At 39.5% G+C, this 72089-nt stretch overlaps 1 protein-coding gene across 8 annotated transcripts; it reads right to left on the bottom strand.

Moving 5' to 3' along the window:
- Positions 1-18670: 18670 nt before the first annotated feature.
- Positions 18671-71267, bottom strand: PCMTD1 (protein-L-isoaspartate (D-aspartate) O-methyltransferase domain containing 1). Of its 8 annotated transcripts, none has more exons than XM_080380300.1 (7): positions 71128-71267; positions 49309-49735; positions 48217-48279; positions 45200-45302; positions 33214-33385; positions 31567-31690; positions 18671-27251 (listed from the first exon to the last, which is right to left on the bottom strand). In XM_080380300.1, the coding sequence occupies exons 2-7, from the start codon at positions 49613-49615 to the stop codon at positions 26881-26883; spliced, it is 1140 nt and encodes a 379-aa protein (XP_080236426.1). In that variant the 5' UTR covers positions 49616-49735; positions 71128-71267; the 3' UTR covers positions 18671-26880. The 8 variants fall into 8 exon arrangements, with proteins under 8 accessions (XP_080236426.1, XP_080236425.1, XP_080236427.1 ...); XM_080380299.1 differs by having other exon boundaries at positions 71072-71213; XM_080380301.1 differs by lacking the exon at positions 71128-71267 and adding an exon at positions 70181-70559.
- Positions 71268-72089: the final 822 nt, after the last annotated feature.

The raw sequence follows: 72089 nt of genomic DNA, 5'->3' as shown, positions 1-72089 counted from the left end.
GAAAACAAATTCTCAGTGGGTTCTGCAATTTTTCTGCGCTATTGCTGTGCAGCAAAGTAGTATCTATTGATCACTGACGGAACTGTGGTAGGTCAACAATTACTGCTGATGGGAGCTCTCCTGCACCTTGGTGTAGCAGCACGCATTTATGTTGCTTTAAATGAGCAGGTGGAGGGGAGGGTACTTGGGTATATGAGACAAGGAAAGGCTTTTATAAAAGTGCTTCTCAGGGGCAAAAAGAAACTTTAAAACCCTCAAATGTGCAAAAATAAAACCACATTATCTAATGCAGAGTATCCATCTGGCACAGGGGGGAAAAAAATAGGCAGGAAAAATGAAACTTACACAAGATTAAATTAAATATCTACATCAAAAGTCAGAGATTATAATGAATTATTCCTAAACACTTTCAATACTTCATCCTACATCCGATGTTTCACACACACACAAGGAATTAAAGAAGTACTAATGTATTCTGAGAAGTATAAAAATCTTTTCTGCTTAGAAGTGAAACTATTTTAGACAGTATTTCTTCCCTTCCCTTTTAAAACTTTATAAGATTTTACAACTTCAATCAATTCAATTCCATGCTATAGTCAATAATTACCATGCTAATGGTAGGTGATTGCACATTTTTAAACAGTGCTACACAGATTTAGACACTTGGGGTTATTTGAGAGAAAATAGAGAGCATGCAATTCAAGCCAGAAATTTGGCAATGATGTGGAATAACACATGTTGCCTTGTATCAGAGGAAGTTACACAGAAATGTCAAGCCAGTCTCACTGCCCAGGGGCTTGGTATTATGGCGATTACATCTCCCAAACAAAGATTTTGTTTCAACCTTGGTTACTAGAGACAGCATGCAAATGGCCACTGGCAAGTACCTTGAATAAATGCAGTTTGCGAAGGTTCACTGTCAAGTCTGTCAGACAGTTAACAAATCCGATTTCTATCATTCTCTTTCACTCTGGAAAGAAACAACCATAGTTTACAGTATATAGTCTACCAACGGTGCCAAATGCACTGCAGCCAGAAACAGGACCGGGAAAGCTGTTTTCAAGTTCCCTAGACCAGCTCACACATGTTTCTGTGTCTCTACCCAGTATGATCACCAAGGTCTCTGTTTCTTCCCCCCAGCACCTCCTGATGAGGCTCCTCTCCTGCCAGGCTACGTGACCACTGGCACCAGAAGCTGCTGCCTGAGGGAGGAGGTCCAGAGGGACCAGAGTTCCCTCACCTTCCCCCCATCTGTGCATCTCCAGTCTCCCAAATAAACCTGAACTCACATAAAAATGGAAGTCCTCTCCTTTCTGAGCAGAAATGCTATTTTGCCTCTAAAGCAATCCATAACACAACTAGTGCTAATACATTTCATAAAGCCCTATCTTAATCTTGCAAGCTGCTCACGAACAGAGCAGAGATACTCAGCCTACTGCATTCATGTTTTCACTGACTTCTATTCCCCATTTTGACATGAAAAGGAGACTAAAGAACAATCACACAGAGACTGGCAGACTTTCTTCTACAAGCAGAAAACTCCCTTCATCTGGAGAAAAGTTTTTTTTCTTTGCCACTCTTACCATGACACATTAAAGAAGCATTTGCTTCACGGCACCTCAGCAAAGAGCAGGGATGGGGGAAAACAGGAGTTAGGCACTGGTATTTTTCCATCAACAAGCAAGAAAACATTAACCAGAAACACATGTAAATAGAAAAAAAATAAATTATTTGTTTTAAATCATAGTAGACAATTTTAGAGTTGGCAGCACTTGAAATAATAGAAATACCTAGAAAATAAGAGGACAAATAACTGAAAAAATCAAATCTGAAATGAAATAGCAAGAAAGAGCCATTTGAGTCACTCACACCAGCATGACTTAGGCAAATGGGCCCAAGCATTTGTAATAGTGCCTCTTTCCACTAATTACAATGATGTTATGCAGAAATTAAACCATGGCAACAGCCTTGTTGCTTTCAGACAAAATCTGATTTGAAACATGTTCTAGAAAGAAAGAGACAGACTTACAAATGAAGTAGAATTAAAAGGTTTCTAGACTCAGTCATACCCAACAAATGGTTCGTAATAACTATATTGTTCAAGATGCTTTCTTCTGGAACAGTAACAACATGGTACTTCCTCTGCATGGCTAAAAAATTTGAAAGCACAGAAAGTACAGCAGAAGCATAAGCTTTTTTTCTCTTAGATTTCTATCTATTTGTTTAATATTCAGCAATACTAGACTACCATTGAATACATAAAACCATATTTTCTGCACCTCTAAAAAAGCCATTTTCCCTTCCTGTGTTTTAAAGGACACAGAAAAGTGCAAGTAACTTGGGACACAGTTCTAGTGTTGATACACCAGTGGCATCAGTCGCAGCAAGTACAAATATATGAGCATAAACCAACTCAAATGTAGACACACATGCTTTATTTGATCAACCGATAAACCCTCCAGACTGCATTTTTCCTCTTTTGCTCTAGTTGTTCCTGAAATAAGTTTGCCACATACAACCACAAACACTCTTTTTGTGGCCTCTGATTATAATCTCCACATGCCTTTCTGCTTCTGGACTCTAGAGCCCGAAATTCACTACCATGTCTTCATTATACAAATGCTTCATTTTGGCATAACCTGGTTTTCTTACCAAAATTTAATCACTTTCTTTGTTGAGCCTTAACTCTGACTATCACAGGAATCTACCAGAGCAGATTTGTTACACTTCTATTTATGTTGTTGTTTTGCAGTATCATAATATTATCTCTCAACAACTTCCGCTCAATCTAAAAATCTTCTGTGTGTCGCACCTCCTTCTAAAACTCTCTGTAGATCTCACTTTAATGTTCTTTGGGGTTTGGGGGATGTGGTGAGCAGAGTGTGTTTGGGGTGGGGTTATTTTGTTGGTTTTTAAGTCTTATTTAATCTTATTCAGATCTGTCTTGCCCAGTTAAATAAAAAGAAAGCAATCAAACAACACTGGAAACCTTTTGTTGTTGTTGTTGGTTTTAACACCACCTTCTTTCACTCAGGTTGTTCCTTCCTTTTATTTCTTTTTGGCACTGAGCAGCATGATGCATGCTGGTTCACCCACAGTTTCAGATCTATTCAGAGAGACTGCAACAATCAAATAAAGTTCTTCTTCCTTTGCCATTACTACACAAAACCACATGCAGCAATGTAATCAGAAATGCAGAATTTTAAAATGTAGTTAATGACATTTTTTTTAGCCTGTAGTTGGAAGTTTCTTTTAACAGTATAAACCAAGGCTAGTCACTACATTAAGAATTTTAGAATATATAAATAAAAGCTATGGTTTCATATTCTTACGTAACACCACCCTTGTATTTAGGTATTGTTTCTAGACTATTATTTCTATTTTATTTGCCCACTCTTTAAGAGAATTGACAGGTTATATAAGTGTAAGCCTTGGAAACCACTAGATTTCTCACACTGACCATAACAGGTGGGTAGAGAAACAGAACAAGCTAGCAAATGTTAAATTGCCTTATGAAAATAGGTTCTGTATGGGTATTGAGTTAATTTTTCCATTTAGCACCCTGATGAGCAAAAAGAATTTGAAAAATCAAATTTCTGTTCGTCAGGTAATCTGCATAATATGCATTTTTAGGTCTCTGCAATATTGCAAAGAACTTCCATATAGACTAATGCTGCTAACCCTACTTTAGACCACAAACATAATGAGACAATTTAAATAAACCAGGGGATAAGCTGTGATCTTCTGTATTATGTTGAATTTCATGAATAAAATGTAACAGGAATTACCATTACCAGCCTTTGTAAAAGTAGCAGAAATACTCCTATGAAAGGAAAAGCGATTGAAATTGCATAAAGTGTATGCCACAAAGTATATTAAAGTATATCTACAGAGAGGCAAAAATTGTATTTAAACTGGATAAATGCAGTGTATCTTGCTTTTTCGCAGTTTAAATTTCAATGCAGTTCCAAAATCAGTTGAATAATTTAAAATAAAAACAAATAATGCAATCTGCCTCCATATCACTAGCTACATGCAAAGCAAATTTTGCTGAAATGATCCAATTATTCTTTCTACTATTTAATTAGATAGCATGCTGCCTCTAACTAATTATCAGAAAAGTTGGACAGATGTAGTTCCATAGGAATTATGCTGGTACCAGCAGCTGACATTCAAATACCATGCAGGACCCAGCAAGTGGAACACTCCATTCCTGAATAGGGTTACTTGTTGACTTTAAAGCTTTTGATCAGAAGTACTCAGGCTCTGTCTGAGTCTGATGACTCTTATTCTGGTGATTTAAGATTTTATCTTCTCCAGATACCTGGCAGACATCTGTCCTGTGCCAGCAATGACCAGCTACATTTCAGCTACCCCAGTTCCTAGACTGACATTTAGGGAAAACAGTCAAAAAGGGGTTTTGCTGGCCCATCAGCAGGTGAGCCTGAGCTATAGAGATGTCCAGTCTGGTCAGTTCAAGCTGCCTTAGCTCAATCAATCAGGCATTGTCTGTGAGGGACCTGGACCTTTGCTGGCCAAATCTCTGCAGACAGCGTCTGCTGTGGTGGCGCTTTTCCCTTCTAGACCTTGCATTTTAGCAGAATGTGACATGTTGATCGTGGATGTTCTTAACAGATTAAATAAAAAGAGGAAGATATAAGAGTTCCTTAGAGATCACTAAGATTTTATTTTGAAGTATAATGTTTACTATTTTATATTTTATGTAGAACAGGTAAATGTTATAATATATTTTTACTTGGGATCTAGAATGAATTCTGCTAGTCTGACAGAATTTCCATTTGACTCAACAGAACAGGGCTGCATCCTTGTGGTGGGTTGACCCTGGCTGGACACCAGGTGCCCACCAAAGCTGCTCTGTCACTCCCCTCCTCAGCTGCACAGGGGAGAGAAAATATGAGGAAAGGTTCATGGGTGGAGATAAGGGTAGGGAGATCACTCAGCGATTACCAACCAATTACTGAGCAAACCAGACCCAACTTGGAGAAACTAGTTTAACATACTACCATTCAAATCAGAGTAAGGTAACAAGAAATAAAACTAAAACTTAAAACACCTTCCCCCCCCACCCCTCCCTTCTTCTCAGGCTCAACTTCACTCCCGAATTCTCTCCCTCCTGACCCCAGCAGCGCAGGGGGACGGCACGGGGCTGGGTCAGTCCGTCACACGCTGCCTCTGCCGCTCCTGCCCCCTCGGGGGAGGCTCCCCACACTCGGGCCCTGCTCCAGCCTGGGGTCCCTCCCACGGACACGGTCCTCCGTGGACTTCTCCAACGCGAGCCCTGCCCAGGGCAGCAGCCCTTCCCAGCCCGCCCCAGCCGGGTCCCCCCCCGGGCGCAGCCCCTCGGGCACAGCGGCTCCAGCGCGGGTCCCCGCGGGGGCACAGGCCCGGCCAGCAAACCCGCTCCCGCCCGGGCTCCTCTGCACGGGGCCACAGGCCCTGCCAGGAGCTGCTCCAGCGCCGGCTGCCCGCGGGGCACAGCCTCCTCGGGGCATCGCCCTGCCCCGGCCTGGGGTCCCCGTGGGCTGCAGGTGGGGATCTGCTCCACCGCGGCCCTCCGCGGGCTGAGGGGCACAGCCTGCCTCGCCAGGGGCTGCACCGCGGGCTGCCGGGGAACCGCTGCGCTGGGGCCTGGAGCCCCTCCTCTCTGACCTCGGTGACTGAAGAGTTGTTGCTTTCACATATTCTCACTCCTACCTTCTGCTGCAATTTGTTGTGCAGATTTTCCCCTTATGCCCCCTTGTTGAACAGGTGCTACCACCATCACTGACGGGCTTGGCCTTGGCCAGCGGCAGGTCCATCATGGAGCTGACTCCATCAGGCGTAGGGGAAGCTTCCATCAGCTTATCACAGAAACCACCTCTGTAGCCTCATCACTAATAAAACCTGGCCACACAAACCCAATACAATCCTATATGTGGTGCTTTTTTTTTTCTTTTTTAATCTTTTTTTTTCTTCCTTTTGGAAGAATAGGCAGACATTTTTAAACACTGTTAGAAGACTATCTTTTGTATAGGGTTATGCAAGAATACTGATTTACCAAACTAGCTTCTAAGTCAGAACCATATTTTTTTAAAAATTCAAGTCAAAAGGAAAAGCAATTCTTTCCCCTCCACTAAATTAGAACTTTTTTTTTTAAAAAAAAAAAAAAAGGGATGTGAAATAGGACAATTTCTTGTATCACAGAAGCCAAATGTTCTGTCATAGCTCTGGAACATATCTCTTGACAAAAGTACAACAGAGATATTTGTTCCTAGGGGTGTGTTATGTACAAGGGCTTCCTAAATAATCCGGGAAAACAGCAAATCTTTTTGATTCATTGTCCATATTCATCCATTCAGCCCACTAATGTGCCTTCTCCTGGATGGACTGCTATTAACAGTTAAGGTAATTATCGTGTCAGTGCTACTTTCATGAAGACACACAGCCTTTGACTTTCTTCTCTTCAATCGAAATTACTGATAAGTTTTCCTCTTTTTCTTTTTCCTTTTTTTTTTTTTTTAATATATCCAACCATTTCTTTCTGAAATTTAGTGTTTCTAGTCATAATGAAATAAATTCTTTTCATCTTGCTTATTAGGACACAATTTTCCCATGAATGAATATTTAAGAAAATGGAACCTTCTATTTTTATATGCTCCTATCATTAGATATTTCCCGTTGTTAGCCTAAACACACAAATTACAATGTACAGTCATGGCTACTGTAATTACAGAGTTCAGTCCAAGAAGTCTTCAAGTAAAATTTTCCACAGTAAAATTCAGTGTCTATCTTCTTTTGCTTCCACACTCCTCCACTACAAAACTGATGGCTGAGTCTGTTTTAAGAACGTAAACCTGCAAAGATTGACAGAGTAAATGTAGCTGCAGACAGAGAGATGTGGCCCTCTGCATTGCATGGCATGCAGATTTTAGGAGTCTGACGTCATATTTACTGTCCCAAAATCTGTGCTGTACCCTAAAAAGTCGTCAAAAAGGTTACAAGGAGTAAATAGAAAGAACAACAAAGGCATGTTGCATTTGGCCTTGAAAGCCAACAGAAGCATAGCAGAGTCAGCAAGAAAAGATTCCCCACTTCAAATTAAATACGGCAGTGTATTCTGAAAAAAAAGCTCTGAAATACAAGGCAATTTTGCACAGGCTAGCACCAATACGGTAAGCCTTGGGGCTTACTCCTTTACAGAAATCAAAGGAAACAGAACCAGCAGTGTCCTCTGTGTGTTCTTCCTTTGCTTTTTCTGTACCTTCCAATCCCATTTTTCACCATATGAACTTCATTCAGAATGAAGAATTTCCTTCCCAACTTACCTACTTACAAAGGTTAAAACATGAACAAATACAAGACAGTAAGCATGAAAATCATTAGAAATTCCAGCCTATCAGGAGAAACCGCCTTAAAAATTGTCACATTTTCTAGAAAGAAAAGATTTAATTCAGAGGCAATTGCCACAAACCCTATCCAAACTTGCCTATAGCCTGTGAATATGCTAGTTATTACCTCAGGCTGTAAGTTGCACTTTTACTTAAAGCTGGAATGAATTATCAGGCATTAACACCATTACAGTAAGATACACTAATGAGATCTGTACTTAGACTAAATCTGTTTTGATCACCTCCCATTACGTTAAAGATGAGAAGCTAAGAACACTTGCATGTCATTTTTTTCTATTATTATTCAAAAAAGTAAAAGAAAAAATGCTGGAAATATTTTACAAGCTAGTGAACCAATTAGAAATTTGAAATCACGCCCTTCTAGTAGTTTCCTAGTCCTTTCTTTTCCCACTATTGACAGTGAACTTATTAACACTGTAAACTGTTAAAAAACCTCTACAGACACTTGCTTCACATGCTCAGAAATCTTACTTTTAAACGTAAAAAAATTAAAAAGCCTGTATTTAAAAAAAAACAAAAAAACAAAAAAAAACCAATGAAGAATATGAACCATTCACAACTACTATCCAACTCCATCCCTTCATAATGAGATAACTTCTCTTTTAGTCTTTTGTTGAGCCTCAGAGGAAGGTTTGCACCATGGAGTCACCAGTAACCTTCCTGGCGAATATCCCCACCAGAACCTGTGCCTTCACCCACCCGGGAACCCATCTGCAGCACCACCCACCACGACCCTCCAACATGTTTGTAACCACCAGGACTGCACCTGCACTCTCCATGGTGCCTTCCATGCAATGAATTTAAAAAAAAAAAAACCAACAACAACAACAAAAAAACCCAAAAACCAAAAACAAACATAAACCAAACCACTTTATCTCAGGTTTGCAGAGGAAGAGGTGTGCATATACAATCATTCACCATTGGCTGTAGTGTGTGATGACTACCCAGTCAGTTAAGGCTAGAAGGTAGATGAGAAACATGAAATGGGAGGTCCTGTATGATCAGACTGACAATGCAATCAGTATACAACTGGACCAGTATCATTAAAAAACAAACACAACCAACAAACAAACAGAAAGAAATCTAATAACAGATGGATGGGATAACCAATCGATCAATATTTAGAAACTGGATAACAACTGATACACAAAGTTTTCTCCCCCTTCTTATACCAAGAAGCAGCCTACCCATCTCAAAAAAATCTATACAAATCATTCCAAGAACATGTATTTAATTTATATACACCATGAACCTGTCTCCACCTCTACCCAGTAACAAAGTCAGTATCAAGAAAAGTACTGATAAAGGAATCTATTGATACTCAGAAACTGAAAAGTTTATAGTTTTATAGAACATTACCAGCTAGCATGGTAACTGACAACTTTTGAATGATGCTCTGAAACAACACTTTTAGTAATTTCCAGTGAACTACATAAAAATGAAAATAAACTGGACTCCTCCTTATACAATCTGTTTTCAGTTTAATTTTGTGGAACACAAACATACATAAAAGAAAGGGAGTGTAAAAAATGCAATATACTGTCCTACAAGAATAGTTAAAATTGGAAAGTTTTGCTAAAATACTTTCTTTTCTCTACTGAAAGCATTTTCTTGTGAAGTCCTGAGATTCCCCTGCTATCCACCTCTCTTTGTCCTGAGATTCCCCTGCTATCCACCTCTCTTTGCATATTTTAGATGAGACTTTTCTGGCTCCATATTGCAAAAGGAAATGTGTCATTAAATGCTTTCCAAAGTGACATTGCTGAGCATGTTGGAAGTATTTTCTGTGCTCTTCCTGAATGACAGGCTACACATCTCAGGCGTCAGCTGTGTGCAATTCATTAGTGCTACAACTGCAGCACATCAGATGAGTGTTTTATGGGGTCTTCAAAGGCAGCGATAAGTAGCCAGCATTCACTGTCTGAGGAAAAGATGATTCCTACAGCCACAAACTTTGGCTTTTTTTTTTTTTTTTAACAAGTTGTCAGCCAAGAAAAAGAAGAATTAAAAGTACATTTCTAAGACACATGGAGACCTTTACAGGAAACTTTTCTAAACAGGGCAAAATAAAGAGTGGGAAATTGTTTGCTGGTAATTGTTCTGAAACAATCCTCTACTTTTCTTTGATGCTTTGCTTTATATTTTGAGGAGGTTTTTAGGGAAATCTAACACAGGCTTAGGAGCATCCACTATCTGGAAAGGCTACATAGAGACACTTTGCTTGCAGGAAGTATACCTGAAAGTTCCTTAAATGTATTCATATCATACACTTTAATTTGACTTGTAATTACTAATTCAGGCAGCCTTTCTATAAATCTGGTTATTAATGTATTCAGTGGGTTCATTGCACTGCCAGTAGCTCAATTTCCTCAAATGGTTTGCCGCATGACTAGATTTTCATGAATGGAAATTGAACCAGTAGATTGAAGTTGGACTTGACAATCTGAAAGGTCTTTTCCAACCTACGTGATTTTATGATAATATTTTGTAGGCATAGACAGAGAAAGATGACAGCAGGAGTCTCTTAGGTCTCATTTACATAGAACCATTCTGAAGATTAGTTATCCTTACACTGAAAGGTAGGATATCCTTTACCAAAAAAACTGGACAAAACATTTTTAAAAGGTACAGAGAAGTATTTTACAAAATGTTCTATTAGTTCTCTAAAACTAATTTGTCAAGTTCAAACCTGAACTCAAATACTTTCAGAAACTTAGAATTGGGGTAGGGTGTTGGAAGTGAATGAAAACCTCCCCTCTGCCAAATCCTACTGCTAAGAACTAAAAAATGAGATGTAAACAGGTACATACAGAAGCTTTAAGCATAAATTTGACTGGTTTCTGCATGTATTTACCAAAGCATCCTGCTTCTCCTGAGATATATCGAACAAGCCCTCCTGCAATCCAGGACACTGACAATACCAAAGCAAATTTATGCAGCTACATGATACCATACAACAAAACGCACATTTAAAGAACAAGAGCATGCTGCTTTTGTTAGTATGCCCCATCAAAAAAAATATTGGGATTCAAACATCAATGAGGTCCTTCAGAAACATCAAAACCTGAACATCTAGCACCCCTGTTATAAAATTCTCATGTCTTCTTACTTCTTCCTTTCAATTTTGGAGAGGTAAGACACCAGGAATATTCATAACAAACTGCAAACTGTAAAGCAAAAAACTTCAGGCTGGATAAACACCATCCATGCTTCTTGTATTTCTAAAGTCAGTTCAGATATGCTTGTGACAAGACATTGCTCAGTGACTGGAAGATTCAGAATTAGACATAATTAATACACTGGGAAAAAAGTTCTTGAATGGCTATTGGTGAATAGCAGCTTCGCCAAGACATCAGGTGGAGAGAGACAGATGAAGAATGCAGACTCTATTCAAGAAACCAGGTATCAAACTGAATCCAAGCTCACAACTTTTCTATAACTGACTGTTTTCATAAGTATCTTGCAAAAAAAAAAAAAAAAAAAAAAAAAAAATTGTCCATTCTGAAAGGGTTTCCAGCTCAAACAGTAACAACACACAGTAAAATAAAGAGCCCACCCTCACACTTGATGACAGCTTTAGGCATATCATCCAAGACACGAAATACAAAGCTGTATTTGATAACCATTCCTTCTAAGGAAAAATGAACTTTTTTTATCCAATAGAACACATAGGTTGGAATGAGAATAGTCAGATCTCAGACAAAATCCTATTTTGCCCTTGACAAAGCCAAAAAGGTTTCTTCAAGATGGAAAAGCATCTTTTTGGCCAACCTTATCCTTTTTACAGTTTGCTTCACTTCTTCACAAGAATAGGTGAATTCTTCATTTCAACACCAAGCCAAACATGCCATAAATAGATCAAATATGTTTGACACAATCCAAGTGAGAGAAATGCATCCTATAATATATAAAATTAATTAAAAAAAAAAAAAAACACAAACTTTTAAACAGGTATTTATGTCTGAGAAATCACTGTCTATATTCTGATGAAAACCAGGTATTGCACTTTCCTATTTTAGTTTTTCTTCAGTTGTTGTTTATCTTTCATACACATACCCATACAAACCACTAGAGAATTGCATGACATATTGCAACAATGCAGAGTGCTCAGCTGGAACAATTGAAACAAGGTTACATTCTTTATTAGCAAGCAGTTAGTTTGCACCTAAAAAGCCTGTATTTATTACCAGGATTTTTTAAATCTCCCGGTGTTCTGATCCATTTCAAAAAGCATTAAATTAGGTATCTTTTAGGTTGATACATGCTCTTTGAAGGACTTCAGTGGTATGTCACATATCTATATAACCAGGCTAATGTTGAAGATAGAGGGTAAGATAACAAGCAGATGTAGTCCTGTGTTTAGCTTAAGTTTATTTGGCTTATGCTTAAACAGTGCTAGTTTTGTACACTTTGACAGAATAAGGTTATAGCTTGAATTAATAAATAAACAGGGCCAATTAAATGCATACAAACCTTTCTCTAGTTTGCTTGTGGGTACATTTGCAGTGCTGGGCAATTTTTTTTTCTTACAGTAAGAACTTTTATCACTTGTATCTTTTTTCAGGTCACATGCCAGGAAAATGGTACATTGTGGGAGTTCAAGGCATTGCTTATAATACATTGCAGACCTTTGTTATAATTAAATTAATTTAAATACTTTAAAATAAATCTCTCTGATCCCAGAGGTTTTAATTTTCTATATATCTTCCACCTTTTATGGAACACGCATGGCATTAATTCTCTTTTAAGATCCCATATTAATGCCATGCAAAACACTGATTAATTATACAGCAATGATAAAGAAAACTACCAAGATAGAATCACACTCCTTCTTGTAGAAGGTATACAAGTGTGATGATTATTATGGTAGATTCCTCAAGTGTAGCAGCCTGGAACGGACTGGTGTCCTCCAAATAACGCAAAAAAGCTCATAGCCATCCATTGATAAAAAGTGACTTTTCAGTGATTTTTCTCTACAGATTTTTCATCTGCTCTCTTCTACACTGCATATGCAATGCCTTCTCAGTGCTATTTCACCCCCTTTACTACATCTTTTCACATTTCTTTGTGTCCAGTTCTGGGCTCCCCAGTTCAGGAGAGACAGGGAACTGCTGGAGAGGGTCCAGCAGAGGGGTATAAGGTTGATGAGGGGGCTGGAACATCTCCCTTGTGAGGAAAGGCTGAGGGAGCTGGGCCTGTTCAGCCTGGAGAGGAGAAGACTGAGGTGGGATCTTATCAATGTCTGCAGATATCTCAAGGGCGAGTGTCAAGATGATGGGGCCAGGCTCTTTTCAGTGGCACCCAGCAACAGTGGACAGTGGGCAACAGGCACAAACTACAGCACGGGACGTTCCTTCTGAAGATGAGAAAAAATTTCTTTACCTTGAGGGTGACAGGGCACTGGCACAGGCTGCCCAGAGAGGCTGTGCAGTCTCCTCTGGAGACATTCAAAACCCACCTGGATGCAACTCTGTGTGACCTGCTGTAGGTGAACCTGCTTTAGCAGGGATTGGACTAGATGATCTCCAGAGGTCCCTTCCAACCCTGACCAATCTGTGATTCTTTCAGCTGTGGGCAGCATCTCACAAGGTCCCAGGCTCTGACTGGGCCAGCCATGCCACTCAGGAAAGCGGCAGCATTTACATAGGACCTCACTGCCTTCCACAGAGGAGGCTTCCTCAAGGAGGAGTGATAGACAGTATCTGACCTTAGACTGTAAACTGGTGCACGGACTGTGCAACGAGCTTGACACATGGGCCTTTCATGAATGATTAGCGACTCGAACAGTACAAACAACAATAGCAATGGATTTTTATAATTTTGTTTTAATTTATCAATTAACTCCAATATAATTCACAGATAACTTCTTAACTAAGGCCTCCTGGACTCAGCTGTAAGTAGGTGCTATAACTTAAATTGCTCTTTTTTTTCAGGTGGGTGAGGTAGGGTGAAATTTTCATTGATTGGAGCTTCAGTAAAAAGAAGCTTCAGTAAAGAGAATCTGAAGGAACAATACACAGTGTTGTGGCTATAAAATTTCCTGCTTAGCATCTTCAGGTAATACACTGTATTTGAAAAGATTAATTCAACTGTGATCAGATCCAACCCAAAGTTCTTTCATTCCCCCATAATTTCCAGCCATCTATCATTCACCTATTTAATAAACAGCCACTTGTTTCCCAGGCTCCACCAAAGCTTCAGGCAGATAACTATCAAGGCTGTAAAGACAATAACAATGACTACAGAGCCCTCAACGCTGTGGTAACTCTTTCCTGAAAGCAAACTAGCACAACTCCTGACTCAGATCATCTCATCCACACACACAGGACTGAACAGGCAAACAGAGTGTGTTTGTTCACAGCAATTTTAATCAGTTATAGTCAAACTAATTTTGATTTTAAACAGTCCACAAGGACGTGACAGGCTCAAAAACCTAATCACTTACAAATGCACACTCTGAAATAATAGAAATTTTATAATCCCATGCTGCTGTAATAATTGTGCAGTGTTTCTTATTCATATTACACTCCCACAAAACATTTCCAAGCATTCCCTTCTGATGTACAAACATAAGGAGAGCAAAACCTACATGTGGGAACCTTAACTAAATGACAGTAGAAGTAATCAAGCTGAAAAACATCTGCCATTATTGGCTGTGCAATAAAGATTGCTCTAAAAACTACAGTGTGGGAGGTTTCTCTCATGAGCAGAGAAAAACGTACCCTGGTTTAACAGCAAGGAGAAACAGCAAAGCCCAAACTTTCAAATGCACATCAGCCTCCTCCACCAGCAATTGCACTGTGTGGCCTCAAGCCTGCCATCCAATAGGCTTCAGCTTCCATGTCTATGCAGACATTTCTATTTATAATACCGCAGTATCCAGCAGCTTTTTTATTCACCCAGGGCACCTGAGCACCATGTGATGCAGCCACATGGTGTGGGAAATAAGCACTTCTCATTTAAGCGGACAATTTTCTGTCCTTCTGCTCAGAGGTCCTGCCAGCACTAGGCTATTTGGAGCTGCTGCACTTTCACCTTCAGTATTTCCAGAACTTCAAATGTTTTGAGGTTCCACTCAGGCACTGGGACAGTTTCCCTATTCCCCGTGCCCCCAACCCCATCTCTCCATTGCCACTCAAACTCTTCCGACCCAGGCAGTCACCTGCGGTCTGAGCCTTCTCTGGAGCTCTCCTGAAACCTAGGACAGCAAGGCCGTTTCCCTACGGCCTGGGTAACACCTGAAAAAGGTGTCTGCATGCCAGCAGGTGCAGATACTATTCAAAAGGAAAGAAGGCAGAGGAAGAGCTTCTCCTCACCTGAAAAGTAATGAAAGCCAGGCTCGTCAACTCAGCTGTGCACAAGCCTACAGGGAAAGGGGACAAATGTTGCTGATGCCAAATCATCTTGCAAAAGAAGAGCTGCCAAATGCAACTCGCTTCCAAAACTCCTCAGAGATAATATCAATCTCAGGCTGAAACCAGCAAGAAGCTATGTAGATGCAGAGCATAAAATCTACATCACATTCTCTGTGGCCTAGTCAGGCAAACCCCCTCTCTTCTGCTTTTGCTCATTCTTCTGCCTTTCCCCATTCCTTCACAGTAAGAAGGAACTAGGAGGAATGCAGCTCCCTGACTTGGTCTGTCCTGCACCAGGATCTGGTTCTAGCTGCCTAAGGTCTTATATAAAGTGCTTCTTAATGTAGTCGCCCTTGTAAAATCATTTTCCAAAGCGGTTCAATGACACAAAGCGTGTTTTCCCAATGGGTCAACTGAGGCATGGGCCAATGATGTCACCAAAAGACCATGGAAGAAGCCTCCAATTCCCCCCAAATTTCTATTACTAAGAAAGGCTGCTTCTTCAGATCTGCTGTCAGAATTCAAAATTTATGGCTAGATCCACTAAACAGCTTAGATCTCACAGTTTAAGCATTAGCGTTGCATAGTATTCCCTAACTTTTGGATGTGTTGCCATGATAAGTGCTCCTATTGCCAGGCAACAGTTCAAAGCTTTAAGGAGAAAATTTTGAAGACAGGTTCTTTGTTTTCAGCTTTGCATTTTGATGGAATAGATTGGCATCTTCAGAGGAAATTAATACCGTTCCCTTGGACCACAGTGTAGAGCATCTGTATTTATTCACAGTCTCCTGCTGGGCCCCATGCCAAAGCGATATTCCACAGCAGCCCTGTCCCTGCCTCCAGCCAGCCCCTGGTTTAACTGTAGATTTAGAGGTACGCATGGTACCCTGCATGAAGCGCTCCCTCCCCCTCTGTGTCTGTAAGGCCCCAGAATAAGGATGGGACCAGATGACAGGGGAACTGCAAAGGCCAAGGAGACTATTCAGCTAAAAGGAAATGCTGAAGAAAAGGTGGGACTGGAAGGCAAGTCTGAAATTTTAGCTTTAGGAGCAGGGTATTTCACTGAGTGCTATCGCTCACCTTCATCAAGACTGAAAGGGCTGAGCATTCACCTGATAGATGCCTGTGCTGCTCCTTTCTCATGAAAAAAAGTGTGAACGTCAGTTCTTTCTTCCATAGTTTAATTATTACAAGAACAGTTTTCTAGTATTTCCTCTGCTCCCCTGAAGGAAGCACGCTGTGCTGGCAGGAGATGGGGTGGTCATGGTCAGCCATGGCTGAGAAACAGCTGGCAAGACCCTGCCGGGAGGAGGAGCTGGTGCCCCAGTCAGCACTTAGTGGCTGCCAGTGAGTTCATCCCACTCCCTTTTCGGGGGCAGTCACAGCCTTTCCCCACCCCCTGTATCTGCATATCTGCTACCTTTCACCTGTTCCCAGTCAGAACTGTCCCATTTGCATGGCTCTGCCCCTGCCCAGTTCCCACTCCTCTCGCTTCCATCTCCATGTCCATCCCTCCCCTTGCTGAGAACTGCACTGAGAGATGTCTCAGCCAAACCCTTGTCTCTCCATCACTTTTTCTCTCCTTTTTGGATAGAAAACCTACCTGGACTTTCCTGGATTTAGTTTGTTCCTTGTGAGGGTGCTTAAAATAAAAACAAAGCTACATTGGCAGGTTGAAATTCAAGTCCCTTTTCTCCTCAGTGAAGACCCTACCCACCAGAACCGTTTTTTTAGTTCTCTGACCTAATGCTAACTAAATTATTCCATGTAAATGAAAATAATTTTGGTTGAAGAGACTCAGAAAAATCACATATCTTCCACACAGGGTAATCTACAGATCAAAAGTTAGCAAATTAAAAAGATTTTCAAACACTCTGATCTAGCACAGGGGTGCAAGGGACGTATCGTATACATCCAGTGGTCTATTGTTTAGGTTTTGGCTTTTTTTTTTTTTTTTCTCCTTTGGAGGATTTGCATATATTTTAGATTGGATCCTGAAAGCAAGAGAGACTGAGAATAAAATCAGCAGAACTGAGGGGTTTCAGTGTGAACAAACCCAACCCACTCAAGATGTAAGGGCTTGTGTCACTAAAACATTACAAGCATCAGAATAAACTTTCTTGCCATTCCCAGAGTTATCTGGATGATCTCCCCAAACCTGGGAGAATTGATTGCTATCTGTTTTAGTCAGGCTAGGTCAGAAGTCAAGCAAGGCAGTGCCGAAACGGTCCAAACATCACCTATCAGAGCCAACAGGTCCCACTGGGGCTTTGGAAGCTCACAAAATTTCAGGAGCTTCCCATGCAGGGTACAAGTCAGCAGCTGGCTCTTCCAAGCTACAACAGTATCAACGCCATTTTGCATCTTCCCTTTCATTGCCATTCATTGGTCCCACTCCCTCTCCTACTAGCAGAATTCTACAGCAAACCACCTCCACCCCTAGTGCCCGTTACTCAGCTCCCTCACCTTCCAACTTTCCTTTCCTTACCTCCTGCTTCATTTGCTCAGCTCATATTCTAGCAAAACCCTCATGCTTCTATGAAGGCTCAGCTTAACATACTACAAACGAGAAAAGGCGTTGCTTCAAATTTTAACAAATTCTTTCAGGAAAAAAAATGAATGTAAAAACTAATGTGACATGAAACTGGTTCCACACTACATGCATACCGTATTGCTTTCCTACACAATTCATCTCGTTTTTGTCTCTTCAGAGACAGGAAATTTGTTTTGAATGGAAAAATCCAGTATTTATTGGAGGTGATAGCACAACCCCTATTGACTTGAATGGGATCAGAATTTAGTATTTTTCAGTTACTCGAGTAGACTGCTGCTCTCTATCAAAATACATTAGAATTATATTTGCAACTGCTAGCACATTGATGCATAGGTGAAATTTAAGTCAGAAGTTTACATTCTGTTTAAAGAGCTAAAGTTTCTAGAATATTTATTTTTAGTATGTCAGAGACCACAGTGAGAAACTCACTGTTCAGCTGTTTTCGTTAATGATTTTATTGTCTGTTCTTAGCCATATCCCCAAGCACTAATTAGAAAACTGCTTTGACACAGAGCTTTAAAAATCGTCAAAGCAGCATAGCTGGCGTTTTTGCCATTCTTGTGACCAAACATTTTCAATGGCCTTTTCAATCTCCCTTTTTTAAAATATTGATTGTGAAAGCTCAAAGCAACTTGGCAGCAAAGCAAGGCTACATCATTAAAGGCAACTGATGTATAAAAGCTATCATCTCAGGGGTTGGGAAGCAGGGGGAGATAAGATTTGAAACTAACATAAAGCACATTCAAATAAACATACATTTTGCTCTGCGGTGCTCCATGGTGGGTCTTCTTTTCCCCAGAAGGGTTAAACAGATCATGTGAGACCTGTTATCCTGCTACCTGTCCACCACAGATCTGAGGTAACTTGTGGGAAACAGCATGGAATTCACAGCAGTCAGCATGATGAGATGGGAACCACTTCAACCAGCCACAACTATTGAAGCCCAAGAGAGGAAAAGACAGCTGTTCATTCACTTCCATTAAATCTCCTACCTGTCACAGAGGAACTTTCATTGGAAACATTTGTCTTCCTGGCTTTGAGAGAGCACTTGCATCAGAATCTCTTGCTGTTTGCAACAGCATCACTCACCTTCTCCAAGGCCTAATCCAGCAGGAGCTGCATTTAATTTTGATCTTTCAGGACACACTAAACTGGGGAATACCTGCTCTGCGACCCTTGTTGAGACTTAGGTGACAACTACGTTTATTAAATTCCATGGCAGGCAGGTGGGAACTAGAGGTAGCAGTTGAGTTCAGAAGCTGTGGTCATACAAACTTTTATTTCAGGTGCCTCAAGTGGCAGCTGGACACTTGAACTCTTTTGCAGACCTTTGCCTTTATGATTTGCAAGGTTTTTTTGTTGTTTTTTTTTTTTTTTTTTTTTTTAATTTGTATTTGCCTGAAAAGTATTTTGTAACTCCACTATCCACTGGCATTCAGCATTTCATGTGATCAGTTCCTAGAGATGAGATTCTCCTCCCATCATCTTATACAGACAGTGGCTTGCGACCACTGGAGTCCATGGATTACACACAAGGCAAAAGATCAGCAGTGAATAAAAAAAAGCAAGGTTACTGTGACGGAACTACCACCTGCTACCACCACTGCAGAGAAAAGGATATTAGTGTGATTATTTTAATAGGAATAAAAGGAGATGTTTACAGGAAAATAGTTACATCAAAATTTATTATCAGTCTCAAGTTAGTATCACATCAGTATCACTCCCCAAAACGTCAGTCACCTCCGCTTCTCCACAAAATTAATGAGATCTGTTTTTGTGCTCAAGGGATAAAAAAAGAAAAAAAATTCTGATTAACTTTTAAACCCAATTTCTTGAAGTGAGGTAAGGTCATGGAGATGCATGTCATTATTAAACAGATTTAGTAATCATTAACACTTTTAAAATCCCTGTTTCTGGATATGGGAGAAGTCACTGACTGCAGGTACTTAGGATGGTGATCCTGGAACAGCTTTTTCCAACACATTCACACAATCCTTATTTTAGAGAGCATCTGAAAATAGAAAAGAGGTGCTGTGGAACAAAGCACTAGAGGTTTCATAAGGAGATGGCTCGTTACCCCTTTCCCACATCTCAGCATGTACAAACTGTGGTTTGAAAGCTGCTTAATAGCACTTTGTGTACCTTGGGCTATTTGAGCTAACAAGCCTGCCAACCTTTGCATCCATGCAAAACCCTGCTCTGGCCTTTTAACATTCAGCATTCATGTCCTCCCTCCACTACCACAATAGTTTAGAAATGCATTTTGTTTTTCAAGTAAAGTTGAAACTGCATCTGAGTATGATTGTTGCCAATGCTCATCTCAGCACTGGCATCATTAGCAAAGCTGAGACCACACTGTGCAAACAGTATGACAGATCTGTTTGTCTCATGCTTTAAATATGACGCTTGCTTTTTTGGCCACTATTTCATATTTTTCCCAATTTTCAGAAGTAGATCAGCAACTGCCAGAGACGCTAAACTCTCAGGACTGCAAAGCTGCCAGTCTACATAATCCAGAGGCTTGGACAGCTAGCTCGGTTGTTGCTGTGAATACTGAAGGTAAGAGTGGGATCTGTCTGTGGCATAGCCAGAGGATCTGGAATAGACAAAACTGTTGGGGCCCTTGGCAGCAGAGCAGTACTCCGAGATGCTTCCCCTTGGGTTACACCTCTTTCTCCAAGAGGTGCTGTCCCGCTAGGGCCAGGCTTTAGCGCCACATGCTTCATGTTTAATGCATATTTCCTTCACAACTATAGCCTCCCCTCCAGCAAATGCCTCTGCAACAACACTGCTCTCCAACTCAGGCGACTAGCAGTAGCACTGTACAGCAGGCACAGCAGCAGCAGGATACTGCATTATATAGGTCTGTAATAGTCATGCACAGGTATGGATGACACCACGCACAGCTATTTTCTGCACAGCCATGTTTCCTCCACACCTGAATATCCGGTCCTCACGTATGGTCTCAAGTAAGCATTAGTACAAAACCCAGATCAACTCTAGCAGCTGAAGGCATCTAATGCCCAATTACACAGCTGGTCAAGTCCTTACAGACCCTTTTACAGTGTGGTACCTTGAATTTCTGAGTAGAAGACTTTATCCACACCAGCAACTCTGGTAAGGTCTCACATTACATTAAATTATGCCCCAGAAAAAAATAAACCTATTATACTATACCACTGAAACAGAAATTTCAGGGAATTATTTGGAAAAATCAAAACAAGTCAGAGAACGATTCTGCATCTTTCATTGGGATCTTTATCTAAGCAAGTTACTCAAAGAAATATTTAATTACAAAAACATCAATGTAGATATTTTGTCTTTCCTACCAGTTACCAGCACGCAGCCTTCAAGTTTTCCATAAGGCAATGCTGCCCTCTCTTGGTGCAATTTCTTATGCACAATGTTCTTGATACAATTCCTTAGCAAGGTTAGAAAGCGTTTTTTAGGGATGTACTGTATTTTTTCCTTTTGTAGAAAAATCAACGCGTTGAGTTTGAAAAAGAAAAAAAAACCAAACAAACCTAAACACCCCCACCAGGCTAAAACAAACAAGTAACAGACTTAGTTTTGTAGGGTGTTGATTTAAGAAGGTCACTATCGGTAACAGATTACTGCCAACTTTACAGGATTTATTAGGTGGAGCAAACAGTACTACAAAAACAGTGCATTCTATGTTTGCCCTTACAGATTACAGCACAAATATGTACTGTACCTTCTAGCAGAGAAACAGACCATAGACCAGGACAAAAAAAATAGTTAGATTAAAAACAGGTATTTGAAGTGGTTAGAACACAAGCAAAATCACCTTTCAAACCAACACAGAGACTATTGATTGTACGGACCTGGGAACTGGCACAAATTACAGATTTTGAAGCAGGAATCAAAACTTCTTGCTAAATTCTTATAATACAAACAGTAGCAACAGGTCAGTTTACTTATCAGTCACTGCCTCCTATACAAATTTCTCACCTCCCACTCCTGTATCCCTGCTCCTTTCCCAACCCAAATAAAACAAAAAAGAAAACTTTCTGATCACTTAACAGACACAAAAGCTTGTCCCCACCCTTGTGTAACCTTGCAGTATGGTACTGACATTGCCAACCGCAAGCCGTACACCGCACTGAGTTTGCAAGGCCTCTGCACAGGGTATAGCTGAGCTTTCCTTCACCTCCCATGGGTTTTACTCAGTTTAGCCGTGACAGCACTCTCTCCACCTGACTGTGTCTACAGCTAATCCATTCTACTCATGTTTATCTTCGTGTGGTACAGGCCTAGTTTTATATCGATAGCACTGTTATTGCTGGAAGAACAGGGTAATTATTCTCACAGTGCCGTAGTATAGAAAATGCAGCCCTGGTATGAGAGCAGAAGCCCTGAGAAGTCGGGACACATGAGGAAGTGTAGGTGTGTACTGGCATGGGGTGGCAAGAGATGGGCCCACACTTGGTACTGCAGATGCCACAGCTGTGCACAGCTCTCTAATGCAGTTGAAAAAAAAAAAAAAAAGACAAGACAAACTGGTCTTGGGATAACAATTTACTGTATCTAACAAACAGATCATCATATAATCCAGGTTTTCTGTAGCAGGAGCTACAGAACAACAAAGAAAGAAGATGCAAAGGCACATTATCCAACAGACAAATAACTCCCAAGCTGATCCTAGGGGAATAAGGAGAAACCAGCAACATCAAAGTATTTTTCCCACAAAGGACTGCAGAGGCACAGAACTGTTACCCTCTCCAGCAGTTACAAGCTGTGGATTTAACACTTCGGGGAAACTGAGCTTGAGCATAATTTCCGTTTCTTCTTTTAAAGTGCATGCACTACAATTTTAACTGTATTACTGTGATTACTACTGTGATTTTTCTTTTCTCTATATGAAAGCACTCTAACTGCACTGTTCTTTTCTGAAGTATCTAATCACGATTCTTAAATTAGACTGTTAAGACCTCTGTAATTGTGCATGTACATATACAGATCCCCTCTGCCTAAAACAATTCTGAGTTTAACATATTCCAAAGACAAAAACTACCTACCCCTTTCTAGGAAGTAGAGATTAGCGAGCCTCCAGATCTTGACTAGGAATTAGATGAAAGCTGCTGTAAAAATTACTACTTTAGTCATGATTCTTTGTATCAGAAGATGGAAACAATCTCTATCTTGGACACACAGGCTGTCAGATTTTTAATAAAGATCTTGCCATTCACCAACACAATTTCAGGATCGAGAGTCTAAAGTAAGGCTCCTGAACTAGTTCGCTTCCTTAAATAGCCTGATTTTCAGAGATGTGAGATGAATAGAAGCCACTATGCTTCAAAAATCAAAGTATACAGAAGCCCCAAACTCAACACACTGGCGGAAGAACTCAAAAGAATGTCTGAGAGAAAAAACTACTGAGGTGTGTATCAACAAGAAACCCTGCAGGTCTACTTGCCTGCAAGGAACATTCCTCAGTTTGTAGAGGTCATCCACTTGTACTGAAGATGTTTGAAACTGGGCAGTAGTAAACCCTAATGAATTACTTTTCAGTCTGGACAAAGAGGCTAGCAAAACAGCAAGGAAATACTCATAAGAAGAAAAAAAAGCATAGAAGAAAAAATAGGATTTGTCATGTACCAACACATTTTTGCCCTCTTCTTCCAGCCTATGGTCATCAAGGCTGCTTGTGACTACATGAAGGAAGAGTGAGAGAAAATTCAGTGCTTTCTGCAGTGCTTTCACTTCTCTCCAGCACTGAAGCTTTTTGCAAAATCCCCTGGAAAGGCGTTACATAGATTCCTAGTTCTCCGCAGAGATTAGAGCTTTAATAGGCAGATGCAAATTCCTGTAGCTCCCCAGACAAATCTCATTGAAGCATCACAGAATACAAAGGATGACAATCAGAAGACTCCAGAAAGAAAGTGTTACCATCATGTTAAAAAGCATCGATACATCAGTGTTAATTCTTGGTTCCATATGGACCATAAACATGGTGCAAAAGCTTGTTGCTGAACAAGCCAGCTTTACCTGAGCAGTCATTCAACAAGTTGACACGTGCACTGTGAAGCTACAGAAGCCAAAGGCAGGTGTTTTATCAAGCCAGACATCCAGATTTCACTGACTTTTACTGAAAGATATCAAGAAGCACACAACTTTAAAGCCTTACTGTTCCAGTTACACTCCAATGACCTTCTCTAAACAAGTTTATGGAAAGGACCTCATACATGATTCAAGTGTTGTCAAAATAATTAGCAGCTCATTAAGGTGGATTTCTGTATACGCCACCAAGAAGAACATAGTTCCTTTATCTTTTGTAATTGATTAGTAAATCACGAAGATAGAAGCCTTCAGTTTTACTCAATTACATGAATGATGGAAGGACACACTCTTGAGTAGATATGGATTAATATTTAATGAGTTAAAACGACTTTAATCAGAACATACCACATTTCATTATATTTCCTATTTTTTTTCAAATTGACAAGTAAAATGCATTTTAAAAAGCAGTTTAGAGAAGAAATGACAGCATTTTCAAAAAAGAAAATAGACTGTTTCCAGCACTTAAGCAAGAAACAGTGCTCAGCTGAACATATATGCTCAGGTTTGTTTCAACTAAAACAGTTTCCCCAGTTTTTGGGAGGTAGCTGTTCAGTCTTTCCTGAACACCATGGGATTAAAAACACCAGGTCTTGTGAAAAGACTGCACTGGTGTCAAGTCCTCCTCCATACTAAAGAGAAAAATCCCTGAAAATTCCAGTTCATCACATCTTCCCTTACAGTGACCACAATTACAGCATTGATAGTCAGCGTAGCCCACCTTGTACTTTTCCTTTAATTGGTAAAGGAAATAAGGCTGCCACCAAGACAGAGTTTCAGCAGGAAGTAATACTTGCTAGTAGTTGCTCCCCACCCTTGCTGTTCTTACCTCAAAGTTCTCCTTATTTATTTTGACCCAGATAGTTGCTCTGTTGAAGGTAAAAAAAACCCACACACAACCCTCAGTATTTAGCAAAAAAACCAAAAACACATGAAACTGTTCTTGAGCATATAGCTCACCTATAGGTTCTAGGCTCGCTAGAAAAAAACAAATTCTCCACCCGAGTACTTCAGAAGTAGTGCTGGGCCCAAAATAGCTTTCCTGTGTCATGAACAACATCTCATCTTTCAACCTTTGTTAAAAAATTCAAGTTTTAGCAAAAAGGTGTATTACTCTACTTCTGAAATTCAAGAATAGTTTTTATTAAGAGGTTACTGACCTAACTATGAACTGGCATCTTAATTTCCAAACAACTGAAAATATTTGCACAAAACCAGAGAAATTCAAACAAGCAGAAACCACCAAAACAACCCCCCATTTTATTGCAACAATGTCCCCATCATCAACTGATACGGCAAAAATTAAGTTTTATTTCATTTTTAATTTCTATCTTTTTATTTATGCAAATATAAATTCAAGAGTGTAAAATAAATCCACATATAAAACACAGAAGAAACATTCTCTTTCAGTGACTCCGAAAAAAACTTACATACTGAAGAATCATGACAAGTCATCCGCTATTCATTTTTCCAAGTATACAGGCATTAAAGAATGCAGAAATTTATTCTCCAAAAGCATCCTGTATAAAGTCCTCAAAGTATTTAAGTAATATTCAGTCATCTCATACTCTTGAGCTTATAGATGTAGATTCCAAGAAGAGGAGAGACAAAACCTCAAACTTCATATTATTTAAACTCCATCTAAAATAATCCATTTAAAACAAGATTATGTTCAATTCTTATAGCTGAAGCATCACAATTACTTTATTAGTATAATTATTTTGGAAAACTTTCATAGTAGTTTTTCCTGCTTTTAAAATAAAGTCAGAATATTTATTTCACGTAGTTTTTACTTATACTGTAAATATATTGCGGAAAGTAACTCCACATGCTGGTACAACAGGCCTTCATGAAGTTCCACTTAAACATTACTATGATGTACCTTAAAAAACAGGGACTACAGCATGAAATGCATAATAAAGAGTCAGTCTCATGGGATTACATATTATCTTCCTTCTCAGATGCAACGAAATGCTTATGTATTTTGAAGTCAATATTGGACTGTTAGACCACATGAACATTGGCTGGTTACAACCTGGACTAGGAACGCTGGCTGTTTCAGAAAGATGTGATCATTTTGTTTCTATTGTGCAGGATATTTCAATAGGAATTCTCTTCACTGGGTCCAATAGGCATATGTTACCAATGATTGTGGCTTTTAATGCGTATCATGCCGAGTTCTCAATAAACACTGTTTTCCCTCATGGTTACGTTACAACAGAATAAAGAAATCAAGATAGTAAAAGCAAACAAAGTTAAAAATGAGAACTGCAAGTAACTTCACAACTAGAAGAGGAAAAATCATAGATTTAAATCAGCACTATTGTGGGTCCCCACAGTTGCACTGCTACTCTTTAGGTTTCCAAAAGATGTGTATATTTTATAAATATTTGTGTGCTAAGAGCCATGCTCAGAAACAAAATATAGGCTAGCACAAGTCTACCTTCTCGGAGATGCATGTTAAGTATAAAATTCACTTACTAAAGTGCATTTGCTTAACAAATTCTAACTTCTACTATTATAGCTATCCCAATAAGCAATACAAACTAAACTTTGTTGAAATTCTACCTCTACTTAAAAGCAGTAAATATAGATGACTGAAATCTAAATTACAATCTTTTCTTACCAAACATTTTGACTCAATTTTGTGAACTGTAGAAATAAAACGTACTGTCCTAAACTTCTCACAAATGAGGAAGTACCTCTAATTAGAAATACTGAAAGTGTAGAACGGAGTAAAATATAAGCAGAGCTGAAGTAAGCATTGCTTTGCTTCTTATTCAATATGGTGTTTAAGGCTCTGAGAGAAGCTGTTAAGTTTCCTCAAGATCTTTTGGCAAAAGAAATAAATGCAGAAGTAGCAGGGTCATCTGACATTTCAAAACTTCTATTTTCTTATTTCGTTAAAGCCAGCTCGTTCAGTGTCTGTATACATTTATTGCACTTGTGTTGTTGGAATACATCTATACCAACATAGTAATAATGATTGCAACAAAGCCATAGTAAAATAAACTTTTAAAAGAGTCTGATTTCGGACATTAGAGGATAAGTGTCTGCATGTTTAAGGTGTTCCCCTAGTAATAATAAATACAGACAAATTGTTCATCAAGTCAGATGCACGTTCAACAATTATTTAGCATATATAAAATTTCACTCATCCTTTCATCAATACAAATCTGTTAGGGATCAAAAAAAGACTTACCATGCAAAATATTGATTAGTGCTGCATAATGGAATATATATTTCTATCAGAGTTAAAACAGCATTTTCAAAATTTAAAGAAAATAGATTTTTAAAAAGGGATTCTACTGTTGAATGCAAGTCTTCTTTGTAGCAAAGACAAGATAGAGATAAGTTATGATTTATCGCTGTACTTCAGTCTCGATGAAAGACTAATAATAATTTGTCCACCTACTTCTTAATAAATGCTACATTTTCAAGAATAAAGGAACTATCAGTAGGCATTATTTCTACTTAAAACAAGTTATTTCTCTCTGTAATAGGTCAAGTATGCTTTTAAAGATTCAGGTAATGGTAGACTCATAATTTTCTCTCTCAACAGATTTCGAGGCGGCTCTTCTGGCTTCAAGGCCTCACTGTGATCTTTATCCTCCTCCTCTTTGTTATCATCTTCCATTCTTTCATCTTCTTCACTATCTAGAGGCTGAGGAATGAGCTGATTACCGACAAACACATAGGTGTTAATCCTGCGTCTACGACATCTTCTGCGTTTTCTTTTTGGAGGAGCCTTCTGAGTAATACCCTTGGCTTTCATCTCCTCATTTATGAAGTTTCTAAGGGTACGTCTGATATATATTCGAGCTAGGTCCTGGAGATTCCTAACAGCACATGGAGCTAAAAAAAAAAAAAAAAGTTATACTAAGTGAAATAGTTATACTAAGTGAAATTTCCCTCTAGTGAAAAAAACTAGCTGCAAGGCAGTAAGAGTAATGTCCAAGAACAATAGAAATTTTAGTACGTGATACAATATGCAAATGAAACAAAGCTAGATAGAGCCACCCTGACAAACCTTGTGGCACAGTCCAAGAAATTAAGAGGTCTTTTGACAGATATACAGGACAAACAGAAAGCATGAACAGATTATCAGAATAAATTTAAGAAAGCATACCACAAATACTGTCATCTTTTAGCACCTGACAAGTCTTGGGACCTACTGCTGGCAATGTTTTAAGAACCTACTGCTAGGAAACAATTTCTACCTCTATGTCACATTTGTTTAGGCAAGTGCCTTTTTTCTGCTTCCTTATTCTACTCACTATACTTTTCCCTACTTCCTACTAAATTCAACTGATGAGGGAGGGCCATGTTGACTTCACAGCTGATCAACCAGGTAAGTCACCCATATCTTTGCAGCAGAAAAGGAATCAAAATTACTGAAGTCCTGAAGACAAAAAGCAGGTAAGAAAAAGCCAAAACCCACATATTTTCCCATGACAGACAAGCAGCTGATGACCAAGTATTGCTGGGCTGGTGGATGCCTGCCCCAGATGAGCAATGGCTAGCTAATTTCAAGGAAAACAAAATTTAAGGAGTACACCAGCCAAAAGTGCAGCCTGTTCAACTTTTTCACTTAGAATTTTTTCTTCCTATACAGAGCAGCATAGAATTAATGGGGACTACAGCAACAAAGAAGTTAGTGAAGAAATAGTTTTTGATAATTACACTTCCAATACTGCATTCAACTTAAAAAACACTACGCATTTCAAACAAAATCTGTTGGTTTATACACTGATTTTAGCTGCATGCTAGTTACTCAGATCTGAGACAGAAAGGGCATTGATGAATGACAACACTGATATCAGCTAACACCAACAGAAATTTTTCAAAAGCCCCATTTGTTTAATATAAAAACAACTCAAAATTCAAGAACAAAACCCCATCTAACCATCAAAACCACATTTATAATACCAGGCTATGATTGCATGCAAGCCATGATTGCAGATCATATGTCAATTATAGTAAATGAAAGCAGAAGGTATATAAAGTTAATGGACCAACAGACATTTGTCCAATATAAAGAACTGTGTAAGAGAGACTTCATAAAATCAGAATAACAAAAAATTATTTCCTTCAGAAAAGAATGGAACAAAATTTTGAAATGCTGTGTCCTGAAAAAGGTGTGAAAGTAGGAAGCTCTCAGCTTTATCCTGCAAGATAATATAAAATAATCACATTATTTTCAGTGCTAGTTATGCTTGATTATATTCTATTTGATTTTGAAGACAACAGCGTCTAAAAAGTTTAAAGACAAAGCTCCTTACAGTCATATCCCAGATCATAAGCCAGAATTAGTAACTACCAACAAGTCATAATGCATAAAGGAAGTCAAGGCCTAACGGTCCTAAACTTCTGTTCAGAAATGCCAGACACAACAGACACACAGAAGACAGCATAAAGAAAATGAGGTTTTAGAAAGCTTCAGACTTGCTCTATTAACAAATATTAACAACAAAAAAAAAACCACAAAAAAAGCCCACTTGATAGGTAGGAAGGACAGTTAAGTAGGAAGTCCTAGAGTAATATAAAATCTGTTTTAATATGGAAATACTCAGGAGATACCTAAAGAGAACTTCAAATAACAGAAGTAGCCTTAAGTTCTGCCGATACTCATCAATTTAAGCCAAACTGACCAAGAAATACAACTCATTTTTTGTTTTGATTAGTGATCTTAAACTTTATATTTAAAACCACAGTAAAATTTCATTGGATCTAAGCCATTTCATCTTTTCTCATTCATTATGATTAAATAAAAAAGAAAATCAAGACTTCAATAAAATCTATCATTACCAGTGATGTACTTGGGTTCATGATCAGTTTTTAGTACATACAGTACTGTGGGTCACCACAAGTTCACTTCCCACACAAAGTTAAGCATGATGCTATGCAACCATTTTAACATCCTGCTCAAATGTAAAACTGAGATGAAGAGTATTAACCTTACCAGTGCTAGTTGTGCTTGACATTTATCACATAGCATACAGTCTACCCAAAGGCAGAGTTCATCCTTGCTCACAATATGCCACACAGCTGTAACCATTTTGGTGTTGAATAAGCCTTCTTAAATCATTTACACCAAACATGAGTATCTGAGTATTGTTTACTGCCAATCTGTCTTAAGTTTTTTTCCTAAAAGCATTAGTCAAACTATTCAAATTATAGGTACTATTCTGTTTTTAAATGAGAGGAACAGGATGCAATTTTTTGATGTTTAATGTCTGGTTCTTTCTAATTGTCTAGTAGCAGCAAACTGTGTCCTAATTAACTAAGTTGGTAAAATGATCCTTTAACAACACCTCTGTAGTTTTCTATGAGGAAAAAGATTCTACTCTGAGAATGACTAGCTGGCAGGTATTTTACTACACCCTATGAAAATATGACAGTTGTAACTGCAGTCTATATGTAACGTCACGTGTCAGAAGGCATTCAAGGGCTGTCCAGAGTATGGCACAGACTCCACATTTACTTAGTAGTGACATCTGCAATTTCTGGCCACAGTTTGTAGAAGGAAAATGTTTACTGACTACTCTGAACTGAAGGTAATTTATAGGTATGTGGATTTGAAATAAGTAGACATCACTGCTGTAAAAGAAATTAGCCACAATTTTTATTTCTTGCACTTCATATCACTACTTTTTACAGTGCCCCACTGAGCAGTGGAAAGAAGTGTATCTTACTGATTTCATTTTACTGTGCGTCTTCAAGTCCCTAAAGTTTAAGGGGGTTTAAATCTTACTAAGTAATGCCAACTTAATAGCACATTTGTTTGTTATTTTTCTCTGCTCACTAAAAAGTAATTTTGAAATTCTTAAACTACTTACAGGAAACACCTTTATTGTACTGCAGTTCAGTTCTGAATGCTACTGGTCTGCACTATTTTCATTGTGAAAATTCAGGAATGGTCATAGAAAACACCTGAAAATCCTCTTCTATCTTGTAAGGAATTAGACTGCAGTAAATCATAGTAAGACCAGCAAGTTTGACAAGCTACCTCTGTATTTCACTCTCAGTCGTTATACAGTCTATCTATTATGGACTATATCTAAAGCAAAGAATGGAAAAAAAAATAATCTTGCATTAACAAGTTATTTTCAGGAAATAATTTCTGAGGTCTAAAAAAGCAAGTGTTGAAACAACCAGAATTAATTATTTCGGGGGGGGGGGGGGGGGGGGGGAAGATCTATACTTTCAACAAAACCAGTAAAGGTAACTATAATAAGGAACTAACCTTGGCAAGCTCACATACAGACTCAAAATTAATAGCCAGATCAGCAGCAACAGGTAATGCAACCTGACAGGACATCCTGGACTCCTGAAGGGTTTATACCTGTTTTACAGTTGAGAAGTGTGCATGGAGGCAAGAAACATGACAAGAGGACAGGGGAATTCTTTCCCTTTGGTTAAAGGTTAACAGAACAACACAGGAGAGAAAAGCTGTTATTTTCTATTGTCTTTGCTGGGCTTATTTAGGTGTCCACATGCTACTGAAGCTCTGTGTATTATCCTACTCCTAGACCTAACTACTCTGACAGAAACTTTCAACCCTGCACCTTTCTCTGCCACTTTTTTCCCCTTCCCTTATCTTGGCAACAGTTGTACTTTCAGAGACCTTTTCTAAGTATCTTTACTCGCCTAATTCAAAGCATTGCAATTAGAAAGCCAACCCCCATGACTAACAAAATACAGCTAGGCATGATTATATCAGTTGCAGACAGACACAAACACACTCAACTATTAATATCCTACCATACACCACTGCTGCAGAGTTTAGACCTGTTCCTTTCATTTTGGGGGGGAAGAGAAGAAATATTTTTCTCATGGAGACATCAGGAAGTTAGCACTCCTGACAGACAGCTTGCTATTTTATCTGTACCTCACTAGAAATAGAGAAGCTGAACCTAAAAGGAAAAGAAGTCTGGAAAATAAGCTGGAAACACTGTATAATTTTAATCCAGGGCATTAATCGTTCAGCAACACAGAACATGTGTCAGGAGCACAAAAAAGCATCAATAAGCTCTTGCTTTGCTAAACTGTATGCTTCTGTTCTATGACGTTATGTCTGTATAGCATAGTCTACCTACTTCCAGACCACCACCAGCACACGCTATAACCACCCATCAAGGCAAAGGGAGTGAGCACAAATGACACTTACGCAGTCCCACAGTGTCATGTTTGCCGTTGTCATTTCTGTTTGGTTGCACTAGTGGAGCAAATGAAACAGCAAGGATATTTTTACTTTCCCACGTGTTCTGTCCTGTTCTCAAGATCTGTGTTAGCTGCATAAGAACAACAACAACAAAAAAATCAGTAGTTACATTTTTGTCATTCTCAATACTATTCAGACTGGCATTCAAATACACTACTAGTTTCATTTGCTTCACAATTAATTTATAAAGACTGCTTTATGAACAGAAAGGACTTTCATATTCCTTGAAATTGTAATTGTTCACCTGAGTACCAAATAAGGCTCTTTAGCAATGGGAAGAGATGCAGCAGGAAAACAAAGGCCCAAGGTAAGTTTTGCTCTTTCTGATTTTTCCAAAAGATCACAGAATAAGTTGGAAGCAACCTCTGGAGTCTCCTGCTTGAACAACACCAACTTCAAAGTTAAATCAGGCAACTCAGATTTTCTGATGAAGTTAAAAAGATCTTCTAGGACAGATTCCCCAACCTCTCTAGGCAGCCTGCTGTAGCTATAACCGTTGTAGTTGGGGTTTTTTTTTCCCACATGCAGGCAGAATGCCCCCTTGCTGCCATTTGTAACATTCTTCTTTCAGTTTGCTATGTACCTGCGAGGAGCACTGGACTCCAGTCTACCAGCTAAATTCTCCACCCTTTTAAGAAGTCAAGTCAGGAATTAAATGTTCCCTTAGCTGTTTCTCTGCAGGCTAGAGTAACACAGATCTTTCAGCTGCTCCTTGTACTTTACAGATGGTTAGGAGGATTGAGCATGTATATAAGGTAAAAATATTCACAGTTTTGATTTTGCTTTTGAATTGTGTCTACTTTTAAGTTGGATTCCATAAATTTCGACTGACAGTATCTTAGTCCAATAAATACTAAAAAAATACTTACGGAACTGAATCATGCAACTATGTTTAAATCACTTTGGTACTTTGAGAAAGCAGATACATAATGTGATAATTATTTCTGGAAGACAGAGTAACTAGCATGTTTAGCAACAAGCATTTTAGTAATTATCCATATTTAGGAGGACATCAGCCTGAGTCACATAATCTGTCTTAATTTCCCTATTAGTAAAACAGGGAGATACTACTTACCTTCGTAAAGCCTTTTGACATCTAAGGATTGAAAGTGATAAAAGTGCGAACATATTATTAAAATAATACACCTGTCTAAAAAACATTTCATCTAACACAGTAAAACAACACTGGAAACTGCTGGAAATAATGTCATGTTGTTTCCTCCCCTAGCAATGTTCCACTAATCACAGTTATTTGCCATTTCTGACACAAATTCTCTGGTTTAGAGGGTGGTTTCTTTGTTTCAAAGCAAATCTGGGACTAGTGTAACTGAAAATACTATGAATGGAGTTTAGTTTCAGTGAAGACAGTTTTGCCAGACTTTGTTGGAAGCAGGATACTGATGTTTTCCTACGAGTTTAAGGGAAAACCTTTCAAGACCATTAAAAAAGACTAGCATCTGCTTAACTGCAACAATACACTGAATCACAGTATTAGTTGAATGTTAACTTAGTCAAATATACATTTAAAAGCATTCCTTAAATTATATATTTCTCATACTAAAAGATAAAAAGGGGAAATTGTCACTAAGTCACCTGATCTTCTATAGGCATTACTAAAATGCCTCCCACTTTCAATAAAATTTTCATGTAGTTTTCATGGTCTTTCTGGACTCCAGCTCCACAGTAAATCCGGTCATATTGATGACTGTCTGAGGCTATTTCCAAACAATTACCAACCACAAAGGCAGGTTCACAGAACTCAAATCTAAGGGGAAGAAAAAACAAAAGAGGGGACATTTCAAATGAGGATTTTTAAGAAAAGCCAGTCCAGATAGAAACAGAAAAATATTTTTCATACCTTCCTTTATGTAATGAAGAAAAATTAGCATACATACTCTAAAAGTCTGTAATTAGGCAATATTACTTGAAAATAATGGGGTCTTTTTCTGCTACATCAGGGACCAAAGAAACATTCTTAAGCAGTTATAATTATGTATTATGCAAAACAGAAAAGGCCTCAAAGCAGTAAGAGACTTCCTAAGTGCAAGTAATTAATTTGTTTAAAGAAACCTTACAAGCCATACAGCAGAAGTGCCTATAAAACAGTATATTCATCAACATCATGTGATATCCAGGCTGTTTGATAAATATTGAAACAGTTAATTTCCTAATAGCCCTCCCTCTATTTTTTTTAAAGATCAGGCTTTTAGAAGACTTGTTTTCCCCTAGCTCCCAATTTTCCACCTTGAGCCCAATCCACTTTTCCCAAAGAAAGGAATTTAATGGAAAAGACTGACATTTTTTGGCCAGACAGAAAGCAAAAAGAGATTCTCAGAAGCATCTAATTTTCATCAGCAAATCGAAGTTACACAAACACTTTCAAGTGGACCGAAGTTAGTAACAGAAGTCGTAAGGACTGTAAATAGTCTTTGTCACTGCATAAAATACCAAAGGAAGCATGTACAGCACAGAGCCTTATTGCTAAAGCTGCCTATTTTCTCCATTACAGTGATATTTTCGAACATTTTTCAAATCTCTGAAGTACCCTCCTTCTTCAGCTGTTAACATCAAGGTAATTTACCTTTTTGTAAAAAATTCCTTCAGCGAGTAACTACATTTTTTCCCCAAATACTTTAAGATTACAAAGTAGCTCATAGAAAGGCTTTGTGCTTTTCTTGGGGGGGGGGGGGGGGGGGGAAATCAAACAAAAAATTCCAAGTAAAATCTAACACGCTGTTGCATGAAACAGTTCATAAACTTAATCTGGCAGTATTACAATCCAAAGCATCTCAAACTTCATCCTGAAGGAATGACTTCTAAAAACTTCTTCAAATACATGTAGCCATTTTTAAAACTTTACAGTTGACCATGATTGGAAAATAGTTTTTTTTTTTTTCTTTTACTTGGCTAGCAGTAGCAAATCCCAGTACAACACCTGACAACATTCAAATCAACATTTCTTCAGTTACAAGGAAACCTGGCAGCTTTCACTGCTTAGGGATGCTGCCTATAAGGCTTGGCTCACTTTCCCATCTATACCACTGCCATTAACAAATTAGAATTCTATTAAACTGAAGTTTTTTCTTGAAGTATATAATTTTTTCCCCAAGATGGGATGTTTGATCTTGAAAAGAATGCAAATGCTTCCTTTTTTGTCTAGTCATAGACTGACTCTAGAATCCTTTACCAACTACTCAACAGCTCACGTGCTATGCGGCAAACAGTCCACAAAGTTGTTTCCCCTTCCAAGTTCAGAGGAAAAATTGAAGTCTGCAAACACCGGTAGATTACAAAGGAAAAAAAGGGAGAGGGAGGGAGCATAGAGAATGACTGTTGCACAAACTGGGCAGCTAGCCCAGCATGAACTGTAGTTGAAATAATTTCAGATTAACAGAGAAAGATCTAGAAATACATTAGACAAGGTTAAATGCTGGGAAGAAACTGAAACTTGAGGCACTGATCACTTTGCTGAAGAAGCCAACTCATTTCATAAGCACTTGGACTATCACGTATTTTTCTGTATTCAGTGAAGGTCAATCAAGCAGTTCATGCTACAGTTTTCATTTCAGGTCACCTACAGTTTAAGTCAAGCACCACATCAATTTAATTTGAAAGTCTGAGTAAAGTACTTTTGTAGGCTTCAAAAGTACAAGGGTGGGGGAGCAGGGAAAGAGAAAATATGGTACTTTTCTAAAATGCAGTTTTAGATTTTGAGACAGTCCCTAGTTATTTTTAGAAGACAGCCTGCCTGCCTAACCTGGCAATTTTCACTTGTGATCTTCTCAAAATGCTCCTCTAAAAGCTAGCAAACTTATTACCAGATATGTCTAAACTGCTTCCTCTACTAGAAAGCACCTTAAAGCTCATGAAGCCACTGTTCACACCCTCTTAGAACAAGCAGGAGCACCAAACTCTTAAGTCAAAAATACAAGACAAAAAAATCCACAAAACATTCCCCAGACACAAAATACACTATACGTGAGCTATGGATTAAAATCCAGTAGTCTTTACAAATACAGTAAAAGCTGAAGAGAATTTCTTGTTTAGCTCCACAGTTTGAAACCAGAAGGGCACAAAGTGCAAACGAAGGCACAGAAGCAACTTATTATACCTACAAGATGGGTTAAGCACTAGAGACTAACTCTATCTATAGGCACTTTAAATTGGCTGGACTGTGATCCACATTATTAGCACAGTTTTGTGGAGATGTGAGGCTTATGACCAAAACAGCCAGTTATTTATTAGTCCATTTACTTCAAAAAATAACCTTCTTCCCCCATATAGCTTCAGCTAGTTTCAATCCTGTTTGTCAGTAGCTGGAGTTTCCCGAAGACTCATTTCCCACAGCAAACCTGAACAGCGTATGGACTAAAGTACATTTAATTCCTGAAGAACTCTTTAGTCCATGTCAGATGAAAACCAAGGAGGTCTACTCGGCTCACCTGGCCATGCAATGGTAACATCCATCTGGCCTGCACTAGTATGCCAGCTGCCCACTCAAACACAGGCAGTTTAGAAATTGCCCTACATACCTTCCTGTCACCCATAAAGCTAAAGATAGAACAAATACGAGGAAAAGGTTATGAACTGTCTCTGGTCACAGCACCATGCAAGTTCAAAAGCCAACCCTTTTCATTCGTGCTTCTCACAGAATCAACTGTTTCATGTGTTACGGTATGAGCAGTAACAAAATGCCAGAAATAAAGGCATACAGAGCTCATGGTAGATTACAGACTTTTCAAACCTAGTAAATTGTACAATAGCAAACCTTACTCCTCCACACTCCCATGTAAACCTCACCAGTAACGCAAGGAGACTCCTCCCCGACTCCCTGAATCTTCACAGCCGATTCCATTTTCACAAAAAGATACACAAGCCTCCGAATCAAAAAGAACTGATAAATGCATGTAACGTTTTCTTGTATTTATCTAATCCAGTAATTTGTGATGACCTTCCAAAAGAGACTGGAGTGTAATTTTGAGAATTTGTTCCACTAGCTTTCCCAAATAATTTTCAAAATGAGTAAAACTGGACTTAGCTTTGCTTAAGTATAAAAGACTCCATCATTTGATCAGGAAATTATCTAATAACTTAAATACAAAGGTTCTGCAAACACAAGGGAATAAGTGTTTTTAAGAATAACTACCAAAAGCATCACAAGCCTGTTAAGTCTTACAGTATTAAAGTAGTATCAACTACATTGTTTTGCAATGGAACTTGAGCTAATGAAACCCATATTACTTTAGTCCTAATTGTCACTATCTGGCAAGTTGATTTTATTCCTATTGCCTTTAGGCTATCAAAACAGATCAGACGTTCTATTACCTTCTGTGTTACACTGAACTATCTTTAATTAGATTAATGACACTGCTGAAAATGAAGAGTTTATTGCTTTAACATGCAGTACTGACAATTACATAAGCTACCTATCAAGATGAAGTAATATTTTGCTTTTTGAGTTACTGAGTTGAAATGGAACTAAGAAATACCAAGTGTTCGTGACTATTTGTTCACCTCAACCAAAGGGTCAGGGTGGCTTTCCAGAGCATTATGTAAGTAACAAAGAAAACCTCTTATTTCTTACATCAGATGCCAAAAAAAGGCAAAAAAAGTAAAGCACTGGAACAATCTGGAGGAGTTTTATACACATTACGTGTTTAAACTGGTATCTTGATTACAAAAGAACCAAGCCAACAGAACAGAAAATGGAAGTTCCTACTATAGATAATAAAGCAACAGAAAATTTCTGTTTAAACAAGCACTTGCCATAGGATAAATCTAAGCACATGCAGATCACATTTAGCAATGGCCTAAGATAATAAAGCAGTTTCAAGCACATAAAATACTGTTGACCTGATTTTGCCCTTCCATCTTTTGCAGATTTTAAACCTATCCCGTTTCAAGTTTATCCTCAATACAGCTATGGTACTTTTCTTCCAGATAACTCTAAAAAAAAAAATAATCTCTAGAATCCGAGGTGTATCTCTGTCTTTGCTGCAGGAACTTAAGAAAATCATCAAGTAACAGATGTTACTGCCCATGTTCTTTTAAGATTCTCCATACATACCAACACTAAGTATTACTATTGTAATAAAATGAATATTAATTTAAAAAAACATTTATAGCAAAGAACTAATATTAGATTTTGTTGCTCCTGTATCCATATCCACCAATCTAGTATTTCTGTCATAGCAAGCCATTAACAAAACAATGAGCACATTCTTGGGCTAAGGTCTTCTACCTATACAAACTTCACAAATGCAGGATGTTATCCTGATCTCTCTTGGAGATGAAACCACATTCAAGTAGGCATGAATTGCCCCCTTTTTTTTTCCTTTAGAAAAGAAGTAGTTCAATAGAATTGGGGAGAAAAGTCAAGTAATTTGAAGGAAAACCAACTTTCAATATCCACAGGCTTCTCTGATGGAAATAATAAAGTATGTCACAAGATACTTCAAAAAAAGCAATACCGACTACTTACACCTGTCTTTTGCTAAGAGAAAAATTAGTTCTTAAAAGCAGCATCACTCCAGCTACATTTTACACCTCTCAACTACTTCAGTCATACCAGGGTATCTAACAGTACTCTTGTTCCTATCTCTGTATTTGGTAACTTGTATCTCAGCTTGCTGCTCTTACAAACAGAAAACCCATTTCAGTATGAATTTAGTATAGTTTTCCCATCCACATTCATTTCCTGTAGTCAGACAACTCAAACCCTCCAAGTCATCTGAAATCTCATTCATAGCATCAAGCTGCTCCAAGTAATTCCCTTCTAATAGGAAATTTATTTAAATTTATCTAAACTTAGGGCACAAAGGACTATTCTTCAACTTCAGTGATGTGTAAGAAAAGGTTGGCATGTTGTTAACACTTGCCATTTGAACTACAGTGACGCTGCACTGGAACAAAGAATTCAAAACCATTGCAAGGCAAATTTCACACGTGTCTCTTCATGGGGGAAAAAACCAAAACAAAAACCAAACACATTTTAATACATATTCCAAAACACAATGGTAAATCCAGCATAAGAACTCATGAAATTAGCTTTATATCCTATTTCCCTTAAACCAAATACATTAATAACAGACACTGAAATGAATCTGAAAAATGTTCAGACTCTGAAAATACATGATAAAACATTAAACTATTTTTGCTACTATGACAAGGAAATAACACTCACTTTTGTCCTATGCTAATATGTCATTGCCCTAATTCTAATATACTGCTGACCATATTTTTGACAGAAGAGCTCCTCAGAATGGGGGAAGAAGGAAGAAAAAAAAAAAACAACCAAAAAACCTACAACAGTTGTGGCAGAATAGTTTGGAAGTTGCTTATTCTTTTTACCAACAAAAAACTGACCTAAGAGAATTTACCGCAGCTGAAAAATAAGTGTTTCCTGTGTTTATTTAAGACAGACTGAAAAGCTACACATAATTTAATCTAGGAAGTCCCATCTCCTTTGTCCATTTGTATTAAAAAGACAATACTCCTAAAGCTTCTCCTATGTCAAACAAGAATTTCACAGACAGTAATCCTACTCGAAGTACTCCTAGACTCTGTTTAAACACCAATGCATTCACTGAAGGAAACCTTGAAGCAGCTTTCAGATCATTTAGTCATTTTTCAGGTTTTAAACTGACATAAAACTTATCTTCTTTGAAATCCACAGATGAAGGTCAATGCTCACGTGGCTTTGTGTGATATAACACACCACAAGAATACGCAACAGAATAATGAAATTACTTTGTTTGCTATGCCTCATTAGACTTTCTCATTTTACTCAACTGCAGAAGTGCTTTAGAACTAGTATCAATCAGATTTAAAGGTACTTCGTATATTGCAGGAAAACATCTTCCTATTTGCCTCTCAATGAATGGTTCCCACATTGTATCGTCTGATGTCTATTTAAGATTAAATCACTAGCTAAGAAACTTTAAGCCTGCATCAGTTCGCATGGGAAAATGATTTTTAAAGAGCATCAGTTCTTTTCCTGTGAAATGGGACAACAGCAGAGCAAGATGGCAAGTTCTTTCCACCTTATTATTTTTATTTTTTTTTTATTTACTGCTCATTCCACTTTGGTTAAGCATTCTGAACTAGTCTTTGGTTCATGTATAAATGCATATTTGTGGATTGCTAGCACATTTTGTGGAAAAGTTACACACATTTTACCTATTCGTAGTATTATTTGAGAGACCTTCTGCATGTACACTACAAATTTTAAACAGAAACAAACATTAAATCTTTGAATACAAAATCTACAACAACAGATTTCTAGTCCCTTGCATCCAATTACAATAACAGTAATTTTAATCAGCAATAGAGTAATAGCCAAAACTGATGCTGGTAAAATTTCTATTCAGTAATTTTGTCTTGAATATTTTTTCAGCTTCCACACAATGCTGTAGGGACGGTAAGTGAGACACCTGTATGTCTACTTCACTTGTATCTGTCATCCTTTTTGGATAAACTTAGCTGAGGCTATATAATAGAGTAACTATGACATCTAGTTTACAATTTCTTATAGTCTCATCAGTTTCACTGAGGTGGGCCAAAACATATCACACAACTGTTTCTGAGGAAAACGTCAAACACTGGTTCTTAAAAAACCCTTACAAGTAATCTCACCCTCGCTTCAACATTGGGTTACAAAATTTAAATTTTGTTATGTACTATATGTAAACTGTATGTGGTGCTAAAATGAGAAATTACACCAAAGGAATAGGGTTTTATTCAATTCCATAGTGAATTTTAAGGAAAGTGGGCAGGAATAGGATGGTAAGAAAAAAATTTCTGTCATTTCAGTTTACTGTCAGAGCCCTAATTATCTATGGATAGAAGTCTGGAAAACAACTCATCTATTAACAAAAAAAGCAAAATATTTGCTTTCCTCTTTTTACTGAAGCAGAAAAATGGTTTAATAAAGTTAAAATTGTCATACTTTATATTGCACATATCTGTGAAGCAACAGATTTTATAGGAACCATGCACTGAGCACTGTCATCACTTTTAACAAACTTTCTAAGTACTTTAAAACTTGCAGCAATGAGAGCTGTCCAAAGCAGCATCCACTGTTGGATTTATTAATTTCTTTATGAAAGATATTTGATGTATGGTTCTGAGAGGACAAGAATATGTATTTCTTCGACTATCAAATGCTTGAAAAAAAGCAGGGTTTGTTCCTTCCTAGGTAAGAGTAGATTCAATTGTCATTTTCGGAGCCTTCTGGTTTATGATGTGTAGTATGCTTTAATATCTCTAAACAAAAAGGGATATTCCAAAAGCCTGTTTTCCTTTCCTTTTTGTTTAACAACCTCTGGCATCAAAGAATTCCACTGGAATTCTTGCAGTCCCTGTGTTATTCTGATTAAACTAACCTCAACAAGAATTTATTCACCACTAACAAAACCATCATACAATTTGAAACTAAGACTAAGTTATGAGTAAGATTTAAACTGAGAAAGTTTATCAGTGAGTTCTGGTGACCATTTGCTCTTCCTGATTTGATATTTTTTACTGCAATTATTAATCAGCTGCACAGGCAGGATGGAGGTTTCTTTTCTTTGTGTGTATACGAAGAACTTTCCATTCGAAATCTGCTTTAATAAAAAGACAGTGAGCCTTCAGGGGCCTAACAGGAGCCCTAAATTTTGATGAAGACAAATGTTCTATGGAAGATTAACTTTACTAGTTTTCAGTGCTAACACAACCTACTACAGGACTTCATGAAGAAGTTTCACCCATAACAGTTATCCCAGAAGTAGTACTAGGGTTCTTGTCACTTACCATTGAAGTGGTTTCTTTTGATCCCGAGAAGGGTTGGTGATTTTCTTTCACAGCAGGGACTTCACCATCTTACCCACGTTTGGTTTTTGATAGGGTGCTAGAAGATGGGCAACCTAGCCTTGCCCTGTGGCTCTCTCTCCGAGCTGGATATTCTAGGTCTAGAAGTTGACTGGGAGCAGAAAAGACAACACATTCCCCTTCAATAAACAGGTGAAGCGGGGCCTGGTACTTGAACATATGTGTTTTAGATAGAGCCTTCTTATGGAATGTTTTTTCCCCTTAACTGGCATGCATTCCCTGAAGGTTTTAAGAATGGAAGAGAGCCTTATGCATTTCAGGGTCAGAGAATTTGCTATACCTAAAACCTTTACACCTCAACCACAACAACACTTTCAGGTGCTTTCAGATGGAACTTCCCCTGTGCTTCTACTGGCAAACATGTGCCATCAAATAAAATCAAGGCAGCATTTTACTCTCAGAAGGAACAACTCCACCTCCATTTAGAGGAAAAAGATTTTTAGATTGGTGGGATATGGATACAGATACAAGTGATTATGGAATTACTTGTCTTTCTGAAACAGGTACCTGAAAAGCTTTTCCTCTAATCAACAGTTCAACAGGCCAAAACTGAGAGAAGCTCAGCTACCAGAGGTAGACAACCCTCCCTTTATTTAAGCAGAGTGAGTCTCTCAAATCCTTCTGGACACACTATTTTTACATTGCTTCCAGTCTTTAGTCAAGCATCTATCCCAATCATAGAAAAGTAAATTTTTAATTTCACCAACATTCTTCTCAGGAATCAAGGGGGAAAAGTTAGTTTATACCACACAACACTGGATCATTCCCCCATAAAAATGGTTATCTTGTCATTCAATAGAAATATTCCATCTTGCTTTTTCAGGCAGAACCCCACGTGAATTATCATGACCCAGCTCCACAAAAGTCAGGTGCAAAGCCAATGGCCTATTGCTCCAAGCAAATGAACACCACAAAGTTAGATACTGTTTATTTCGGATCTAGGTTGAAGCTCTCCGAGTACCCACCCATAAGGTTAAACCATCTTTTGTTTCAAAGGTTAAACCATCTTTTGTTTCAAAAAGGAGCTTGCTTAAAATATTCAGACCAGACCAAAGAAGATTATACACTAAAGAATGAACACAGGGAAGTGGCAATGTGAAGTTTTACAGAATTCGCCATCCGCATTAACTCCATTACTGCCAGGAAAATCAATCATAGTCTCTGTGTTCCTCCTGTCCCCCACGTACCTCGTTAGAGGCTGCTGGCAAGAGTAAGGTTTTTTTCCCCCCATCACACACACACACCCCTGCCCAAGCAATTAGCTTCATTCATACCAGTCTTGCCACATAAAATCTATTTTCAAACAGTAAGGATGCCTGCTAGATATATATACACCAGTGTTCAACAGTAGACAAGACACCGCACACCTTTTTCTTGGGTGGTCTTTCGTCCAAATACTAAGCTGACCAAATCAGTAGTTTAGTTCTGATGTCACAGTCCGCGCAACTTTGGGTAAATATCTTTCACTTATAAATGAAGATGCAGGAAAAAGTTACTGAAACAAGAATCAAAACCAAACTTACTGACCTAGAGCACATTACTTCAAGAAGCAGATTGAAATTTAAGACATGCTGTACAAATTCACTTAAATTAAGAAGATACAGAAGGACCCCATCAAAGAAAAAAACCATACCATCTTCATTAACTACATTAAAATACAGAATCCTTACAAAGAAAGCAGTTAGCCAGAATCAGCTATGCAGACACATTACAAATCCCCCCTCAAAACACAAAATCCAACCAGCTCATCAGTACCATGTCAGCTGCAGCGCAGCTGTTTACCAAGTAGATTTGTATTAAAAAAAGCACTTTCACAGAAGCATAGCTTTTGTTAGGTTGATGAGGAGGGTGTTTCTGTAGCCATTGCTTAGTATTTTACTGTTGTGAGGAAAAGGTGGATTGTTAAACAGCATGTGCCAAAATACAACGTACAAATTAGTGATAAAGTTCAGATCATATTTACCAGCCTGCTGACTTTTTCCCCCTCATTGGAGTAACACTGTATAATTAAAGATCATTTGAACTATGATTGTAAACAGCATGCAGCATTTATAACACTGTCCCCAGAGCCGATCTCCTGAATTAGGGGAAAATAACTCTCCTCTTTAAGAATATTTAGATCATTTACTACGTATAATCACTTATTTCCTTCAAAAACAATATACATAAAACACTGACATTCATTTATGCCCAGTTTAGCAACTTTGGCACTTTTCACCCCCCCCCAGATCTTGCCTGTTTTGAAGTGTAAACCCCAGTGTTCTGATATTCTTTTAAATAAATATCCTAATCAGATCTTGTTTAAAAAATAACGTTTTCTTGCTACCCCTCCACTCAATTTCTGTACATAAACCTATCACAAGATTGGAAAGACATTTCAATCAAAACCACCTTTTTGTACGTCTGAGTACAGGAATGTGCATCAGCTCATTAGCTGGCAAGTACATCTAACTTAGAGCCACTAACGCAGAATTATTAATGCTCACAAGTGACCACATTTCACACACTTTTTAAAGACAGATTATATAAAGTGCATCATGAAGTTCCTGAATGAATCATTTTTTTCTGGCTTCTATATGTATTTACCTGAACTAACATTAAGTGCCTGTATTCAAATTAACACTATAGTAATGAACCATATGTATTTTCTCTTAGATAACTATGTTTATTGTAATGTCAGAACACAGTACTAAAGCCATCTAGCCAATATCATTAGTACAGAATTTAATTCAGATACAGGTAACACTAGGATGATACCTTTCTGTTACTCCAGAGCATGAAGGAGGAAGGCCTGTGGTCAGACCAGAGCTTCTGAAGTTTGGGCTATGGAAAAAAGTGGATTGAGCTCCAACGAACATAACCAGGAATACAGCAATTCATAAAGCACATTACAAAGGTAAAGAGAAAGAATTTTCTCTGTTGCCCATTGGGGAAGAAAAGAGGCAAAGGACATGCAATCTTAAGCTAATCCTACAATTCAAAAACTTTACTGCCTTTCCAGAAGCTACCTTATAATCATTCTTGGAGAACTTACTGCCGCCTGTAAGCAAAAGCATCTTTACAAGGAACAGCCCTTGCAGAACCTTGCCTTTCTTTCCACACAGGCAGATTCTTATGGGCCAACTTTAGTAATAAAAAATTCTTGAGTTCAATAAAAATAAGGTTCAAGCCCTGTAACCCAGGAGTACACCAGTAGAAGTGAGTGGTATATGAGCACTGATTAATATTCTAAGTCCATGTCTTCAAGCAATAAGCATTAATACAATCAGATAAATTTACTCATGTCTAGATCAACAGTGGTAGATTAGAAAAAAGTTCATACTGTAGAGGAGGATAATGTACAATTATAAAATAAAAACTGACTTAATGGATACAGATTACTTTAAACATGCAAAGACACCTGCATATCGCATAATTCTCCTGAAGTACATATGTATATGTGCATGCCCATACACATGTATATATGTACATACATCACCAAAATGCAGAAAAATCAATTGTATTAATTCTATTATACAGCAGGAATACTCCCACATTTCTGAAGAGTGCTTTCTTAAGCCTTACCTCATGAACTAGTGTAACAAAATGGAAATGTTATGTTTTGGTTGTGTGACACCATTCTTTTCCCCTCCCCTAAACTAGTAAGCAATGACACAGTTCAAAAACAAAAACACTGCTGCAAAGTGAGATAGACAAATTAGATACTTACTTATCAAAGCTATCACTATATTTTATGAAGCTCTCCAATTTTTCCTTGGCATATTCTACCACATCTGAATGAAGCTCTATTCCATGATTTATCCCAAACGGTCCTGTAAATAAAAAGAGTAGGGTGGGGTTTTTTGTTGTTTGTTTGGGTTGTGTTGTTTTTTGTTTGTTTGGGTTTTTTTGGTTGGTTGGTTTTGGCTTTTTCTTAATTTAAGCACAGCACAACTGCATGGAACAGCATTATACCTTTCATATGTGAAATCACTAAGATCACGTAACACAGAGAAGTCTCCCAACAACTGCTAGACAGTTATTTTTTGTGTCTGCATTGCCAATGCTTATGAGGAAGGTAAAAGGCCAGAGGATCAATGACTGAACAAGGACAGAACTGTGGCAAAATGATTTTACAGGATGAATTTTGTTCATAAGCATGCAGGAAAAAAAAATGAATGACTACATAAAGTCAGTTTGAGTAGCTTCTTTTTCAATACAGTATTTAGATCGACTACAACAATTTAAAATCATTATTTAGTCTGTATTTTGGTATTTATAGTTTGATGTTTTCTTATGACAAAAATTTCAGCTTTTGACAATTCAGAGGCCAGGTATTATATCCCTTAGCCACATCTGTCTTTTATTCTGCAGGTTCCAAAACTAGAAGTCTGCTCGGATTTACTTACAGTAAATTTCCATCCAGAACACTGAAATTGACCACATTATGTTCACTCATCACAACTGCACCACAATTGCAACACTGCTTTCCTGCAACCAAATCTAAGTGTATTTTCAAGTCAATCTGGGTGCCAGAAGTTAATGCTATTTTTCAGGAACACAAAGAAATCATGAGACAGTATTATGAGGATTATCCACATCAGGAAGGAATCTGAATTGGATAGTCACATTTGCTGTGGGGATTCTATATTTAACATGCACTCATAGCCCAGGGACTTTAGTCACTGGAGCACAGAATTGGAAAAGGGAGAGGAAAGGGGAGGAAGGGAAGTGAACATCAATAAGATTAGACAAAACCTGTATTTATAACCTCTACTGCATTCTAAATCTTTCCTAAATATTTAACTCAAAGATGTTACTCCAATGAAACAATTCAATTTGTCTTTTCTAGGACACTGATTAATAAAAAAGACCTAGGATTACCAGGAAAGGTTTCATTTTACTGTAAAAGTGTATGCCACTAAGCTGATTAATAATTGCAATTCTTAACACAACATAGTTTAGATCATTTTCTACTAGGTGAAATAAAACCGATCCAGCAGGTTACCGCAGGCAGTGTTCATAAGACCTCTCTGATGCCAAGCAAGAAGTAGGTGGATCATCCAAGGAATGTTCTTAGAACTTGTGAAAGCATGTCCCTTCTGTTGACATACCTACTGTAAATTTAGGTTATCATCTATCACATTAAGAAAAGCACTAGCACAGGCAATCCCTTCCTAGCTATTTAATTATTTAATGCTCCCTTGCATGGTTACGATGTTCTAACCAGTGCAGTTAAGAGTTCTACAGCATGCAGCAGCATCCAAGCTATGTTTTCATTAGTTAAAAATTGATCACCATTTCTTCAACCTCATAATTTAAATTAAAAATGCATTATCACCTGTCCCAAAATTCACATATACATTCCATTACTCAATTTTAAAAACATTAAAAAGAACTGTAAATGTCCGTTGTTTCAATACCTACAAATGCAAGACATCATCACACCATGACACACTGTGATATTCTTAATTTGAACAGAAATACAGGAACTTCTTCTGTTCTTTCATCAGAGAAGTCACAGCTGTACATTTAAGCAGTCTCCTAAAAACATGAAACCAACTTTTCTACTATTCTCTAAAGTCAACTGGCATCTTTCAGCGTAACAAGCTAGCAATTCCACCATTAGTCTGAACTGTATTTCATTTTAATGTTATCAGCAACAGTTAATTTAACCTCTGTGGAGTGGCAGTTGTTTGGTGGGTTTTTTTTAGTATGGTGCTAAACTTACAAATGTTTATCCATTTCAAATTATTTGATGATTTAATCTAGCCATTTTGACACTGCCAACACAGCAGAAATACTGCTCACTACATTGTCAAACAAAGATATTCAACTACGGTCAGAAACCACTACTCTGTTATTAACTGCAGTGCACACTGAGATCTGTTTTTAAAAAGTGAGCTTTTAAAAATATACATGGTTTATTTGTCATAAACTTACATCTGTTTGTTTTTCTTTGTTAAAGCAGCTGTTCCCTGGTTTAAAACTAACACTAAAGAAGAATGATTTCATGTAACAAGTAATTTTATCAAAAGGGAGCAGAGTAAGAAAATAAAGGCATGTAAGTTGTATTTATTGCTTCCATGCCTCAGCCTAGCACTCAAACCACATTACAACACTAAGCAGGCTTTGGAGACTGGGTACAGCACTAAAGAAACATGGGAAGTCTACTTCTGTAAGTAGCTGACCAGTCAGTGCTCCAGGCACCTCAGTACTGCTAGAAAAACATCAGCACCGGCGCTGGCTCTGTGGGAACACCTCCAGTGTAACTGTGCTTCTTGGGAACTGTCAGCCGATCTCGCCCTCTGTAGAAGAACAAGCCTTTTCCCGTTTCATTTCTTCAACTCTGCATATAATAATCTGAAGGACAGGAATTCTGCTTGATAAAGAGAGGTCAAACCCAGGAGCATTCAACAGCCAACCAACAGCCACTCAGAATCAGTTAGAAAGATACACTGATGCAAGTGCAATAAGCCACAATTTCTTTTTTAAACATCATAGTTAAAGAATAATGAAATAAAGCTTTCCAAAAGTCAGAGAAATAAATGAATACTATTACTCACTACCCTGAACAAACACTTTAGAGGAAAAAGTACAGCAATATTTACTAGTTGTTTTAATAGTGAAATAGAACACTGAACTTAAAATATTGCAACCTAATTAAAAATATCTACTCCCAAACAAACACTGTGGAAAAGGGCAAAGCAATACTCTAATAGAGTAGGTTGTGGGGATTTTTGTTACCTGTGAATGAACATAGCTCTTGTCTCCACAAGAGAGCAGTGGAATCTGTTGAATTGGTACTGACTGTAACAAAAGACACTGCCAGAGATGCCAACAAATGATGTCTACTATATACTATTAGGGATAATTTCTACTCTTCAGTAAATTAGAGATGACAAAGTAACTAAACTAACTGAAAATTCACAAGTTAACTCTTCACATCTCAGCTGTGTATATAAACATATATATTCCAAATCTGTGTATTACCTGTCAGCAAGGTTTGGGCAACCAAGGAAATATGAAAATTCTTTGTAATACAGTCAAAAGTTCTAGCTATGAAAACTACATACTAAAACAAATGAAGTTATTTCATGTAATGAAATTCATTTGTAAGAAAGAACTGTTGATACACATGCTCTGTAGTCTCAGTGTTGGGGGGGGGTATTAAATCATTCCTCTAAGACAGGTTTTAAAATGTAAATTTTAAATAACTCATGCCAATCTTTTTAATACAGTAAATTATTTGAAAACAGAAGAAAAACGACAGTGCTAATCTGTTAAAAAGCCTACAGACCTGCAGCGCTTAAACAGTCTTGTCAGTCTACATTTCCAAACCTTCTGCTTAATAAAATTACCAAGTAAGTCTACTTTTAAATAATCAATTGCACACTGATATTTTTCAAAAAGTTTCTTCAAGAGTCATTACCCTTTACATTTTAAATTTTTGTTTCTATAAACTGTAAATCAAAACCGTAACCTAGAGTAAGGGCATAAACAAGGTACCAATACAGACTAAAATTTTACCCTCAAATACTGTTCCTGTATGCCTTCTCCTTTTAAGCAACAAAAGGACTGTTTTCTTTCAAATGAGGACTTTAGATTACAGAAAGGCAAGCGGGACTGACTGCCTCTTCCAAAACACTCCATGAAATGCTACTGAACAACAGTGCCAGTGAAAAGCTTGTAGATAGCACACGACATTTTAACAACACATCTCACTCAGTTTTAAGTATAGTACTGTCATTTTTAAAGAAGTAAAAAGTTTTACAGGGCCTGTATAATCTTCTAAAAATATGCACAAACACTGTATTAAAATAAAACTGTTCAAGTTACCTAAAATTAATCCCACCATTGTACTCAAGTATCCGGTTCCACTACCCAGATTTAGAAAAGATAATCCAGGCTGAAGCTTCAGTGCTTCCATGACTTCAGAATAAATGCAAGGTGCTGACAAGTGTATATTTCCATGCTTCCAGGCCAAGTCTTTATAAGCATTGTCCCTGTATCCTTCCAGATAATAATCACCACGATCAATTGCTCTGAAGGCTTGCTCCACACTCTCAGTGCGAATGTACTGAGCTTCTTTCAAGTTATCAATTAAGTCATCGTTGTCTTCTCCAGCACTCACAGCTCCTCCCATGCTGAATTTCTATGATAATTCAATTAGCTTGCAAAATACATTAGGAGGAGAATTTTCCCACAAGTGTAAGTATGTAATGGATTCTCAGTTCTTCTTTCAGAAGCACATCAGAAACGAATCCTAGAAAATAGATATGTTTACATAACTTGAGTTTCAAAAGAGAAACAAATCAACAATTAAAGGGTGATGAAATATCATTAGTATTGGATCACTTACAAAGTAGAACTATTAAAGAGTCAGGACAGCTAGTATTTAATCAAAATTCTGCTCTTCAGATTTTAACTCAATCTAATGTTCTTCATCTTAGCTTTAGTATATCCACATGGGCTGCAAGCAATGCAGCACAGGAGTTCACACAGGCACTGAAAGCACTACAGTGCTAAGAACCTGCCACCAATATTGTATGTGTCGGGGGGGGGGGGGGGGGGGGGGGGCCAGGGACACAGACAGGACAGCAACTACCTTTGGAGTAGCTCTAGTCCCATCCTGAGAATGCCCTACAGGAGCTGGGGCATGTACCAACTTAGCTACATACGAAAGAAACTGGGTTTACATGCTCTGAAGTCACCCTGCAGTGGGATATGGAGTCAGGCAAGTGGTGATATCCAGGAGATGTTTCTCAGATGAACACTTTGCAGCTGAACTAGAATACTAGTACAGATGCAACCACACATTCTTCTGTTCTAGATCCAGCACAGTAAACCCCTCTAAGTATCTGAACTCCTCCTAATGCCGCCTGCCCTATTCACTGCAGGTGTATAAATTCCTTAAGTATCTAGAAGTTTTCAACAGCTTGCCAGCTCTGAAGTGACTACCAAGTTTCATGAATTCTACACAGCCTATTCACTTTGAAATAATTCCTTCAGATCTTTACTTTATCTGCAGTTACTAATCACTAAACTCATAAAATCCAGATGTTAAAACCATTAATGTTGCATGAATTACCAATAAAATGGCAATAGAAGACTGGAAGAAAGGAACACACAGAAGTTTAATCCAGCACTTCTGAATAGAGTACCCACAGTGAGCTCATTAACATAAATTACAAAGGCAGCTTAGCCAAAAGAAGAAAAAGACTATCATTAATCTTGCACATCCTAGGTAACCTAGTTAACAAAGAAAACAAACAAAACCCAAAAAACAATCCCAAAGACACACTCGCCACTAACTGCATTGCTGAGTATCATTTTTCAAAAAAAATTTTCACCTGCCTCTTCAGCTCAGCACATGCCTATTTTATACACGCTTTTGTGCAAATTCATGTGTCAGGAATTCACGAACACAATCCAGATGCCCAAGGTCATTTAAGCTATCAGAATGAAGCAGTTCCTAAGTTTACATTGTGGTAACCACAGCAACACAATTTTTATGGTTAAATACTTCAAATGAAGAACCTTCTTACAGCACTAATGAATCCTCTTCCACAGGTTTGACAGGTCTCTATCAAAACCGTACTAATAAATCTTCCCATAAAATAAATGGAAACATCCAGAAACTACAAGCAACTTCAGGTTTGGTGTGTTTGTATTTGCCCATTGCAACACTAAACAAAGACTTCTGGAGTTTGAATCATTTTCCTGAAGGATTAAACTAGAAACTGCAATGATTCTGAAGCATCCTTGTGAATGCAAATACAATCATGTGCTGTGTAGAAGAATGAAGCTGGGTTAATTAACATTGATAACATACAGCTGTGGGCTGGCTTCAGGGGCGGTGGGTTGGCCGATGTAGGCAAGGGGCAGCTGTGGCTGGTTCTGTTAAGTGGTTGGGCAGCCAATGAAGAGAGAGGAGAAAGAACACACACCCTGGAAGAGGAGGGACTAGGAGAAGGCAGCAGAGGGACCGGCATGAAGAGTGTGTTGGTATGTGATGGTAAAAGACCTTGTTGCAGCTGGCTAGTTTGGAGAGTGCTGAGACAATTGGTGCCCTGTGTGAGGCTTGACCTCAGGACCTTTAGCTTGTGAGACTGAGTGTAATGAGTGATGACAATAATAATGGCTGTGCCAGGGGACATCTGAAGTTTTGAGCAGTGACGGCGGTGCCCAATGTAGCAGAGACAGGCAGGGGGACAGCCTGTGAGCCAGATGACATTGAGATAGGTGGGAAGAGCCTGGGGATGCAGATCAGACACCGGTAGAGGTGAGCTGTTGGGATCAAAGAGAAGGAAGCCTGATAGCCATGGAGTTAAGAGACTGAGGGTAACAGGCGATAGCAGCAGAGTACATGGCCAGACACGGAAGCAGCCCACAGCCGGTGGCAGGTCCAGAGCGGGTCCAGCCAGCCAGCGGTGATGGCTGTGCCGGGGGAAGGCGTGGGAGCAGTGTGATGCCGCGGATGGCTCCCACTGTTGCTGCTGCTGCTCAGCCTGGTGGTATTCTTGCCAGTGTTCACGTGCTCATTGAATGTGTCTCCAGTTGTAGAAGAAACAAGCAACCACAAGGACCTTGATAAGCTTGTTGGGACACAGAGTAATGTATTAGTGCTGTATAAGAAGGGATACGTGTATGAGTTCAGGGACAAATTGTCTAGACTGTATGAGTTTATTTGTGAAAAAGTTGTGATGACTGTTAAATACATAAGGCATGAAATGTTAAGAAGAAAAAAAAAACAGTTCAGGGACAAGTTGTCCAGACTGTAAGAAAAGTTTATTTGTGTAAAGGTTGTGATGATTGCTAAAAACATAAGGCATGAAAGGTTAAGGAAAAAAAAGGGGGAACTGTAGAGGAATGAAGCTGGGTTAATTAACATTGATAACATACAGCTGTGGGCTGGCTTCAGGGGCGGTGGGTTGGCTGATGTAGACAAGGGGCAGGTGTAGCTGCTTCTGTTAATAGGTTGGGCAGCCAAGGAAGAGAGAGGAGGAAGAAGCAGAGAGAAGAAAGAGCATGCCCTGGATGAGGAGACTCTGAGAAGGCAGCAGAGGGACTGGCATGAAAAGTATGATGTGGTTAAATAGCCCTGAGGATCGTGGGAAAGGGGGTCAGATGGAGGAGGAGCAGCGTGGTTTGACTTCTGGAGGAAGGAGACACAGCACAGACAGAATTTGACCATCGGTAAAGCCTTGTTGCAGTCTACTAGTTTGTTTGTGCTGCAACAGTACTGGACTGTAGTCCAATGAGTACATTCACTTTTCTGAACACCAAACTCAGAATCAAAAGTGTACTAAAATTGTTAAGGATCAGTTCTGATCAGAAAGGGCATATATAAAGATGCACATAATCCTAAATAAAGGAAAGCCAACATTAATCTTTGAAATCTGTTTTGGCCTGCCATTTTCTTCTTCCTTAGAAAAAAAAATTTCTACAGTATCCAACATCAAAAGCTGTACAACTCTTATCCCTCCCCTGCCTAGATGGCCATCAAAGAGTCATCTTAAAAAGGAAACTTCATTGCCATTTAAAATTCTGATACAAGTGTTTCCTTATCCTTGCTTTGCATTATTAACATAAAACACCAAGTCACTAATAAAGATGAATAACCATATAGTATCAGTGCTAAGATTATATAGCTAGGTTTAAAATTTCAAGCAAGCTCAAAGTTACCAGACTAGAGACACAATGCTTCTCCTTAATTACAAACATACTTCAAAATGAAGGGGGGAAGGTGGGGAATGTTCAGGGCTGCTACAGCCCTAGTAAAATCATGGGTGAAGCGATGACTGTTCACCACTGTTCACTGTGTGCTTCTGTCTGAGCCAAAACCAGCTCTCCCTGACCTTCTGCAGTGGGGAGAGGCAGAAAGTCACCAGGTACAATTATCAACCAGCAAAAAAACCTTTGATGGAAGTAAAGAAAACACACTTCAACATCCTAATGTTCTACAGCAGAGTAAGCAAGCCTGTGTGTGTTTTTAATTATACAGGAACATCCCTTTCTATTTGTAAAAAAATTAAGGGACAGTTTAGACAGAAGTGTGGAACTTGAGGGAGGACTTTTATATTTTTGAAGTAAAATATAATTTGTAAAAATATTCCAGCCCTGCTCATTTGTCTGTACTTGCATCACACCTAAAAGTTCAATGAACTATTGAATGAAATGACAGTAAGTTAAATAATCTATAGTGACTAAAGCATAGGTTTTGCCATCCCTTTATCCTAAGGAGTTCATGATGGTCTTGAGGTATCTTTGGAAATAATTTTAACTAAAAAGTAAATATAAGAACTGACTTTCTGGAAAACTAATGCAGCTACTGCATCTGAGAAACAGCACTCCGCGCCCCGCCCGCAGAGTGCATGCACCACCCTGCACCAGCAGATGGCGAACTTGACTGACTCTCTGTACCCCACTGGTGCGCAGGCAGAAACAGAAACCAAGCGGCAAAAGGCTATAATAAGGCTTTTATAAATTATAAATACAATAAAGCAAGAATAATTCCTATCAAAAAACGGCTTTACTACTTTCACATGAAATTGCTTTCCCATAAATAACGTGCTATTTTCTACATAGTCGCTATACTAAAACAGAATTAACTTTTCAGGTATTTTGTAATTTTATGTCCTTGGTATTATCTGACAGCTAAAGTTATTAAAGTATCACAAGATTTTCTACTGATGACACCCAACAAGTGTTTCACCTTTATTAACAGTTATCATGCAGAATCTCAATGGAAAACCAGAAAAGGTCTGGTACACAGCATGACACTGTGGGAAGTAGGAGAGAAAAACTGAGAGCCTTCTCTCAAGGATGGGACTCTGACACATCTGAACAGAGCAGTTAGCGGGTAAGGGCAGTTAAAGGTTGCACCTTACTCGATGTACTGCCCCTGGCTGGAAAAGGTGACATTAGGGTAGACAGTGATATTATTTTGCTTTTTAGATATCTTGATTAATGAAAGCAGACCAAAAGCAACTATGATGCTCTAACTCTGGACTGTACAGCTAAAGGTAAGCAAAAATGCTACTCAAGTGGAAAGTTATTTGTCAAAGAAAAACAAAAAACACCCTAGGAAGTTAAAGAAATAGATCTTTTCCGAAAAAATCACTTCTTGTGCTGCAGAGAAATATCTTTTCATATTTTACTTTTCTCCCATGCTTTTACAATTGTAAGCTTTCACCTGAAGTAAAATTACTTGCTCCTAACACAGGCAACAGATATGTGAAGTCAAACACATTTTCTACTATTTTAAACACACAAAAGAAACCAACTCACAAGCTATTTTAGTACAGCTTGAAAAAAAAAAAGAAAAAGGTAAGTTAGTCAAAACTTCCTTGTGACAGCTGACCCAGGACAAAGACAACAGAGCATACTATAAAACTTGCTACTTAGCTGCAAAACTCACAGAACACATCCTGTGAAGCTCACCAATACGTAAAATGAAACATACGCAGTTCACAAAAAGCACAAGCAGCATTCCTGATGCTTATTACACCAAGCAGCATAGAAATTTCGGGAAGGAAGGGAAGGTGGCATAAAATTAACAAAATGCAGCAATTGCCTTTAGCCTTGGGAATCTTTGGAATACAGAAGCCAAGATAAGTTGTAGTTTAAGTGTTAAATTCAATATAGTTTTCAATTAAAAAAAATCACTAATTAAAACCAAGTACAGTTTAAAAACCTCTGTTTCTCATTCCACACCATTTATGAATTTATTTTTACAAGTTGGAACACTATCTTGAAGTTTCTTATACGTGCATTAAAAATTAAATGTCAACACACTGCCCAATTTCTGTAAAAACCCACATAACTGTATCACAACACCTCTGACCTGTTTCTGACCTAACTTCTAACTAATTTTACTAGAATTCCTTATAAATAATTTCTGGTATTTTTTTTTTAATTATCACCACATTAATTGCACAGGTGTTCACATAGGTGCCATGTGAATCTAAAGTACTGACAATTTGAGTGTATTTTACATGCTATGCAAAACTCTTACTCCAATGTTAATAATCAGATGTAAAGTTTGAGAAGGTTTTTTTGCCAGCTCTCAAAGGGACACAAGTTTTGCACATTGCCGAAGTTTTACAAACACGTGTACTTCAAGTTAATCCCTTAGGTCACTAATGACTTGTACACTCTTAAATACAGATTAAATAGAATGCTAGCAATGTATCCAGTGAATTTTACAGGCAAAACCTCACCTTTGCTAAATCCATACAATGTTAAGTATCTTACAATTTACTATCTTTTAATGCTGACATGTCCTGACTCCACATAGCTGACTCCTGAAAAATACATGCCTACTAACTTGACTCTTCTTTTGTTTCAAAGGATGAAAAATAGAAGAGAAAATATAACAAATGGGATCAGACATATTTCAAGTCTTCTTCTCAGAACTATTTTCCTTAAGATACCAGCTTGCAGCACATCACACCACACTGAATCAAGACTGTGAGGCATTACTTTAAACTCATAGATGTTTACTCAAACAAAATTGCTGGGTGAACCTTACCCCAGAGGGGAGGAGAGGCAAGAGATACCAATAAGCCACTGATCTAGGCATTAATATAGACACAGGAGTCAGTTAATAAGTTTCCCCCAGAACTAATAGTCTGTGACTGGCAATAGGAGGTAGTTAACCACAAAGGCATACATGGGCCTAAAACACTTCAGTCCACAGTTCCGTTTACTCAAGGCAAAAGTCAGCAACACCATTCTGATCAGCAGAAGTTTAAAGTTTCCTGGGCACCAACCAAGTGTTAGACCTGCTTCAGTTCAGACTCAATTCATGCCACTCCTGCAGCCATGATGAACTCCAGATGATGTTTTGCCTGTCTTTACCCCATCTAGTGACTACTACAACAAAAGGACTCCATTTTTAGTTTAGCTTCCCCTTTCCTCCGAGGTACTGTAACTGTGCTGCACAAGAGGAAATTCAAACTGCAGAGCTGAGCTGAGTGTAAGATTTCAGCAAGGCCTCTTGATTACTATCTGAAAGGAAAATAGGAATTTTAACATTAGCCTCACCAGGTAAAGGCTGGAGAAAACCAAAATATGAACTGTGTGCTGGAGTGAACTACAAATTTTTTGTAGGTGACCACAAAAATCAGAATAGAGTGTGGGACAGAGGTATTTCAGAATGAAGCCTTGTGAAACTTTTTTTTAATCTTTCATACATATATGTCTCACTGCTAAACTGCTACTAAAGGCAATAAAACATCTAAGTGCTTCAGAAAATTAGCTGCTACTCAAACTGCCTTCTCTTCCACAGCTATTTGTTTTGCCACATCGAACAGTTTAGATGGGAGGAAAACTTGTTTTCAGGATACAGTAACATCCTACTCTGTGCCTTAAGGGAAACACTGCACGTTTCTGAAGTCTATACTCTAGACTTGTCTCACTCAAAAACATTCACTCCAAACCTAGTGTTCAGTGGATCATTTCAAGAAGCTTTTCAAGTCAAACATAAGCAAGTACAAAAACAAGTACAGTCTGCTCTCCAACGTAATGCACTGCACAAAGCATACTTCAGGGTTCTTTGTAATACTGCAATTGAACAAGGAACAGACCACAGGATTAACGTTAAGGAATGTAAACGGCTACAACTACTGAGTTAACCTGAATTGCATTGACCTACTTGGGTAGAAAATGTTTGTCAAGTCTGATGTAAGGTTAAGCCCTGATCCTCCTGTTTAGGCCTTCAACAGCTGTTTATACAAGATTCCAGGTGTGTGCTTGTTCTCACTCTTCTTCCACCTCCAGTCACTCTGAACACACCAAGCAGCATACATGGTGCTGCATTTCTCTCAGAAGATGCATTGAAGCTTATAGCACTCCACAGATGTGAGCAGTGACAAGCACACCAGCACAGACTTCATGATGGAGTGATCTTAACCTTGGTAGTTACACAAGGGCATCATTTCTAGACCAACCCTGCTGAATGTCCACTAAACCTTTTGACTTCTATGTTACTTTTTCTTTTCTCGAATGCAGACAGTTCATGGGAAGTAAAAAATAGTAAACCAACATAGAATTTTGTTGGTTGTATACCCAGAGGAAAACACTTTTTTTTCCTTTTTTTGGACTGGGATACATTCCTTTCTCAGTCTATTTTCTTCTGTGCTGGATTTGTTTTTCTCATCTGAAATTCTATCTATTCTCTTCACACAATGGCAAGGACTAAATGCTGAAAATAATATTTTCTATATACCAGTTCTGTATGCCAGACCTGTTTTCAGGTATGATGACAAAGACTTCAAAATTCATTACCTTTTATTACAAAGCAAAGCCAAGAATCCTACGTATTTCCTGGATGGAACTTGTAACGTGTAGCTTAACACCACATCCTGACTTAGTTTTCCTCACTGCTTAAAATCTGGGCAACCAAAAATGCTTGCAAAGCTGAGCTAAATTTCAGAAGCAGTTTATTCTTCAAAGTCTCCTACTTGTGACACTGCATAAATATGTTCTGAATGCTTACTTCAAAACAAGGAAATAACAGCTCACCATTTCCACCCGGGATAGCCAGATGTGTAGCTTGCCATACTGGGGTGAAACCTAGAGTGCAGGATAATTTCTGGAATTTAAAGGTGTAGATCTATACCAAGTACTAAAGCAGCCCTACACCCTCAGAAAGCAAGTCTTTAGCAGTGGTCTCTATTTAGAGCTGTGCTTGTAATTCTCCAGTAATTGTCACTATGGTCACCACAGACCCAGCTTCAGTATTCACTTCCTAACGTCCTCCGGGCCACTAACTGACCTTTCTTAATTATATCCTGCAAAAACTCCCTGCTGAGAGACAGGAAAGCTGTCTCACTGCTCTAGTCTTATGACATTAATCATTAGGTAAAATCTGTTGGTCATCTGCACAAAATTATTTTCCCCTTACCTTCCACCTCAAATACATGACATCTTTGAGATTTGCATACCTACATTTTTGATCTAGTTGACTTTCATGTTACAAAGACCTTTAAATTGGAACCAAGCATAGAAACACTCCCCTCTCTTAAAAGAGTCTACTATTATCTAATTTCCATTAAGTTTTAATTTAGCCAGTATGTGCCAAAAAATGTTCTGTTAAGAAATACTCTGATTTGTAAAATGAGAAAGCCTCCATGGATGAGGTTGATGAGATGATAAACAGCTCTGAATACTCCGATTAGCCCATCTTTGCATGACTCTCGTGAGATTTTAAGCACCTGACATTATTACTGGTGCAGAAGAGGTTAGTCTGTCGTGCATAAAGAGGTTGTCCATTACTGATGGACAGTGTTAACAACCAGTTGCTGCTCAGTCCCCAGAGCCAGCTCCTCCTCATTTTCTGAAGCAGGTAAACAGAAGTGCTGATAAAAAAAACTGCCTCTCTAGTGCTCTGAAAATAATTTTCCAAAGCAGCAAGATACTGTTAGCTAGTATCATCAGAAAAACCATGGAAGTACAATTTGCTATGTGTCAGTCCAGTGATACTGCTTACAAGATTTAAAAAAAATTTCTGAATTATTTAAATAATTTCAGAGAGCAGTGTTAGCTACTAACAGAAGTCTGCAATACTCAATTGACAATGACAATAACTGAAATGTATGTCAGTGTATGATGCAGCTTGAGTGGTGGAACTACACAGTTCCTGGTAATCGTACTTGATTAGAGCAGCATGGCATGATTTTTCCACAGGACACAGTGATAAAATGTCAACAAAAAAACAGCTGCCAGTCTGTTGCTTACCATTAGTAGTTAGCTATATGCAAACTGGTGATTACATCTCAAGAGGTTATATGTATACCTTTATGAGTGAACAAACACTGGCTCTGCTCCAATTCTGCATGTCCTATAGCAGGGGTCCTTGAACTTTTTAACCAGGGGGCCGGCGTGCAGATGAAGTGGCAGGCAGTCATCTGCGGCTGTTTAGTTTCCCCCCCAACCCCTGGGAGGGGGGGGCGGGGGGGTCTGTAAATACCGGGGGCTGGATTGAGGACCCTGAGGGGCCGTATCCAGCCCGCGGGCCGTAGTTTGAGGACCCGTGTCCTATAGCATCCCATCAACTATAGTTGTTTCTTTTTGCTCAATATTGCTTCTCTACCCACAACAGTCCAAAACATTTGGTGGGGTTTGTTTGTAAGACCCTGCATAAAATAGTTTCATCTCTCAGAAGCTTAAGATGGCTTAGTGACCCATCAAAGTTCCAATGAAACATCTGATAAGCAAAGGGTGTCAGCTTAGCCCAATGCCCAATGTCCAACATACTAAAGAACCCCCTATCCTTTCTCTGACAGCAGCATCCATGAAAGAACCAGGCTTTCCCTTATACCACACTTTCTAAAGGTCTCAGCTCCTGAGAGGTATGCCTACAGCTCTGTCTGTTCCCATGCTACAGCTATTTTAAGTCTCTCCAGTATAACCAGTCAAAGAGTACTGCTTTATCACAGACTGGCTGTAAAAAAGGAGAAAGATCAGAAGCTTCTTTAGATGGCCTAGCAGACCTACAGAAACCAGAGGTACCAGGTAATAGCAATTTGTTCACTGGCAAGACTAAAACAGCAGGACTTCATATGACAGATATGAATCAGTGATGCTTAATACATACAGATGACTGTACTCACTGAGTCTGTATCATGCACCTGTTTTTTCAGAAGAGAAACTGCTGTCTGTGCACATATTTCACAGGAATTAGTGAGCTAGAGTGTGACCCAGCTGCAAAACCCATTGCCACAATACATGGCTTTGTATTTAACAGGGGTATTTAACAGAGAATACTCATTTCAAGCTGGTTTATATAGGCCGTAACAGTTAAATATTAACAATTAGAAGAGCTGTGGAGAGAAGTGTTTAAAAAACAAAACAAAACCAAACAAAAATAACCCACCACACTTCTGGAATATCTAATCCTTTTTAGCCTGAAAAGGTGAAAGGCACACAAATGACACACATTTCTGCAAATTTTAACATTACCCTGATCATAAGCCAACTAAGACACCTTGATATAAAGGACAAGCCAAATAGTCAAATTTTTTAAAACAAAAGTTGTTTCTCTTCATGAAAGAAAATGCTTAATAATTTAGTTTGTGGCAACCAAAAGGTATCAAACCACAGTAAAATAGGATGCTCCTTTACTTTCAGTACCACCTTCAGAGAGCAACCAGAAACAGCTGGAGGAGGGGAGCAGAAGAATCCTCTTTTATAGTGAAATATAAAGCTGGTGTAGTAGAGGAACTGAAACATGCTTTCCTAACCTTTTACCACAAATGTAGCTTCTGCAGCTATAGTTCTTAAGCAGATCAAGTCACAGTTCATGTAATTGTGAGTAGGGGAAATGTGGCCTGTGACAAAATATTCACTGTTTCAGCCAGTGCTAAAATTCAAAACCTTATTGCACATAATAAGTTATTTAAGTAACTCAGTTTCAGCAGCAACAGAACAACATATGCCTGTTGCCTTTAGCAAACGAAAATAGAAATGAGGTCAAGTGTAAAAATAGAAGATAGTTACATTCCTGACACTTGAAACCTCATCTTAGAGCTATGCATTTACTGCAGTCTCTACAAAAAAAAAAAACAAAACAAAACAAAAAAAAAAAAAACACCAAAAAAACCACACACACAAAACCAGGCCCAAATAAAACATTAAAAATACCAATCAACTTTATCAAGCTCCAAGTGCACTAAAACCTTTTGGTCTTCTGATCTTTAGAAATATATCTAAAAGCATCAAAACAGCATGCTATAATCACAGCATAAACAACTTTTAATACAGTCTTATCAAAATGCTTACTTTCACAGTCTCAGGATCTCAAATTTTATTTGTTTGTGTCCTCTTCTTATGAGATGCTAAATCAATAAAATTTTAAGAAAATTCAAGTCCTGTTTACGAGATCCTTAAAACAGTCTGGTGCAATACAACAGTATGTTTTGAAGTTACTTTATTACTTAAGCCTGCAATCCTCAAGAGGGAGAACGAGTAAAGCCTACTCCTGTACCTACTCCTCTCCTCAGAACCATGGCAGAAAATTCTTTTGCTGATGCAATCTTCCAGAAGCATCACACTAGATTCACCAACTTCTTCAAATGTAACTTGTTTACTAAAACACATTCACACTAACAGTTACTTTTACCTTGTCAAAGCAAGCAACGGATATCTACTTGCACCTAACTGCTCTTTTTAATCCCCAAATCCTGCATATCTCCAAGTGCCTTGACTTTTAAGGCTCATGTCATCATCTGCCTCATTCTCCAGACATAAATCCATAAACAGCATACCCTAAAATGACATGACCTTGTCCATAAATCCCTATCATTCAAGATGTCCAATGCCTACTTTTACGTAAAACATATTAACTATCCCTTCATGGTTCTTGCCAAAGGAAAGGATGATTTATCAAAACTTTTAATATGTACAAAGCAAGTATGAACTAAATCTGTTCAAAAGAACTACCAAAGCAGCCACAAATGCAAGTCATCCGGTGGGGGAGCTGGGTGGGAATCAACTCCTTATTTTACAATTTAAAAGGTTACAGCATTAGTACAGTTACCACAGCCTGCTCCACAAAGTTTTATGCAACCATTCCAGCATTCTCCCTGTTGCTATTAAAATACCCTACTTCAAGGTAACATTTCAAAGTATTGCTTTCATAACAGTATCACTTTAATTCACACCTCTGTGGCCAGCCAGTAACTTCTATCATGAATTTTCAACTGGGCTTGTAAATGATTAAACAGATTATTTACCAGCATGTATCAAAATTAACCCTGTCAGGTTACAGGATAAAAAGCTATTCTACACACAAAGGAGTAGAGAAGCACACTTTTGTGTGTGGGAACCCAACTAAATACCCCGACCCAGCTGCTCCCAGGGCTATCCCAAGAGAACCATCAGCTCTCCCCACATCCCTACCACCACAGGGCCTCTCCAGGGAACTTTTCAGATTGACAAGTGTGGCTGCTTATAGGGGTACCAGATTTATCATGGGGTGCAGGGGAAAGGCGTAAGTCCTGTTATGGGATGTTTAGGGGAGGACCCAAAGGTGGGGAAAGGGAGGGATCAAATCGGCTTGGGGAGGAACAAGTGTGGAAAAACTAGGGCTATGGTGACAAGAGGGATAGGTCACCTGTAAACTAGCTGCAGATAAGTATGCACATCCAGCTATGCTCTCCCCAAATCACCATTGTCTATCCTGCCTGCCCATTAACCTCCTTTTGTAACTCTCTTCTTCGGGCTCTGTTCAGTGTACATGTGCATCTAGGTGACAAGTGAAGTAAGACCACAGTGCCCAGGGTGCCATCAAAGGAGGCCTTTTTTTTTTTCCACGTCAGGGTGTGATCACAAGGATACCAAACTGGACCAGCCAGCAAACTGGAAGCATGGCGTGGGAACCAGGGACAGGGCAGACTGTCTGAGCAAGGCCATGGAAGGAGCTGGCTGCTGGGGCAAAAGAGGGTCCAAGTGAGCTCCTGGAGAAGCTGTGGTGTTTGGGATTGGTGGCTGAGCATGGCTCTGTGTGTGCAAGAGACAATGGGGAATACCCAAGGGCCAGTTTCAGGGCAGAATGATTGTCTAAACCCAGTAACTGGAAGGATCCATACTACATACATACATGCATGTATGTGTCTGCCACTAGCAGACATGCTGCTTGACCACCCAAGAAAAGCCATTAGCACTGTTGGCGCTTGCATTACCACTGTGTTTTCTGTGTTGATGTGGCAGCCAACCACATATTCATATCCGTGAATACATGTATGTGTGTGCTACTGAGAATACGTGCTTAGCCTCACTACTGGCTGAACCTGGGGCCATGCATACCTAAACTAAGAACTAGAAATACTTGAACAAAACCCTTTATAGGCCTTCTTTAAAAGCCAAAACTAAAATACAAGCACATTTTTAACCTGAAAATGTTTCTGCACTATTGTTTTTCTTTGTCTTCAGGTATGAATCGGGTACTACTGCAAATATGGCTCCAAAGTTATGGCTTGCTTACAGTACAAACAGCACATGTGGTCTGGAGGGAATTTGGAGCAGCTGGGAAAGCTTCAGTGACCATTTCAAGTCATTCATACAAGTATTTCACCAAGAAATGGAAGCTGAGAACCTTTTATCATTGCTTATGTAGCAACTATGCACCTGTACAGCATAAGCGTACCTTCATCCCCATAATCCTACCCCAGCAGTGTTTTTATTCCAGCCACACAAAGCAAATGGTTTTCACCTGAAAGAAGTGTAGTTTACTGATGTGACACAAGAGGCTGCTACAGTCACGTAACATGCTGTAGTTATATCATGAACAACTCCTAGATCATCCCAGAATGGAGGAGTCAAATCCTACGCTGACTTTTTCTGACAACTGAATTACTCCACAAAACATCACAGAATCTCAGGAAGTTCAGCACTAATGAGTCTTAGTCATAGTGAATGCATAATTAACTGAAGTAAATAAGCAGAGACTAAGGCCTATGGGATTTATAATGATGCAACCGTCAGCTCAGCAGAAGTTAAAGACACTCGGCAAGTCAACTTTTCTGTGTCCTTCCAGTTTCACTGACCCTGACTACAGTCATTTAGAGCTTCCTGAAGTAAGAACACAGCAAAGCTAAGAAACCAGACAGCAGGTGACTACACTGAATGGGAACAAAACAACAGTTCATTTTCAAGAGGGTAAAGGCGAGAGTTTTGCAAATAAACAGCAGGACCACATGCCCCAGCCTAACAAGAGCCAGCAAAACCCCATGTACCAGAATCCAACACAAACAACAAGAGTAAACAAGAACTTCATGAGTCTCAAGCAAAGATTTTCAGACAGAAATCAAATCCTTTCATGGTAAGCTGATGTCCAAGAAGAAATACAGCATTCCTGATAACTTGAAATTATCAGTACTGCAGGAATATTAACCTTTTACTTTGTTTGCTGAAAATAAGCATCTTCTTCAGTGAACTTCACAGTTCATTCTTTCAGCAATGCTAATTTGCATACATTGTAGCCATACCTATCAAGCAATAACAATTGTGCTGAAAAATATGATTGCCAGGACAGTGGCTCCAACTCTCTTTTTTAACTTTGATACATACACCATTATATAGCACAGTGGTCCTGACTGGGTTGAGGAGTATTAGTTGACTTCTTTCAAATATCTGTCAAGAAAACCACATGGTAATTCCTGAATAGCAGCTGAAAACATCTGCTACAGAAATAAAACAAATTCTCAGAATAGTAACCAGTTATTATTTTCTCCCAACCACATGGCCCTAATTCCTCTTTCAACATTAAAACAACCATTTATAGGAATCAAGCCTTTCATTTGGGACAGGGACACCACAGACATATCAGTCGCTGGCTATGATTTACTAGCTGACTATTACCGTAAACAATTCCAAAGACTTTTATCACTTCACTTATGGAAGCCATACATTGATGCAGGTATCTCTTTTTGGAGAAGCAGCTTTTCTGTATATTTTTTTTTAAATATGAATAAATAAAATGTCTCAACTCTATAATTTAGCTCCCCTTTGCTCCTGAAGACAACAGGAACTGTTAGCAAATGCTGTTTGTTTTGCTTTAGGGATAGTATCAATAAACATACTTTGAATAGTTACATTAAGGAATGCCTATATTTTGTGTCTACTGTATTACTGCATACTGCCTTTCACTACACCTTAAACCACTACTGCATAAGAACTCTAACTCCTACTGCTAATACTATAAAAATATTTGTAGACATCGGGGGGGGGGGAGCAGCGAATCTTCCCAATGACAGTTAGATGCCTCCTGGTGGAACATTAGCCAGTACCACAAAGTTGTTGCTAGTCATCCTGAAATGCTTTCAAGATTAGTTTTCAATATTGCTTAATTTGCTATTAGGAATATGCACCTACCATTTAAGACTTTAACAATCCAATTGTTAAAGAAGGAAGAAATAATCATGATTACTGACAGCTTTAATAAGCATTATCTATTTAGAAATCATGCAAAGGAAAGTTTTTGTAGTAACTGCAAGCCTTTTGATACCTGCAATGTGACTCAGGTGCATAAACACAGACCCTCTAGTGTTATTTTAGGTGCTCATGGAAACTATAGGCTACTTGGCCCATGATACAGCAACAATTAGATTTAAGTAACACAACAGAAAACTCTCCTGCCCATATCCTGTCCTTGCTTCACTGCAAATAAGCAAGAGCAGCTGCTGCTGTTGTGTGATTTAAGACTCCCAGACAGAACACAAACCGCATAAAACTGAGGGATGTGTCCTTTGAAAGACCCAACAGTAGGGACTGGAAAAGCAACCAGATAAAAGTTAAGGCATCATCAGGCAAAAGACTCATAAGCAACCAAAAGAACGAACGTGGAGACACTGACTTGTAACAAGAAGTGAATGGGCAGTCTGTCATCACCAGGTTCTAAAAACTCTTAGGACAGAGATCCTGTTTGGTCACTATGCTACTGTGCAGCCGGTTGGTTGTGCACGTATTCTGTATGTATATAAGCACATACAATCTACAGTACAGGATGCATGTTAGCAACAAAGGCAAAGGCTGCCCCTTCTCTAACTGTTCAGCTACCTCTTTGATTTATCCTGCTTCATCTTTTATTTTTTAACCTCTCAAAAATGTAAGCCTTCAGAAAATACTACCTCGCATCTAACAGCTCCATACTGACAACTCAGATGCCCTACAGTACCTTCAAATAAATGTCCTTCATGCAGGGTTCCAAACCATCCACGTCGCTATCAAGCCACTTGCTCTAAGCCTATTAGTTTTTAAAATTATTTTTATAAACCTAGTTTTAAGCGGGTTTTGACAAGTTTTTGATCATTAATTCCATCTGCCTTTTACATCTTAGAAACACTGCAAATCCAAATTCAGCATTTGTTTTGCAACTGTATGCTGAGCAAATACTACTGTGAGAAAAATCTGGAGCAAAATGCAATGCTTGAGAGAAATTTTAAGCCTCAGTATTTCATGTCACCTTAACAACACTCCTAATATCTTGGATCTCCAACTCCATGCAACTTAGAACTCCATGTTCTGCACTTTTACTGAACAAAACAAAGCCAGAACTCCCAAATCAGCCTTCATTAAACACATCTTCTAAGCAGCAGGCTCCAAGCTTTTTTCTACCACAAGACAGCCCTCTAACCAAAGGAGCAGTTTACTCCTTCTCCACAGTCACCTCCACACTAGAACTCTCCCACACGAGAATACACCAGAATCTGTAGCCTGGGAGTTACCATGGTGACTCCTGATGTCACATCTAAACTATTTAAGGGCTGTGGAGTTTGAGGGGTTTGTCTATTTTTTTTAATTGCTCTATGATAACTTCCAAACCAGTGTTTTCTCCTCACAATGAAGGACATTTTATATTTTTAAGCTTCAATGTAAAGGACTGAAAATTAATGAGAAGCCATATACCAACTGCTGTCACAAAGTACCAATGATGGACCCCCACAGTTGCTCTCTAGATATAACTTCAAATACTTTCTGTTCTCAGAAATAAGTTTCTTAGTCCTAACTGACATTTTTAAAGACACCTTTACTTTTACTTCTTACTTTCAATGTTTTCAGTAAACTGCTGATCAGGAGCACATTTAACAAGAATCCACACACATACATTCATCAGGATTTTAACCTACTTGTGATTAGTAAACATCACTGTCAACTTTGCAGTAGCAACACTAATTCTGAAACATGAAGTTGGCATGATGTACCAGGACAAAAAGGACAGAGATCAAGCACTACTGTCCGGAATGGCAGCCAGCTAACCTTTCAGTACTGCCAAAAATTATACTCAGCATCCCAAGTTGCTACAGATTCTATACTTTCTTCAAGGCCCAGAAGTCAGCGCAATTTTCTTGAACAACTTAGCAGCAGCAACTGCTTTCAGAGCTTGCATGAAGCAGGCCTGAAGGCTTTCATTGACACACAGCACACACAAAGAAGTCCCAAAGGAACTGGAGCGCAGTAGTTATTGCCTGATGTTTTAATGTAATTATACCCATAACATGTAATATAAACTACTACACCTTACTTCCTAGAACTCAGTAAAAGAAAGAAGTGGAACAGTGTGATCACACTTCCTCAAAGTGGATACCTCAAAAGAATCCTCTATCTAAAAAATCCACATTAGTTGGTTGGAAAAGATGAAGCATACATATCAACTTCTCATTGTTCCAGAAGATTCCTGGCATGCCTTAAGCCAGTCACAGACCTGATTATACATTTGCAAAAAAAGATGGCACATATATTCTTCCCGCTTTTGCTTTGAGGAATTTACATTTTAAGTAGGTAAAATAAATGAGATAATATTCAGTGATGCTTGCATTCAAGAGTGCCAAGTGCTGCAGACTTCAAGGCACTTTTCTTACATGGAGAGCTAATTAATAATCAGCTACAGTGCATCACTTTCATTTCAGCAGGGTGAAATAGCAGAACTCCGCAACATTCCTGCTGAAAATGGGAACGCAGAAAATGAACAGGTATGTGTAAAGACACTTGTCATCCAGAAACAATTACTGTATTCACTTATTTCTCACTATGCACTAAAGACTGGGATGAGCATTCCAATATTGCTTATTTCAGAATTGCTTTTAATGTTTTGGGGAACTCTTTAAAATAAATCTTCCTGGAACACTGCATGGGAAAATTACCTTTACTATATTGTTTTGGGAGCATCTTTTGGGGGGGGAAAAGGTCGTATTACTAGCCACATGTTGCAGTAGGAACTTCATCTTTGTTATTGTTTCTTCTTCCAAGTTTGTTTAAAAAACCTAAAATGTCACAGGCAACAAGCTCTTTAGAGACTTCCACCTGCACTGATATCACAACTAAGCCTACCTTTAGCTTCAGAATATACAGCTATCTCAAAGCAACCACACTTCAAGTTTACAGAAATAGAGCCAAGTGACAGTTCTGGTATGGTCCAGCACAGGCATGAGAAACTACATACATGTGTGACAGTCATGTCCTATTCTTAATGTCTTATTAGGCAGAAGCCTCTTCAAAACAAGCTGCTGCAGTTCAGGGCAGTCAGTCACCAATCAGCCAAGATCAGGACAAAAACCAGCAAGACTCCTAAATTTACAGATAGAGTACTTCAAAATTGAAACTGGCTGGTCAAATATCTAAAACAAGTCACAACACAAAGTCTGAGATTAGACTAAGAAAACCCAGAGAAAAAGCCAATTAGGAGAGGCAGACTTTTACAATACCAAAGCTATGATGAGAGATTATTCAGGGCAGGAACCTAATCCTACACAGACCTAGAGATAACATTTGGCTGTCCAGACCTGTCTAGTATTACATACTTTTTTCTGTTTCTGTGATTTCATGACATTCTCCTCATTGCAGACCTCTCAACAACATCCAATTGTTTTTCCTTGCATTCTGAGGAACACTGACTGTTGTAAAGAACATCTGGCTAAGTGTCCATCTCCAAAGCCCTCACTGCGGCCCTCTGCTCTCACTTGCATACTTTTTACATTCCTATCATTATATTTATTCACCCAAAGGCAGTTAAAATACCAATAGGTCTTTCACACATTTGTCCACCTACACATCCAAAATATTTTTTAAAAAATCCCGACAAATCAGGCAAGTTCTGCAGAAGACAGCTCCATTTATCCAAGCCTGATTCTTTCCAGGGACAGTCTGCCCAGAGTAAGACAAGAGAGGGGGGAATGTATCACGCATATTATGATTCATTTGTAAGAATAATGAACTATGGTTACAAAGGCATTCTCACAATGCATCTCATCATTTACTAACTTTAAGCATTAGATTTTTTGCGTATTGCATATTAAACACATACCCTGTAATACAGAGGGCATACTGTGAAAAGGGATTGGGTATCCTCATGAATTCATTCATGTGCTGACTAGCTTTACTTGTGTTGTATTGTGCATGTATCAAACCTTACTGATCATTATTAGATTGGAAGATTAAATGATCAGAAGAAACCTTACCTCCTTCCTAAAGTCTGCAGTTCAACTGTGCCTGACCTTTACTTGACAGGAGTGAAAAAATACCCACTGGAAGAACAGTAGCTACACGGGCACGAGTAAGTACTGCAAGGACACAAGCATTCTTCACACACTGCAGTAGTTCGGTACTTCCATCTCTTCTCTCACACAGACCCTAAAGATGTTTTCCCTCATCTTCCACCGAGAAAAATGAACATCCCTGCTCTTCAACCGCAGGAGGTTTTTCTTTTTCCCCTTTTGCTGTCAAAGACGACCGAGTTGTACAAAGCAGGCCCAGGCTGCTTGCTGACTGTGTATCAAATAAATGCCAAGATTCCTTCCCCCTCTGCCCTCCCTTCCCCTTCCTCCAACTTCGCCGTGAGCCGCTGACAACTGCCGCGGCAGGGGTAGGAGGGCGACGACGGAGGGGTCACCAGACCTGCACACGGACCGAAGGCGGCGGCCCGAGGTCTCGGCCCGAAGAACGACATTAACCGCAGGCTCAGCTACTGACAGACGTGACCCCAGGACACCTCCCCCAAACGGATAACAACAAAGAAAGCGGAGAGGGGAGGAGGTGGCTGCCCCGGAGCGAGTTCCTGCTCCTCCCCTTACGCTGCTCCCAGCCAAAACAGAGCACAACGTAAACAGACGCAAAATGTGCGTTTATGGCAAAGCGGGGGGCAGAGGCAGCCGCCTCCTCCCGCCCGCCGCCTGCCCACCGCGGCCTGCGGGGCGGAAAGCGAACTTACCGTGCGCTTTGCGTTCTTTATTTATGCAAACAAAGTGTTTTCCCCTCCCTGCTGCCGCAACACCTCCCCTCCGAAAGGGGAAATACCCCTCCTTAGCCCGTAGGTTTCTCCTGAAACAAAACGTTGTCTCGCACCCCCCTTTTGCCTCCCCCAAAATGCCTTGGCCTGGAAGACACAGCCCCGGCAAGAGCCTGAGGTTACAGGGATTCGGGAGAGGAGGGGGGAGGGAAAAGAAAAGAAAAGAAAAAAAGTAGTAAGCTCCTGTTTTCACTGCATTTCCTCAAAGGCAGAAACGCCAGCCGTCACGGGGAGGAGGCAGGGCGCAGAGCCGCAGCGGGGGCCGAGCGCTGCCCTCACCTCGCTTCTAACCCCCTCGCCCCGATCTCAAGGCTGAAGGCCCCTCCCCTCCCCTCACGCCTGCCCCGGCCGCGGCAGCACACCGAACACCTCTTCCCCAGCCCCCTCCGGGCCAGGGAGTATTTATTACGCAGGCAGCGAAAGGACGCGGGAGGGGGGGAGGGGAGGTTGGGGAGCGGCGGGAGGAGGAGCAGGAGGAATTGGCTGCCGAGGGTGTACACACACCCTCCTCGTCCCGGTCCCGTCCCCCACCCCCGCAGACGGGAGCGGCGGCGAGCCCTCGCCCTGTCCCGACTGCGCGAAAACAGCCCCCCCCGCGCCCCCGAAGTGCGCGCGCCTGCGTGCGGGGCCAGCGGACAATGGGAGCCCGAGCGCCCAGGGCGGCGCGGGAAGGGCAGGGGCCGGCGGGCCGCGCTCCCCCCCTCCCGCCCGGCTGGCCCACCGCCCCGGCCGGCCGGTGGCGCCTTTATGCCGCACAGCGCAGCTGGGAAGCGCGGCTCTGCCCGCTCCCCCCCCCCCCCGCGGGACACTCACCCGTTCCGCAGCGGGCCCGGGACCCCGCGCGGGGCGGCAGCGGCGGCGAGACTTGCCTGGGCTGGGGGGTACGCCGGCGGCGGGAGAGCGCTCCGGTCGCTGGGGCGGAGCACAGAGGGGGCAGTCGCCGAGGAAGGGGGAGCCGGCGCAAGCGGAGAGCAGCGTGTCCTCGGCGTTACCCGCCCCGGCCCCCACGTCCGAGGGGCCCGCGGGTCGCCGCCACCGTTTGTGTTGGTGTAGGAGAGGGCGGGGGGGAGGGGCCCCAACAGCTGAGAGGATGTAAACAGAAGGTCACGTGACGCTGCCTCCGCTGGCGGCCCAGCCCCCTCCGCGCCGCGGGGCGGCCTGGCAGGAGGAGCGGGGGGAGGCGAGCCGCTCCGCTCCCAGCCGTGATTGGCCGTGCTTTGCCAGCCCAAGAGCCAATGGGAGGGCGGCGTTCATGGCGCTTGTCACCAGCCGCCTGGGGACCGGGGTGGTGGTTGTGCGCGCTGTAGTGCCAGGCCGGGCGCTCTCCCCTCACCAGGCCGGGAACCCCTTCCTGGGGCCGGCCCGGGGCTCCCCGGGGCCGCGGAGGAGGGGAAACGAGTCCCCGCGGTGGGGGGCCGGGTCGGCCGCGGGCGGGGAGCGGCAGCGTGGCCGGAGGGTGAAGGAGGACACGCTGCTTCTCAGGCCTGGTTTTTAAGTAGTGCGCCAGGTACCCGGTGCCCAGCCGAAACGGCTCCGCTCTCACCGGGCCTCCTCAGCTTATGGCGCGTTCGCCTTTTCCGAGGAGAAGCGGCAAGGGACAGGCCGGCGTGTCATCACATCCCCCCTTTCTGTAGGGCCTCGCACAGGGGGAGTCAGAAGGTGGCGCAGCCGCCTCCGAGAGAAGGGGCTCCGGGCTTTGATGCTCTGGAAGATAAGATAGTTCGAAAAGCTACGGGGAAGAAGAGAGATCGCAGGGCAAGCTGAGAGGAACTTGTGAAAGGAAGAAGTGCTCTGGCAGGGAACAGGCAGGAGCAAGTGGAGGTCGGGACAG

This window comes from Falco punctatus (assembly GCF_963210335.1).
Source record: "Falco punctatus genome assembly, chromosome: 3".
Classification (NCBI taxonomy): domain Eukaryota; kingdom Metazoa; phylum Chordata; class Aves; order Falconiformes; family Falconidae; genus Falco; species Falco punctatus.
The sequence above is the reverse complement of the archived record's forward strand: the minus strand, read 5'-3'. Positions and strand labels throughout refer to the sequence as shown.

Bases quoted from the DNA above. Each gene is read 5' to 3' on its own strand.
- PCMTD1 (XM_080380300.1), bottom strand. From the start codon at position 49,615: ATGGGAGGAGCTGTGAGTGCTGGAGAAGACAACGATGACTTAATTGAT. The intron at 48,280-49,308 runs GTAACTTGAACA...CTTTTGTTACAG, and splicing joins AATGGTGGGATTAATTTTAG to TCAGTACCAATTCAACAGAT. The intron at 31,691-33,213 runs GTGACTTAGTGA...GTTCTTATGCAG, and splicing joins TAATGCCTATAGAAGATCAG to CTAACACAGATCTTGAGAAC.